Source organism: Balaenoptera acutorostrata, chromosome 9 (genome assembly GCF_949987535.1).
Source record: "Balaenoptera acutorostrata chromosome 9, mBalAcu1.1, whole genome shotgun sequence".
NCBI lineage: Eukaryota > Metazoa > Chordata > Mammalia > Artiodactyla > Balaenopteridae > Balaenoptera > Balaenoptera acutorostrata.
This window is the reverse complement of record NC_080072.1, coordinates 116,139,513-116,211,601: the sequence shown is the minus strand read 5'-3', so window position 1 is coordinate 116,211,601 and position 72,089 is coordinate 116,139,513.

The following is a 72,089-nucleotide window of genomic DNA, read 5'->3' as shown; positions in this document are numbered from 1 at the left end:
CTTCCTGATGGGAAAATAGAGTGACCTGTGCCTGTCCCAACCCCTAGAGCTAGTCTCTCATTGGTTCCCCTCTTGCCGTTCATCCTCAGGACAAATTGCAACCTGTACGGAACAGGAGATTAAAGGTGCTGATTCTCCAAGGAGGGAGATGGCTAGTAAAGCGGCTGGAATGGCGAACCCGAGCACAAGGAGATGAGAAATGAGGGGCGTTTTAGAAACCTTTCCCGATCACACGGTGTACCATCTTCTGGGTTTCTCATGCATGTTTTCGACGTAGGAAGATGCCCTTGAACCTGGAGATTTGGGACCCATGGGATGGGTACCATGCAGTATTACTTTAAAGGGTCTGCGTTGGCTCACGCAACCTCACCAAACCTCTCAGCCCCAAGAGTGTCCACCCTTATGTCTCAATCAGCTGTGGGTCTAGATATGGTCAATCCAGGTTGCATCACAGCCCCTGAACGAATTTTGTAAGAATTTCTCTCTCTTTCACTGTCTTTGTTTCACGGGTTTTGAAAAGTAATTTATTTTTATAATGGGGTTTAGCTGCTTTTCACGGCTGTGTTTAGGCCGCTGTACACCCAATTGACTCACTTACAGAGAGATATCAATACATAGGTTTGAAGATTCTTACTAGTCAGATATATTCTTGTGCGGTGAATAGGGGGTGTTGAGGCCAGTTCACTGAGCAAGGAGTAGGTCTTGTCTACTACATATTGGGTTTATGGAACGGTATCTGAGCTAATTTGAAACCCTTGATTTATGCATCACCCCACCTCACCTTTCCCGTTCAGCAGCCATAGTGTGTTTTCTAAACGTGTGACTCTGTTCTGTTTTGTAATTCAGTTGAAGTGTAGCGGTTTTTACATTCCCTCTATAAGTGATATCTTATGATAAGTGTCTTTTTCTGTGTGACTTATTTCATTTAGAATCGTCGTATCTAAATCCACTCATCGTGCTGCTACTAGCCTTATGACGTGGATTTCATGGCTGAGTGATATTCCATTGTACATGAGGACCACAACTTCTTTATCCACTTTTCTCTTTCCTAGGATATTTAAGGTGTAATGAAGTGGGGGTTCTTGTCAACAGAGCAGCCCTAAACTTTGGGGTGCCTGTGTCTTGCTGATTTTTAGTTTTCCCAATTTATACGCCCATGAGTGGAAGTGCCCTATGCTCTCCAAGCTGTGTTTTTTAGATGTTTCAGGACACACCGTACACTTCTCCAGAGTGGCTGTTGGCAATTTACATCCCGCCCATCAGCGAAGCAAGGCTCCCATTTCTCCATGGCTGGTCCTGCATTTCTGGTTTGGACACTTTTTTCCGCATGGCCCTTTTGCCCGCTGGGAAGCGAGACTTCTTTGGAGCGCTGATTTGCCTTTCCAGGTTGCTTGGTTGGCCAAAAAGGGCGTATGCGTTTTTTCCTGAATATATTCAGGAAAAAACGCATACGCCCTTTTTGGCCAAGGGCATCATTGTCCACGTTTTGCCGCTTTTCATGTGCTTTCAAGGCGATTCGAATCTACCTCCTGAAATCTGTTTCCTGCAATTCTGCCTTGCTTTCAAAGCCTCTTCGTTGCCTTCCCTCAATATATTTGTGGACGAGAGTTATCGTTTATAACTCTGCAGGTTTTTTTATTGCAGTGCCCCTGAGCTCCATTTTTCCAGTCGCTTTTTTGGGAGCTGGCCGCAAAAGTGCAGGATTGCTTCAGGCCCTCTTCTGGTTCTGGGGGGCAGGCTGAGCTTGTGGTTAATTCTTCTTCCTGATGGGAAAATAGAGTGACCTGTGCCTGTCCCAACCCCTAGAGCTAGTCTCTCATTGGTTCCCCTCTTGCCGTTCATCCTCAGGACAAATTGCAACCTGTACGGAACAGGAGATTAAAGGTGCTGATTCTCCAAGGAGGGAGATGGCTAGTAAAGCGGCTGGAATGGCGAACCCGAGCACAAGGAGATGAGAAATGAGGGGCGTTTTAGAAACCTTTCCCGATCACACGGTGTACCATCTTCTGGGTTTCTCATGCATGTTTTCGACGTAGGAAGATGCCCTTGAACCTGGAGATTTGGGACCCATGGGATGGGTACCATGCAGTATTACTTTAAAGGGTCTGCGTTGGCTCACGCAACCTCACCAAACCTCTCAGCCCCAAGAGTGTCCACCCTTATGTCTCAATCAACTGTGGGTCTAGATATGGTCAATCCAGGTTGCATCACAGCCCCTGAACGAATTTTGTAAGAATTTCTCTCTCTTTCACTGTCTTTGTTTCACGGGTTTTGAAAAGTAATTTATTTTTATAATGGGGTTTAGCTGCTTTTCACGGCTGTGTTTAGGACGCTTACACCCAATTGACTCACTTACAGAGAGATATCAATACATAGGTTTGAAGATTCTTACTAGTCAGATATATTCTTGTGCGGTGAATAGGGGGTGTTGAGGCCAGTTCACTGAGCAAGGAGTAGGTCTTGTCTACTAGATATTGGGTGTATGGAACGGTATCTGAGCTAATTTGAAACCCTTGATTTATGCATCACCCCACCTCACCTTTCCCGTTCAGCAACCATAGTGTGTTTTCTAAACGTGTGACTCTGTTCTGTTTTGTAATTCAGTTCAAGTGTAGCGGTTTTTACATTCCCTCTATAAGTGATATCTTATGATAAGTGTCTTTTTCTGTGTGACTTATTTCATTTAGAATCGTCGTATCTAAATCCACTCATCGTGCTGCTACTAGCCTTATGACGTGGATTTCATGGCTGAGTGATATTCCATTGTACATGAGGACCACAAGTTCTTTATCCACTTTTCTCTTTCCTAGGATATTTAAGGTGTAATGAAGTGGGGGTTCTTTCAACAGAGCAGCCCTAAACTTTGGGGTGCCTGTGTCTTGCTGATTTTTAGTTTTCCCAATTTATACGCCCATGAGTGGAAGTGCCCTATGCTCTCCAAGCTGTGTTTTTTAGATGTTTCAGGACACACCGTACACTTCTCCAGAGTGGCTGTTGGCAATTTACATCCTGCCCATCAGCGTAGCAAGGCTCCCATTTCTCCATGGCCGGTCCTGCATTTCTGGTTTGGACACTTTTTTCCGCATGGCCCTTTTGCCCGCTGGGAAGCGAGACTTCTTTGGAGCGCTGATTTGCCTTTCCCGGTTGCTTGGTTGGCCAAAAAGGGCGTATGCGTTTTTTCCTGAATATATTCAGGAAAAAACGCATACGCCCTTTTTGGCCAAGGGCATCATTGTCCACGTTTTGCCGCTTTTCATGTGCTTTCAAGGCGATTCGAATCTACCTCCTGAAATCTGTTTCCTGCAATTCTGCCTTGCTTTCAAAGCCTCTTCGTTGCCTTCCCTCAATATATTTGTGGACGAGAGTTATCGTTTATAACTGCAGGTTTGTTTATTGCAGTGCCCCTGAGCTCCATTTTTCCAGTCACTTTTTTGGGAGCTGGCCGCAAAAGTGCAGGATTGCTTCAGGCCCTCTTCTGGTTCTGGGGGGCAGGCTGAGCTTGTGGTTAATTCTTCTTCCTGATGGGAAAATAGAGTGACCTGTGCCTGTCCCAACCCCTAGAGCTAGTCTCTCATTGGTTCCCCTCTTGCCGTTCATCCTCAGGACAAATTGCAACCTGTACGGAACAGGAGATTAAAGGTGCTGATTCTCCAAGGAGGGAGATGGCTAGTAAAGCGGCTGGAATGGCGAACCCGAGCACAAGGAGATGAGAAATGAGGGGCGTTTTAGAAACCTTTCCCGATCACACGGTGTACCATCTTCTGGGTTTCTCATGCCTGTATTCGACGTAGGAAGATGCCCTTGAACCTGGAGATTTGGGACCCATGGGATGGGTACCATGCAGTATTACTTTAAAGGGTCTGCGTTGGCTCACGCAACCTCACCAAAACTCTCAGCCCCAAGAGTGTCCACCCTTATGTCTCAATCAGCTGTGGGTCTAGATATGGTCAATCCAGGTTGCATCACAGCCCCTGAACGAATTTTGTAAGAATTTCTCTCTCTTTCACTGTCTTTGTTTCACGGGTTTTGAAAAGTAATTTATTTTTATAATGGGGTTTAGCTGCTTTTCACGGCTGTGTTTAGGCCGCTTTACACCCAATTGACTCACTTACAGAGAGATATCAATACATAGGTTTGAAGATTCTTACTAGTCAGATATATTCTTGTGCGGTGAATAGGGGGTGTTGAGGCCAGTTCACTGAGCAAGGAGTAGGTCTTGTCTACTACATATTGGGTTTATGGAACGGTATCTGAGCTAATTTGAAACCCTTGATTTATGCATCACCCCACCTCACCTTTCGCGTTCAGCAGCCATAGTGTGTTTTCTAAACGTGTGACTCTGTTCTGTTTTGTAATTCAGTTGAAGTGTAGCGGTTTTTACATTCCCTCTATAAGTGATATCTTATGATAAGTGTCTTTTTCTGTGTGACTTATTTCATTTAGAATCGTCGTATCTAAATCCACTCATCGTGCTGCTACTAGCCTTATGACGTGGATTTCATGGCTGAGTGATATTCCATTGTACATGAGGACCACAACTTCTTTATCCACTTTTCTCTTTCCTAGGATATTTAAGGTGTAATGAAGTGGGGGTTCTTGTCAACAGAGCAGCCCTAAACTTTGGGGTGCCTGTGTCTTGCTGATTTTTAGTTTTCCCAATTTATACGCCCATGAGTGGAAGTGCCCTATGCTCTCCAAGCTGTGTTTTTTAGATGTTTCAGGACACACCGTACAGTTCTCCAGAGTGGCTGTTGGCAATTTACATCCCGCCCATCAGCGTAGCAAGGCTCCCATTTCTCCATGGCTGGTCCTGCATTTCTGGTTTGGACACTTTTTTCCGCATGGCCCTTTTGCCCGCTGGGAAGCGAGACTTCTTTGGAGCGCTGATTTGCCTTTCCAGGTAGCTTGGTTGGCCAAAAAGGGCGTATGCGTTTTTTCCTGAATATATTCAGGAAAAAACGCATACGCCCTTTTTGGCCAAGGGCATCATTGTCCACGTTTTGCCGCTTTTCATGTGCTTTCAAGGCGATTCGAATCTACCTCCTGAAATCTGTTTCCTGCAATTCTGCCTTACTTTCAAAGCCTCTTTGTTGCCTTCCCTCAATATATTTGTGGACGAGAGTTATCGTTTATAACTCTGCAGGTTTTTTTATTGCAGTGCCCCTGAGCTCCATTTTTCCAGTCGCTTTTTTGGGAGCTGGCCGCAAAAGTGCAGGATTGCTTCAGGCCCTCTTCTGGTTCTGGGGGGCAGGCTGAGCTTGTGGTTAATTCTTCTTCCTGATGGGAAAATAGAGTGACCTGTGCCTGTCCCAACCCCTAGAGCTAGTCTCTCATTGGTTCCCCTCTTGCCGTTCATCCTCAGGACAAATTGCAACCTGTACGGAACAGGAGATTAAAGGTGCTGATTCTCCAAGGAGGGAGATGGCTAGTAAAGCGGCTGGAATGGCGAACCCGAGCACAAGGAGATGAGAAATGAGGGGCGTTTTAGAAACCTTTCCCGATCACACGGTGTACCATCTTCTGGGTTTCTCATGCATGTTTTCGACGTAGGAAGATGCCCTTGAACCTGGAGATTTGGGACCCATGGGATGGGTACCATGCAGTATTACTTTAAAGGGTCTGCGTTGGCTCACGCAACCTCACCAAACCTCTCAGCCCCAAGAGTGTCCACCCTTATGTCTCAATCAACTGTGGGTCTAGATATGGTCAATCCAGGTTGCATCACAGCCCCTGAACGAATTTTGTAAGAATTTCTCTCTCTTTCACTGTCTTTGTTTCACGGGTTTTGAAAAGTAATTTATTTTTATAATGGGGTTTAGCTGCTTTTCACGGCTGTGTTTAGGACGCTTACACCCAATTGACTCACTTACAGAGAGATATCAATACATAGGTTTGAAGATTCTTACTAGTCAGATATATTCTTGTGCGGTGAATAGGGGGTGTTGAGGCCAGTTCACTGAGCAAGGAGTAGGTCTTGTCTACTAGATATTGGGTGTATGGAACGGTATCTGAGCTAATTTGAAACCCTTGATTTATGCATCACCCCACCTCACCTTTCCCGTTCAGCAACCATAGTGTGTTTTCTAAACGTGTGACTCTGTTCTGTTTTGTAATTCAGTTCAAGTGTAGCGGTTTTTACATTCCCTCTATAAGTGATATCTTATGATAAGTGTCTTTTTCTGTGTGACTTATTTCATTTAGAATCGTCGTATCTAAATCCACTCATCGTGCTGCTACTAGCCTTATGACGTGGATTTCATGGCTGAGTGATATTCCATTGTACATGAGGACCACAAGTTCTTTATCCACTTTTCTCTTTCCTAGGATATTTAAGGTGTAATGAAGTGGGGGTTCTTGTCAACAGAGCAGCCCTAAACTTTGGGGTGCCTGTGTCTTGCTGATTTTTAGTTTTCCCAACTTATACGCCCATGAGTGGAAGTGCCCTATGCTCTCCAAGCTGTGTTTTTTAGATGTTTCAGAACACACCGTACACTTCTCCAGAGTGGCTGTTGGCAATTTACATCCCACCCATCAGCGTAGCAAGGCTGCCATTTCTCCATGGCCGGTCCTGCACTTCTGGTTTGGACACTTTTTTCCGCATGGCCCTTTTGCCCGCTGGGAAGCGAGACTTCTTTGGAGCGCTGATTGGCCTTTCCAGGTTGCTTGGTTGGCCAAAAAGGGCGTATGCGTTTTTTCCTGAATATATTCAGGAAAAAACGCATACGCCCTTTTTGGCCAAGGGCATCATTGTCCACGTTTTGCCGCTTTTCATGTGCTTTCAAGGCGATTCGAATCTACCTCCTGAAATCTGTTTCCTGCAATTCTGCCTTGCTTTCAAAGCCTCTTCGTTGCCTTCCCTTAATATATTTGTGGACGAGAGGTATCATTTAAAACTCTGCAGGTTTTTGAATTGCAGTGCCCCTGAGCTCCATTTTTCATCTCGCTTTTTTGGGAGCTGGCCGCAAAAGCGCAGGATTGCTTCAGGCCCTCTTCTGGTTCTGGAGGGCAGGCTGAGCTTGTGCTTAATTCTTCTTCCTGATGGGAAAATAGAGGGACCTGTGCCTGTCTCAACCACTAGAGCTAGTCTCTCATTGGTTCCCCTCTTCCCGTTCATCCTCAGGACAAATTGCAACCTGTACGGAACAGGAGATTAAAGGTGCTGATTCTCCAATGAGGGAGATGGCTAGTAAAGCGGCTGGAATGGCGAACGCGAGCACAAGGAGATGAGAAATGAGGGGCGTTTTAGAAACCTTTCCCGATCACACGGTGTACCATCTTCTGGGTTTCTCATGCATGTTTTCGACGTAGGAAGATGCCCTTGAACCTGGAGATTTGGGACCCATGGGATGGGTACCATGCAGTATTACTTTAAAGGGTCTGCGTTGGCTCATGCAACCTCACCAAAACTCTCAGCCCCAAGAGTGTCCACCCTTATGTCTCAATCAGCTGTGAGTCTAGATATGGTCAATCCAGGTTGCATCACAGCCCCTGAACGAATTTTGTAAGAATTTCTCTCTCTTTCACTGTCTTTGTTTCACGGGTTTTGAAAAGTAATTTATTTTTATAATGGGGTTTATCTGCTTTTCACGGCTGTGTTTAGGACGCTTACACCCAATTGACTCACTTACAGAGAGATATCAATACATAGGTTTGAAGATTCTTACTAGTCAGATATATTCTTGTGCGGTGAATAGGGGGTGTTGAGGCCAGTTCACTGAGCAAGGAGTAGGTCTTGTCTACTAGATATTGGGTTTATGGAACGGTATCTGAGCTAATTTGAAACCCTTGATTTATGCATCACCCCACCTCACCTTTCCCGTTCAGCAACCATAGTGTGTTTTCTAAACGTGTGCCTCTGTTCTGTTTTGTAATTCAGTTCAAGTGTAGCGGTTTTTACATTCCCTCTATAAGTGATATCTTATGATAAGTGTCTTTTTCTGTGTGACTTATTTCATTTAGAATCGTCGTACCTAAATCCACTCATCGTGCTGCTACTAGCCTTATGACGTGGATTTCATGGCTGAGTGATATTCCATTGTACATGAGGACCACAAGTTCTTTATCCACTTTTCTCTTTCCTAGGATATTTAAGGTGTAATGAAGTGGGGGTTCTTGTCAACAGAGCAGCCCTAAACTTTGGGGTGCCTGTGTCTTGCTGATTTTTAGTTTTCCCAATTTATACGCCCATGAGTGGAAGTGCCCTATGCTCTCCAAGCTGTGTTTTTTAGATGTTTCAGGACACACCGTACACTTCTCCAGAGTGGCTGTTGGCAATTTACATCCTGCCCATCAGCGTAGCAAGGCTCCCATTTCTCCATGGCCGGTCCTGCATTTCTGGTTTGGACACTTTTTTCCGCATGGCCCTTTTGCCCGCTGGGAAGCGAGACTTCTTTGGAGCGCTGATTTGCCTTTCCCGGTTGCTTGGTTGGCCAAAAAGGGCGTATGCGTTTTTTCCTGAATATATTCAGGAAAAAACGCATACGCCCTTTTTGGCCAAGGGCATCATTGTCCACGTTTTGCCGCTTTTCATGTGCTTTCACGGCGATTCGAATCTACCTCCTGAAATCTGTTTCCTGCAATTCTGCCTTGCTTTCAAAGCCTCTTCGTTGCCTTCCCTCAATATATTTGTGGACGAGAGTTATCGTTTATAACTGCAGGTTTGTTTATTGCAGTGCCCCTGAGCTCCATTTTTCCAGTCACTTTTTTGGGAGCTGGCCGCAAAAGTGCAGGATTGCTTCAGGCCCTCTTCTGGTTCTGGGGGGCAGGCTGAGCTTGTGGTTAATTCTTCTTCCTGATGGGAAAATAGAGTGACCTGTGCCTGTCCCAACCCCTAGAGCTAGTCTCTCATTGGTTCCCCTCTTGCCGTTCATCCTCAGGACAAATTGCAACCTGTACGGAACAGGAGATTAAAGGTGCTGATTCTCCAAGGAGGGAGATGGCTAGTAAAGCGGCTGGAATGGCGAACCCGAGCACAAGGAGATGAGAAATGAGGGGCGTTTTAGAAACCTTTCCCGATCACACGGTGTACCATCTTCTGGGTTTCTCATGCATGTTTTCGACGTAGGAAGATGCCCTTAAACCTGGAGATTTGGGACCCATGGGATGGGTACCATGCAGTATTAATTTAAAGTGTCTGCGTTGGCTCACGCAACCTCACCAAACCTCTCAGCCCCAAGAGTGTCCACCCTTATGTCTCAATCAGCTGTGGGTCTAGATATGGTCAATCCAGGTTGCATCACAGCCCCTGAACGAATTTTGTAAGAATTTCTCTCTCTTTCACTGTCTTTGTTTCTCGGGTTTTGAAAAGTAATTTATTTTTATAATGGGGTTTAGCTGCTTTTCACGGCTGTGTTTAGGCCGCTTTACACCCAATTGACTCACTTACAGAGAGATATCAATACATAGGTTTGAAGATTCTTACTAGTCAGATATATTCTTGTGCGGTGAATAGGGGGTGTTGAGGCCAGTTCACTGAGCAAGGAGTAGGTCTTGTCTACTAGATATTGGGTTTATGGAACGGTATCTGAGCTAATTTGAAACCCTTGATTTATGCATCACCCCACCTCACCTTTCCCGTTCAGCAACCATAGTGTGTTTTCTAAACGTGTGACTCTGTTCTGTTTTGTAATTCAGTTCAAGTGTAGCGGTTTTTACATTCCCTCTATAAGTGATATCTTATGATAAATGTCTTTTTCTGTGTGACTTATTTCATTTAGAATCGTCGTACCTAAATCCACTCATCGTGCTGCTACTAGCCTTATGACGTGGATTTCATGGCTGAGTGATATTCCATTGTACATGAGGACCACAAGTTCTTTATCCACTTTTCTCTTTCCTAGGATATTTAAGGTGTAATGAAGTGGGGGTTCTTGTCAACAGAGCAGCCCTAAACTTTGGGGTGCCTGTGTCTTGCTGATTTTTAGTTTTCCCAATTTATACGCCCATGAGTGGAAGTGCCCTATGCTCTCCAAGCTGTGTTTTTTAGATGTTTCAGGACACACCGTACACTTCTCCAGATTGGCTGTTGGCAATTTACATCCCGCCCATCAGCGTAGCAAGGCTCCCATTTCTCCATGGCCGGTCCTGCATTTCTGGTTTGGACACTTTTTTCCGCATGGCCCTTTTGCCCGCTGGGAAGCGAGACTTCTTTGGAGCGCTGATTTGCCTTTCCAGGTTGCTTGGTTGGCCAAAAAGGGCGTATGCGTTTTTTCCTGAATATATTCAGGAAAAAACGCATACGCCCTTTTTGGCCAAGGGCATCATTGTCCACGTTTTGCCGCTTTTCATGTGCTTTCAAGGTGATTCGAATCTACCTCCTGAAATCTGTTTCCTGCAATTCTGCCTTGCTTTCAAAGCCTCTTCGTTGCCTTCTCTCAATATATTTGTGGACGAGAGTTATCATTTATAACTCTGCAGGTTTGTGAATTGCAGTGCCCCTGAGCTCCATTTTTACAGTCGCTTTTTTGGGAGCTAGCCGCAAAAGTGCAGGATTGCTTCAGGCCCTCTTCTGGTTCTGGGGGGCAGGCTGAGCTTGTGGTTAATTATTCTTCCTGATGGGAAAATAGTGTGACCTGTGCCTGTCCCAACCCCTAGAGCTAGTCTCTCATTGGTTCCCCTCTTCCCGTTCATCCTCAGGACAAATTGCAACCTGTACGGAACAGGAGATTAAAGGTGCTGATTCTCCAATGAGGGAGATGGCTAGTAAAGCGGCTGGAATGGCGAACGCGAGCACAAGGAGATGAGAAATGAGGGGCGTTTTAGAAACCTTTCCCGATCACACGGTGTACCATCTTCTGGGTTTCTCATGCATGTTTTCGACGTAGGAAGATGCCCTTGAACCTGGAGATTTGGGACCCATGGGATGGGTACCATGCAGTATTACTTTAAAGGGTCTGCGTTGGCTCACGCAACCTCACCAAAACTCTCAGCCCCAAGAGTGTCCACCCTTATGTCTCAATCAGCTGTGGGTCTAGATATGGTCAATCCAGGTTGCATCACAGCCCCTGAACGAATTTTGTAAGAATTTCTCTCTCTTTCACTGTCTTTGTTTCACGGGTTTTGAAAAGTAATTTATTTTTATAATGGTGTTTAGCTGCTTTTCACGGCTGTGTTTAGGCCGCTTTACACCCAATTGACTCACTTACAGAGAGATATCAATACATAGGTTTGAAGATTCTTACTAGTCAGATATATTCTTGTGCGGTGAATAGGGGGTGTTGAGGCCAGTTCACTGAGCAAGGAGTAGGTCTTGTCTACTAGATATTGGGTTTATGGAACGGTATCTGAGCTAATTTGAAACCCTTGTTTTATGCATCACCCCACCTCACCTTTCCCGTTCAGCAACCATAGTGTGTTTTCTAAACGTGTGACTCTGTTCTGTTTTGTAATTCAGTTCAAGTGTAGCGGTTTTTACATTCCCTCTATAAGTGATATCTTATGATAAGTGTCTTTTTCTGTGTGACTTATTTCATTTAGAATCGTCGTACCTAAATCCACTCATCGTGCTGCTACTACCCTTATGACGTGGATTTCATGGCTGAGTGATATTCCATTGTACATGAGGACCACAAGTTCTTTATCCACTTTTCTCTTTCCTAGGATATTTAAGGTGTAATGAAGTGGGGGTTCTTGTCAACAGAGGAGCCCTAAACTTTGGGGTGCCTGTGTCTTGCTGATTTTTAGTTTTCCCAATTTATACGCCCATGAGTGGAAGTGCCCTATGCTCTCCAAGCTGTGTTTTTTAGATGTTTCAGGACACACCGTACACTTCTCCAGAGTGGCTGTTGGCAATTTACATCCTGCCCATCAGCGTAGCAAGGCTCCCATTTCTCCATGGCCGGTCCTGCATTTCTGGTTTGGACCCTTTTTTCCGCATGGCCCTTTTGCCCGCTGGGAAGCGAGACTTCTTTGGAGCGCTGATTTGCCTTTCCAGGTTGCTTGGTTGGCCAAAAAGGGCGTATGCGTTTTTTCCTGAATATATTCAGGAAAAAACGCATACGCCCTTTTTGGCCAAGGGCATCATTGTCCACGTTTTGCCGCTTTTCATGTGCTTTCAAGGCGATTCGAATCTACCTCCTGAAATCTGTTTCCTGCAATTCTGCCTTGCTTTCAAAGCCTCTTCGTTGCCTTCCCTCAATATATTTGTGGACGAGAGTTATCGTTTATAACTGCAGGTTTGTTTATTGCAGTGCCCCTGAGCTCCATTTTTCCAGTCACTTTTTTGGGAGCTGGCCGCAAAAGTGCAGGATTGCTTCAGGCCCTCTTCTGGTTCTGGGGGGCAGGCTGAGCTTGTGGTTAATTCTTCTTCCTGATGGGAAAATAGAGTGACCTGTGCCTGTCCCAACCCCTAGAGCTAGTCTCTCATTGGTTCCCCTCTTGCCGTTCATCCTCAGGACAAATTGCAACCTGTACGGAACAGGAGATTAAAGGTGCTGATTCTCCAAGGAGGGAGATGGCTAGTAAAGCGGCTGGAATGGCGAACCCGAGCACAAGGAGATGAGAAATGAGGGGCGTTTTAGAAACCTTTCCCGATCACACGGTGTACCATCTTCTGGGTTTCTCATGCATGTTTTCGACGTAGGAAGATGCCCTTAAACCTGGAGATTTGGGACCCATGGGATGGGTACCATGCAGTATTAATTTAAAGTGTCTGCGTTGGCTCACGCAACCTCACCAAACCTCTCAGCCCCAAGAGTGTCCACCCTTATGTCTCAATCAGCTGTGGGTCTAGATATGGTCAATCCAGGTTGCATCACAGCCCCTGAACGAATTTTGTAAGAATTTCTCTCTCTTTCACTGTCTTTGTTTCACGGGTTTTGAAAAGTAATTTATTTTTATAATGGGGTTTAGCTGCTTTTCACGGCTGTGTTTAGGCCGCTTTACACCCAATTGACTCACTTACAGAGAGATATCAATACATAGGTTTGAAGATTCTTACTAGTCAGATATATTCTTGTGCGGTGAATAGGGGGTGTTGAGGCCAGTTCACTGAGCAAGGAGTAGGTCTTGTCTACTAGATATTGGGTTTATGGAACGGTATCTGAGCTAATTTGAAACCCTTGATTTATGCATCACCCCACCTCACCTTTCCCGTTCAGCAACCATAGTGTGTTTTCTAAACGTGTGACTCTGTTCTGTTTTGTAATTCAGTTCAAGTGTAGCGGTTTTTACATTCCCTCTATAAGTGATATCTTATGATAAGTGTCTTTTTCTGTGTGACTTATTTCATTTAGAATCGTCGTACCTAAATCCACTCATCGTGCTGCTACTAGCCTTATGACGTGGATTTCATGGCTGAGTGATATTCCATTGTACATGAGGACCACAAGTTCTTTATCCACTTTTCTCTTTCCTAGGATATTTAAGGTGTAATGAAGTGGGGGTTCTTGTCAACAGAGCAGCCCTAAACTTTGGGGTGCCTGTGTCTTGCTGATTTTTAGTTTTCCCAATTTATACGCCCATGAGTGGAAGTGCCCTATGCTCTCCAAGCTGTGTTTTTTAGATGTTTCAGGACACACCGTACACTTCTCCAGATTGGCTGTTGGCAATTTACATCCCGCCCATCAGCGTAGCAAGGCTCCCATTTCTCCATGGCCGGTCCTGCATTTCTGGTTTGGACACTTTTTTCCGCATGGCCCTTTTGCCCGCTGGGAAGCGAGACTTCTTTGGAGCGCTGATTTGCCTTTCCAGGTTGCTTGGTTGGCCAAAAAGGGCGTATGCGTTTTTTCCTGAATATATTCAGGAAAAAACGCATACGCCCTTTTTGGCCAAGGGCATCATTGTCCACGTTTTGCCGCTTTTCATGTGCTTTCAAGGTGATTCGAATCTACCTCCTGAAATCTGTTTCCTGCAATTCTGCCTTGCTTTCAAAGCCTCTTCGTTGCCTTCTCTCAATATATTTGTGGACGAGAGTTATCATTTATAACTCTGCAGGTTTGTGAATTGCAGTGCCCCTGAGCTCCATTTTTCCAGTCGCTTTTTTGGGAGCTAGCCGCAAAAGTGCAGGATTGCTTCAGGCCCTCTTCTGGTTCTGGGGGGCAGGCTGAGCTTGTGGTTAATTATTCTTCCTGATGGGAAAATAGTGTGACCTGTGCCTGTCCCAACCCCTAGAGCTAGTCTCTCATTGGTTCCCCTCTTGCCGTTCATCCTCAGGACAAATTGCAACCTGTACGGAACAGGAGATTAAAGGTGCTGATTCTCCAAGGAGGGAGATGGCTAGTAAAGCGGCTGGAATGGCGAACCCGAGCACAAGGAGATGAGAAATGAGGGGCGTTTTGGAAACCTTTCCCGATCACACGGTGTACCATCTTCTGGGTTTCTCATGCATGTTTTCGACGTAGGAAGATGCCCTTAAACCTGGAGATTTGGGACCCATGGGATGGGTACCATGCAGTATTACTTTAAAGGGTCTGCGTTGGCTCACGCAACCTCACCAAAACTCTCAGCCCCAAGAGTGTCCACCCTTATGTCTCAATCAGCTGTGGGTCTAGATATGGTCAATCCAGGTTGCATCACAGCCCCTGAACGAATTTTGTAAGAATTTCTCTCTCTTTCACTGTCTTTGTTTCACGGGTTTTGAAAAGTAATTTATTTTTATAATGGGATTTAGCTGCTTTTCACGGCTGTGTTTAGGCCGCTTTACACCCAATTGACTCACTTACAGAGAGATATCAATACATAGGTTTGAAGATTCTTACTAGTCAGATATATTCTTGTGCGGTGAATAGGGGGTGTTGAGGCCAGTTCACTGAGCAAGGAGTAGGTCTTGTCTACTAGATATTGGGTTTATGGAACGGTATCTGAGGTAATTTGAAACCCTTGATTTATGCATCACCCCACCTCACCTTTCCCGTTCAGCAACCATAGTGTGTTTTCTAAACGTGTGACTCTGTTCTGTTTTGTAATTCAGTTCAAGTGTAGCGGTTTTTACATTCCCTCTATAAGTGATATCTTATGATAAATGTCTTTTTCTGTGTGACTTATTTCATTTAGAATCGTCGTACCTAAATCCACTCATCGTGCTGCTACTAGCCTTATGACGTGGATTTCATGGCTGAGTGATATTCCATTGTACATGAGGACCACAAGTTCTTTATCCACTTTTCTCTTTCCTAGGATATTTAAGGTGTAATGAAGTGGGGGTTCTAGTCAACAGAGCAGCCCTAAACTTTGGGGTGCCTGTGTCTTGCTGATTTTTAGTTTTCCCAATTTATACGCCCATGAGTGGAAGTGCCCTATGCTCTCCAAGCTGTGTTTTTTAGATGTTTCAGGACACACCGTACACTTCTCCAGAGTGGCTGTTGGCAATTTACATCCTGCCCATCAGCGTAGCAAGGCTCCCATTTCTCCATGGCCGGTCCTGCATTTCTGGTTTGGACACTTTTTTCCGCATGGCCCTTTTGCCCGCTGGGAAGCGAGACTTCTTTGGAGCGCTGATTTGCCTTTCCAGGTGGCTTGGTTGGCCAAAAAGGGCGTATGCGTTTTTTCCTGAATATATTCAGGAAAAAACGCATACGCCCTTTTTGGCCAAGGGCATCATTGTCCACGTTTTGCCGCTTTTCATGTGCTTTCAATGTGATTCGAATCTACCTCCTGAAATCTGTTTCCTGCAATTCTGCCTTGCTTTCAAAGCCTCTTCGTTGCCTTCTCTCAATATATTTGTGGACGAGAGTTATCATTTATAACTCTGCAGGTTTGTGAATTGCAGTGCCCCTGAGCTCCATTTTTCCAGTCGCTTTTTTGGGAGCTAGCCGCAAAAGTGCAGGATTGCTTCAGGCCCTCTTCTGGTTCTGGGGGGCAGGCTGAGCTTGTGGTTAATTATTCTTCCTGATGGGAAAATAGTGTGACCTGTGCCTGTCCCAACCCCTAGAGCTAGTCTCTCATTGGTTCCCCTCTTGCCGTTCATCCTCAGGACAAATTGCAACCTGTACGGAACAGGAGATTAAAGGTGCTGATTCTCCAATGAGGGAGATGGCTAGTAAAGCGGCTGGAATGGCGAACGCGAGCACAAGGAGATGAGAAATGAGGGGCGTTTTAGAAACCTTTCCCGATCACACGGTGTACCATCTTCTGGGTTTCTCATGCATGTTTTCGACGTAGGAAGATGCCCTTGAACCTGGAGATTTGGGACCCATGGGATGGGTACCATGCAGTATTACTTTAAAGGGTCTGCGTTGGCTCACGCAACCTCACCAAAACTCTCAGCCCCAAGAGTGTCCACCCTTATGTCTCAATCAGCTGTGAGTCTAGATATGGTCAATCCAGGTTGCATCACAGCCCCTGAACGAATTTTGTAAGAATTTCTCTCTCTTTCACTGTCTTTGTTTCACGGGTTTTGAAAAGTAATTTATTTTTATAATGGGGTTTAGCTGCTTTTCACGGCTGTGTTTAGGACGCTTACACCCAATTGACTCACTTACAGAGAGATATCAATACATAGGTTTGAAGATTCTTACTAGTCAGATATATTCTTGTGCGGTGAATAGGGGGTGTTGAGGCCAGTTCACTGAGCAAGGAGTAGGTCTTGTCTACTAGATATTGGGTTTATGGAACGGTATCTGAGCTAATTTGAAACCCTTGATTTATGCATCACCCCACCTCACCTTTCCCGTTCAGCAACCATAGTGTGTTTTCTAAACGTGTGACTCTGTTCTGTTTTGTAATTCAGTTCAAGTGTAGCGGTTTTTACATTCCCTCTATAAGTGATATCTTATGATAAGTGTCTTTTTCTGTGTGACTTATTTCATTTAGAATCGTCGTACCTAAATCCACTCATCGTGCTGCTACTAGCCTTATGACGTGGATTTCATGGCTGAGTGATATTCCATTGTACATGAGGACCACAAGTTCTTTATCCACTTTTCTCTTTCCTAGGATATTTAAGGTGTAATGAAGTGGGGGTTCTTGTCAACAGAGGAGCCCTAAACTTTGGGGTGCCTGTGTCTTGCTGATTTTTAGTTTTCCCAATTTATACGCCCATGAGTGGAAGTGCCCTATGCTCTCCAAGCTGTGTTTTTTAGATGTTTCAGGACACACCGTACACTTCTCCAGAGTGGCTGTTGGCAATTTACATCCTGCCCATCAGCGTAGCAAGGCTCCCATTTCTCCATGGCCGGTCCTGCATTTCTGGTTTGGACACCTTTTTCCGCATGGCTCTTTTGCCCGCTGGGAAGCGAGACTTCTTTGGAGCGCTGATTTGCCTTTCCCGGTTGCTTGGTTGGCCAAAAAGGGCGTATGCGTTTTTTCCTGAATATATTCAGGAAAAAACGCATACGCCCTTTTTGGCCAAGGGCATCATTGTCCACGTTTTGCCGCTTTTCATGTGCTTTCAAGGCGATTCGAATCTACCTCCTGAAATCTGTTTCCTGCAATTCTGCCTTGCTTTCAAAGCCTCTTCGTTGCCTTCCCTCAATATATTTGTGGATGAGAGTTATCGTTTATAACTGCAGGTTTGTTTATTGCAGTGCCCCTGAGCTCCATTTTTCCAGTCACTTTTTTGGGAGCTGGCCGCAAAAGTGCAGGATTGCTTCAGGCCCTCTTCTGGTTCTGGGGGGCAGGCTGAGCTTGTGGTTAATTCTTCTTCCTGATGGGAAAATAGAGTGACCTGTGCCTGTCCCTACCCCTAGAGCTAGTCTCTCATTGGTTCCCCTCTTGCCGTTCATCCTCAGGACAAATTGCAACCTGTACGGAACAGGAGATTAAAGGTGCTGATTCTCCAAGGAGGGAGATGGCTAGTAAAGCGGCTGGAATGGCGAACCCGAGCACAAGGAGATGAGAAATGAGGGGCGTTTTGGAAACCTTTCCCGATCACACGGTGTACCATCTTCTGGGTTTCTCATGCATGTTTTCGACGTAGGAAGATGCCCTTAAACCTGGAGATTTGGGACCCATGGGATGGGTACCATGCAGTATTACTTTAAAGGGTCTGCGTTGGCTCACGCAACCTCACCAAAACTCTCAGCCCCAAGAGTGTCCACCCTTATGTCTCAATCAGCTGTGGGTCTAGATATGGTCAATCCAGGTTGCATCACAGCCCCTGAACGAATTTTGTAAGAATTTCTCTCTCTTTCACTGTCTTTGTTTCACGGGTTTTGAAAAGTTATTTATTTTTATAATGGGATTTAGCTGCTTTTCACGGCTGTGTTTAGGCCGCTTTACACCCAATTGACTCACTTACAGAGAGATATCAATACATAGGTTTGAAGATTCTTACTAGTCAGATATATTCTTGTGCGGTGAATAGGGGGTGTTGAGGCCAGTTCACTGAGCAAGGAGTAGGTCTTGTCTACTAGATATTGGGTTTATGGAACGGTATCTGAGGTAATTTGAAACCCTTGATTTATGCATCACCCCACCTCACCTTTCCCGTTCAGCAACCATAGTGTGTTTTCTAAACGTGTGACTCTGTTCTGTTTTGTAATTCAGTTCAAGTGTAGCGGTTTTTACATTCCCTCTATAAGTGATATCTTATGATAAATGTCTTTTTCTGTGTGACTTATTTCATTTAGAATCGTCGTACCTAAATCCACTCATCGTGCTGCTACTAGCCTTATGACGTGGATTTCATGGCTGAGTGATATTCCATTGTACATGAGGACCACAAGTTCTTTATCCACTTTTCTCTTTCCTAGGATATTTAAGGTGTAATGAAGTGGGGGTTCTAGTCAACAGAGCAGCCCTAAACTTTGGGGTGCCTGTGTCTTGCTGATTTTTAGTTTTCCCAATTTATACGCCCATGAGTGGAAGTGCCCTATGCTCTCCAAGCTGTGTTTTTTAGATGTTTCAGGACACACCGTACACTTCTCCAGAGTGGCTGTTGGCAATTTACATCCTGCCCATCAGCGTAGCAAGGCTCCCATTTCTCCATGGCCGGTCCTGCATTTCTGGTTTGGACACTTTTTTCCGCATGGCCCTTTTGCCCGCTGGGAAGCGAGACTTCTTTGGAGCGCTGATTTGCCTTTCCAGGTTGCTTGGTTGGCCAAAAAGGGCGTATGCGTTTTTTCCTGAATATATTCAGGAAAAAACGCATACGCCCTTTTTGGCCAAGGGCATCATTGTCCACGTTTTGCCGCTTTTCATGTGCTTTCAATGTGATTCGAATCTACCTCCTGAAATCTGTTTCCTGCAATTCTGCCTTGCTTTCAAAGCCTCTTCGTTGCCTTCTCTCAATATATTTGTGGACGAGAGTTATCATTTATAACTCTGCAGGTTTGTGAATTGCAGTGCCCCTGAGCTCCATTTTTCCAGTCGCTTTTTTGGGAGCTAGCCGCAAAAGTGCAGGATTGCTTCAGGCCCTCTTCTGGTTCTGGGGGGCAGGCTGAGCTTGTGGTTAATTATTCTTCCTGATGGGAAAATAGTGTGACCTGTGCCTGTCCCAACCCCTAGAGCTAGTCTCTCATTGGTTCCCCTCTTGCCGTTCATCCTCAGGACAAATTGCAACCTGTACGGAACAGGAGATTAAAGGTGCTGATTCTCCAATGAGGGAGATGGCTAGTAAAGCGGCTGGAATGGCGAACGGGAGCACAAGGAGATGAGAAATGAGGGGTGTTTTAGAAACCTTTCCCGATCACACGGTGTACCATCTTCTGGGTTTCTCATGCATGTTTTCGACGTAGGAAGATGCCCTTGAACCTGGAGATTTGGGACCCATGGGATGGGTACCATGCAGTATTACTTTAAAGGGTCTGCGTTGGCTCACGCAACCTCACCAAAACTCTCAGCCCCAAGAGTGTCCACCCTTATGTCTCAATCAGCTGTGAGTCTAGATATGGTCAATCCAGGTTGCATCACAGCCCCTGAACGAATTTTGTAAGAATTTCTCTCTCTTTCACTGTCTTTGTTTCACGGGTTTTGAAAAGTAATTTATTTTTATAATGGGGTTTAGCTGCTTTTCACGGCTGTGTTTAGGACGCTTACACCCAATTGACTCACTTACAGAGAGATATCAATACATAGGTTTGAAGATTCTTACTAGTCAGATATATTCTTGTGCGGTGAATAGGGGGTGTTGAGGCCAGTTCACTGAGCAAGGAGTAGGTCTTGTCTACTAGATATTGGGTTTCTTGAACGGTATCTGAGCTAATTTGAAACCCTTGATTTATGCATCACCCCACCTCACCTTTCCCGTTCAGCAACCATAATGTGTTTTCTAAACGTGTGACTCTGTTCTGTTTTGTAATTCAGTTCAAGTGTAGCGGTTTTTACATTCCCTCTATAAGTGATATCTTATGATAAGTGTCTTTTTCTGTGTGACTTATTTCATTTAGAATCGTCGTACCTAAATCCACTCATCGTGCTGCTACTAGCCTTATGACGTGGATTTCATGGCTGAGTGATATTCCATTGTACATGAGGACCACAAGTTCTTTATCCACTTTTCTCTTTCCTAGGATATTTAAGGTGTAATGAAGTGGGGGTTCTTGTCAACAGAGCAGCCCTAAACTTTGGGGTGCCTGTGTCTTGCTGATTTTTAGTTTTCCCAATTTATACGCCCATGAGTGGAAGTGCCCTATGCTCTCCAAGCTGTGTTTTTTAGATGTTTCAGGACACACCGTACACTTCTCCAGAGTGGCTGTTGGCAATTTACATCCTGCCCATCAGCGTAGCAAGGCTCCCATTTCTCCATGGCCGGTCCTGCATTTCTGGTTTGGACACCTTTTTCCGCATGGCTCTTTTGCCCGCTGGGAAGCGAGACTTCTTTGGAGCGCTGATTTGCCTTTCCCGGTTGCTTGGTTGGCCAAAAAGGGCGTATGCGTTTTTTCCTGAATATATTCAGGAAAAAACGCATACGCCCTTTTTGGCCAAGGGCATCATTGTCCACGTTTTGCCGCTTTTCATGTGCTTTCAAGGCGATTCGAATCTACCTCCTGAAATCTGTTTCCTGCAATTCTGCCTTGCTTTCAAAGCCTCTTCGTTGCCTTCCCTCAATATATTTGTGGACGAGAGTTATCGTTTATAACTGCAGGTTTGTTTATTGCAGTGCCCCTGAGCTCCATTTTTCCAGTCACTTTTTTGGGAGCTGGCCGCAAAAGTGCAGGATTGCTTCAGGCCCTCTTCTGGTTCTGGGGGGCAGGCTGAGCTTGTGGTTAATTCTTCTCCCTGATGGGAAAATAGAGTGACCTGTGCCTGTCCCAACCCCTAGAGCTAGTCTCTCATTGGTTCCCCTCTTGCCGTTCATCCTCAGGACAAATTGCAACCTGTACGGAACAGGAGATTAAAGGTGCTGATTCTCCAAGGAGGGAGATGGCTAGTAAAGCGGCTGGAATGGCGAACCCGAGCACAAGGAGATGAGAAATGAGGGGCGTTTTAGAAACCTTTCCCGATCACACGGTGTACCATCTTCTGGGTTTCTCATGCATGTTTTCGACGTAGGAAGATGCCCTTGAACCTGGAGATTTGGGACCCATGGGATGGGTACCATGCAGTAATACTTTAAAGGGTCTGCGTTGGCTCACGCAACCTCACCAAAACTCTCAGCCCCAAGAGTGTCCACCCTTATGTCTCAATCAGCTGTGGGTCTAGATATGGTCAATCCAGGTTGCATCACAGCCCCTGAACGAATTTTGTAAGAATTTCTCTCTCTTTCACTGTCTTTGTTTCACGGGTTTTGAAAAGTAATTTATTTTTATAATGGGGTTTAGCTGCTTTTCACGGCTGTGTTTAGGCCGCTTTACACCCAATTGACTCACTTACAGAGAGATATCAATACATAGGTTTGAAGATTCTTACTAGTCAGATATATTCTTGTGCGGTGAATAGGGGGTGTTGAGGCCAGTTCACTGAGCAAGGAGTAGGTCTTGTCTACTACATATTGGGTTTATGGAACGGTATCTGAGCTAATTTGAAACCCTTGATTTATGCATCACCCCACCTCACTTTTCCCGTTCAGCAACCATAGTGTGTTTTCTAAACGTGTGACTCTGTTCTGTTTTGTAATTCAGTTCAAGTGTAGCGGTTTTTACATTCCCTCTATAAGTGATATCTTATGATAAATGTCTTTTTCTGTGTGACTTATTTCATTTAGAATCGTTGTACCTAAATCCACTCATCGTGCTGCTACTAGCCTTATGACGTGGATTTCATGGCTGAGTGATATTCCATTGTACATGAGGACCACAAGTTCTTTATCCACTTTTCTCTTTCCTAGGATATTTAAGGTGTAATGAAGTGGGGGTTCTTGTCAACAGAGCAGCCCTAAACTTTGGGGTGCCTGTGTCTTGCTGATTTTTAGTTTTCCCAATTTATACGCCCATGAGTGGAAGTGCCCTACGCTCTCCAAGCTGTGTTTTTTAGATGTTTCAGGACACACCGTATACTTCTCCAGAGTGGCTGTTGGCAATTTACATCCTGCCCATCAGCGTAGCAAGGCTCCCATTTCTCCATGGCCGGTCCTGCATTTCTGGTTTGGACACTTTTTTCCGCATGGCTCTTTTGCCCGCTGGGAAGCGAGACTTCTTTGGAGCGCTGATTTGCCTTTCCCGGTTGCTTGGTTGGCCACAAAGGGCGTATGCGTTTTTTGCTGAATATATTCAGGAAAAAACGCATACGCCCTTTTTGGCCAAGGGCATCATTGTCCACGTTTTGCCGCTTTTCATGTGCTTTCAAGGCGATTCGAATCTACCTCCTGAAATCTGTTTCCTGCAATTCTGCCTTGCTTTCAAAGCCGCTTCGTTGCCTTCCCTCAATATATTTGTGGACGAGAGTTATCGTTTATAACTGCAGGTTTGTTTATTGCAGTGCCCCTGAGCTCCATTTTTCCAGTCACTTTTTTGGGAGCTGGCCGCAAAAGTGCAGGATTGCTTCAGGCCCTCTTCTGGTTCTGGGGGGCAGGCTGAGCTTGTGGTTAATTCTTCTTCCTAATGGGAAAATAGAGTGACCTGTGCCTGTCCCAACCCCTAGAGCTAGTCTCTCATTGGTTCCCCTCTTGCCGTTCATCCTCAGGACAAATTGCAACCTGTACGGAACAGGAGATTAAAGGTGCTGATTCTCCAAGGAGGGAGATGGCTAGTAAAGCGGCTGGAATGGCGAACCCGAGCACAAGGAGATGAGAAATGAGGGGCGTTTTAGAAACCTTTCCCGATCACACGGTGTACCATCTTCTGGGTTTCTCATGCCTGTTTTCGACGTAGGAAGATGCCCTTGAACCTGGAGATTTGGGACCCATGGGATGGGTACCATGCAGTATTACTTTAAAGGGTCTGCGTTGGCTCACGCAACCTCACCAAACCTCTCAGCCCCAAGAGTGTCCACCCTTATGTCTCAATCAGCTGTGGGTCTAGATATGGTCAATCCAGGTTGCATCACAGCCCCTGAACGAATTTTGTAAGAATTTCTCTCTCTTTCACTGTCTTTGTTTCACGGGTTTTGAAAAGTAATTTATTTTTATAATGGGGTTTAGCTGCTTTTCACGGCTGTGTTTAGGCCGCTTTACACCCAATTGACTCACTTACAGAGAGATATCAATACATAGGTTTGAAGATTCTTACTAGTCAGATATATTCTTGTGCGGTGAATAGGGGGTGTTGAGGCCAGTTCACTGAGCAAGGAGTAGGTCTTGTCTACTACATATTGGGTTTATGGAACGGTATCTGAGCTAATTTGAAACCCTTGATTTATGCATCACCCCACCTCACCTTTCCCGTTCAGCAACCATAGTGTGTTTTCTAAACGTGTGACTCTGTTCTGTTTTGTAATTCAGTTCAAGTGTAGCGGTTTTTACATTCCCTCTATAAGTGATATCTTATGATAAGTGTCTTTTTCTGTGTGACTTATTTCATTTAGAATCATCGTACCTAAATCCACTCATCGTGCTGCTACTAGCCTTATGACGTGGATTTCATGGCTGAGTGATATTCCATTGTACATGAGGACCACAAGTTCTTTATCCACTTTTCTCTTTCCTAGGATATTTAAGGTGTAATGAAGTGGGGGTTCTTGTCAACAGAGCAGCCCTAAACTTTGGGGTGCCTGTGTCTTGCTGATTTTTAGTTTTCCCAATTTATACGCCCATGAGTGGAAGTGCCCTATGCTCTCCAAGCTGTGTTTTTTAGATGTTTCAGGACACACCGTACACTTCTCCAGAGTGGCTGTTGGCAATTTACATCCTGCCCATCAGCGTAGCAAGGCTCCCATTTCTCCATGGCCGGTCCTGCATTTCTGGTTTGGACACTTTTTTCCGCATGGCCCTTTTGCCCGCTGGGAAGCGAGACTTCTTTGGAGCGCTGATTTGCCTTTCCAGGTTGCTTGGTTGGCCAAAAAGGGCGTATGCGTTTTTTCCTGAATATATTCAGGAAAAAACGCATACGCCCTTTTTGGCCAAGGGCATCATTGTCCACGTTTTGCCGCTTTTCATGTGCTTTCAAGGCGATTCGAATCTACCTCCTGAAATCTGTTTCCTGCAATTCTGCCTTGCTTTCAAAGCCTCTTCGTTGCCTTCCCTCAATATATTTGTGGACGAGAGTTATCGTTTATAACTGCAGGTTTGTTTATTGCAGTGCCCCTGAGCTCCATTTTTCCAGTCACTTTTTTGGGAGCTGGCCGCAAAAGTGCAGGATTGCTTCAGGCCCTCTTCTGGTTCTGGGGGGCAGGCTGAGCTTGTGGTTAATTCTTCTTCCTGATGGGAAAATAGAGTGACCTGTGCCTGTCCCAACCCCTAGAGCTAGTCTCTCATTGGTTCCCCTCTTGCCGTTCATCCTCAGGACAAATTGCAACCTGTACGGAACAGGAGATTAAAGGTGCTGATTCTCCAAGGAGGGAGATGGCTAGTAAAGCGGCTGGAATGGCGAACCCGAGCACAAGGAGATGAGAAATGAGGGGCGTTTTAGAAACCTTTCCCGATCACACGGTGTACCATCTTCTGGGTTTCTCATGCCTGTTTTCGACGTAGGAAGATGCCCTTGAACCTGGAGATTTGGGACCCATGGGATGGGTACCATGCAGTATTACTTTAAAGGGTCTGCGTTGGCTCACGCAACCTCACCAAAACTCTCAGCCCCAAGAGTGTCCACCCTTATGTCTCAATCAGCTGTGGGTCTAGATATGGTCAATCCAGGTTGCATCACAGCCCCTGAACGAATTTTGTAAGAATTTCTCTCTCTTTCACTGTCTTTGTTTCACGGGTTTTGAAAAGTAATTTATTTTTATAATGGGGTTTAGCTGCTTTTCACGGCTGTGTTTAGGCCGCTTTACACCCAATTGACTCACTTACAGAGAGATATCAATACATAGGTTTGAAGATTCTTACTAGTCAGATATATTCTTGTGCGGTGAATAGGGGGTGTTGAGGCCAGTTCACTGAGCAAGGAGTAGGTCTTGTCTACTAGATATTGGGTTTATGGAACGGTATCTGAGCTAATTTGAAACCCTTGATTTATGCATCACCCCACCTCACCTTTCCCGTTCAGCAACCATAATGTGTTTTCTAAACGTGTGACTCTGTTCTGTTTTGTAATTCAGTTCAAGTGTAGCGGTTTTTACATTCCCTCTATAAGTGATATCTTATGATAAGTGTCTTTTTCTGTGTGACTTATTTCATTTAGAATCGTCGTACCTAAATCCACTCATCGTGCTGCTACTAGCCTTATGACGTGGATTTCATGGCTGAGTGATATTCCATTGTACATGAGGACCACAAGTTCTTTATCCACTTTTCTCTTTCCTAGGATATTTAAGGTGTAATGAAGTGGGGGTTCTTGTCAACAGAGCAGCCCTAAACTTTGGGGTGCCTGTGTCTTGCTGATTTTTAGTTTTCCCAATTTATACGCCCATGAGTGGAAGTGCCCTATGCTCTCCAAGCTGTGTTTTTTAGATGTTTCAGGACACACCGTACACTTCTCCAGAGTGGCTGTTGGCAATTTACATCCTGCCCATCAGCGTAGCAAGGCTCCCATTTCTCCATGGCCGGTCCTGCATTTCTGGTTTGGACACTTTTTTCCGCATGGCCCTTTTGCCCGCTGGGAAGCGAGACTTCTTTGGAGCGCTGATTTGCCTTTCCAGGTTGCTTGGTTGGCCAAAAAGGGCGTATGCGTTTTTTCCTGAATATATTCAGGAAAAAACGCATACGCCCTTTTTGGCCAAGGGCATCATTGTCCACGTTTTGCCGCTTTTCATGTGCTTTCAAGGCGATTCGAATCTACCTCCTGAAATCTGTTTCCTGCAATTCTGCCTTGCTTTCAAAGCCTCTTCGTTGCCTTCCCTCAATATATTTGTGGACGAGAGTTATCGTTTATAACTGCAGGTTTGTTTATTGCAGTGCCCCTGAGCTCCATTTTTCCAGTCACTTTTTTGGGAGCTGGCCGCAAAAGTGCAGGATTGCTTCAGGCCCTCTTCTGGTTCTGGGGGGCAGGCTGAGCTTGTGGTTAATTCTTCTTCCTGATGGGAAAATAGAGTGACCTGTGCCTGTCCCAACCCCTAGAGCTAGTCTCTCATTGGTTCCCCTCTTGCCGTTCATCCTCAGGACAAATTGCAACCTGTACGGAACAGGAGATTAAAGGTGCTGATTCTCCAAGGAGGGAGATGGCTAGTAAAGCGGCTGGAATGGCGAACCCGAGCACAAGGAGATGAGAAATGAGGGGCGTTTTAGAAACCTTTCCCGATCACACGGTGTACCATCTTCTGGGTTTCTCATGCCTGTTTTCGACGTAGGAAGATGCCCTTGAACCTGGAGATTTGGGACCCATGGGATGGGTACCATGCAGTATTACTTTAAAGGGTCTGCGTTGGCTCACGCAACCTCACCAAAACTCTCAGCCCCAAGAGTGTCCACCCTTATGTCTCAATCAGCTGTGGGTCTAGATATGGTCAATCCAGGTTGCATCACAGCCCCTGAACGAATTTTGTAAGAATTTCTCTCTCTTTCACTGTCTTTGTTTCACGGGTTTTGAAAAGTAATTTATTTTTATAATGGGGTTTAGCTGCTTTTCACGGCTGTGTTTAGGCCGCTTTACACCCAATTGACTCACTTACAGAGAGATATCAATACATAGGTTTGAAGATTCTTACTAGTCAGATATATTCTTGTGCGGTGAATAGGGGGTGTTGAGGCCAGTTCACTGAGCAAGGAGTAGGTCTTGTCTACTAGATATTGGGTTTATGGAACGGTATCTGAGCTAATTTGAAACCCTTGATTTATGCATCACCCCACCTCACCTTTCCCGTTCAGCAACCATAATGTGTTTTCTAAACGTGTGACTCTGTTCTGTTTTGTAATTCAGTTCAAGTGTAGCGGTTTTTACATTCCCTCTATAAGTGATATCTTATGATAAGTGTCTTTTTCTGTGTGACTTATTTCATTTAGAATCGTCGTACCTAAATCCACTCATCGTGCTGCTACTAGCCTTATGACGTGGATTTCATGGCTGAGTGATATTCCATTGTACATGAGGACCACAAGTTCTTTATCCACTTTTCTCTTTCCTAGGATATTTAAGGTGTAATGAAGTGGGGGTTCTTGTCAACAGAGCAGCCCTAAACTTTGGGGTGCCTGTGTCTTGCTGATTTTTAGTTTTCCCAATTTATACGCCCATGAGTGGAAGTGCCCTATGCTCTCCAAGCTGTGTTTTTTAGATGTTTCAGGACACACCGTACACTTCTCCAGAGTGGCTGTTGGCAATTTACATCCTGCCCATCAGCGTAGCAAGGCTCCCATTTCTCCATGGCCGGTCCTGCATTTCTGGTTTGGACACTTTTTTCCGCATGGCCCTTTTGCCCGCTGGGAAGCGAGACTTCTTTGGAGCGCTGATTTGCCTTTCCAGGTTGCTTGGTTGGCCAAAAAGGGCGTATGCGTTTTTTCCTGAATATATTCAGGAAAAAACGCATACGCCCTTTTTGGCCAAGGGCATCATTGTCCACGTTTTGCCGCTTTTCATGTGCTTTCAAGGCGATTCGAATCTACCTCCTGAAATCTGTTTCCTGCAATTCTGCCTTGCTTTCAAAGCCTCTTCGTTGCCTTCCCTCAATATATTTGTGGACGAGAGTTATCGTTTATAACTGCAGGTTTGTTTATTGCAGTGCCCCTGAGCTCCATTTTTCCAGTCACTTTTTTGGGAGCTGGCCGCAAAAGTGCAGGATTGCTTCAGGCCCTCTTCTGGTTCTGGGGGGCAGGCTGAGCTTGTGGTTAATTCTTCTTCCTGATGGGAAAATAGAGTGACCTGTGCCTGTCCCAACCCCTAGAGCTAGTCTCTCATTGGTTCCCCTCTTGCCGTTCATCCTCAGGACAAATTGCAACCTGTACGGAACAGGAGATTAAAGGTGCTGATTCTCCAAGGAGGGAGATGGCTAGTAAAGCGGCTGGAATGGCGAACCCGAGCACAAGGAGATGAGAAATGAGGGGCGTTTTAGAAACCTTTCCCGATCACACGGTGTACCATCTTCTGGGTTTCTCATGCCTGTTTTCGACGTAGGAAGATGCCCTTGAACCTGGAGATTTGGGACCCATGGGATGGGTACCATGCAGTATTACTTTAAAGGGTCTGCGTTGGCTCACGCAACCTCACCAAAACTCTCAGCCCCAAGAGTGTCCACCCTTATGTCTCAATCAGCTGTGGGTCTAGATATGGTCAATCCAGGTTGCATCACAGCCCCTGAACGAATTTTGTAAGAATTTCTCTCTCTTTCACTGTCTTTGTTTCACGGGTTTTGAAAAGTAATTTATTTTTATAATGGGGTTTAGCTGCTTTTCACGGCTGTGTTTAGGCCGCTTTACACCCAATTGACTCACTTACAGAGAGATATCAATACATAGGTTTGAAGATTCTTACTAGTCAGATATATTCTTGTGCGGTGAATAGGGGGTGTTGAGGCCAGTTCACTGAGCAAGGAGTAGGTCTTGTCTACTAGATATTGGGTTTATGGAACGGTATCTGAGCTAATTTGAAACCCTTGATTTATGCATCACCCCACCTCACCTTTCCCGTTCAGCAACCATAATGTGTTTTCTAAACGTGTGACTCTGTTCTGTTTTGTAATTCAGTTCAAGTGTAGCGATTTTTACATTCCCTCTATAAGTGATATCTTATGATAAGTGTCTTTTTCTGTGTGACTTATTTCATTTAGAATCGTCGTACCTAAATCCACTCATCGTGCTGCTACTAGCCTTATGACGTGGATTTCATGGCTGAGTGATATTCCATTGTACATGAGGACCACAAGTTCTTTATCCACTTTTCTCTTTCCTAGGATATTTAAGGTGTAATGAAGTGGGGGTTCTTGTCAACAGAGCAGCCCTAAACTTTGGGGTGCCTGTGTCTTGCTGATTTTTAGTTTTCCCAATTTATACGCCCATGAGTGGAAGTGCCCTATGCTCTCCAAGCTGTGTTTTTTAGATGTTTCAGGACACACCGTACACTTCTCCAGAGTGGCTGTTGGCAATTTACATCCTGCCCATCAGCGTAGCAAGGCTCCCATTTCTCCATGGCCGGTCCTGCATTTCTGGTTTGGACACCTTTTTCCGCATGGCTCTTTTGCCCGCTGGGAAGCGAGACTTCTTTGGAGCGCTGATTTGCCTTTCCCGGTTGCTTGGTTGGCCAAAAAGGGCGTATGCGTTTTTTCCTGAATATATTCAGGAAAAAACGCATACGCCCTTTTTGGCCAAGGGCATCATTGTCCACGTTTTGCCGCTTTTCATGTGCTTTCAAGGCGATTCGACTCTACCTCCTGAAATCTGTTTCCTGCAATTCTGCCTTGCTTTCAAAGCCTCTTCGTTGCCTTCCCTCAATATATTTGTGGACGAGAGTTATCGTTTATAACTGCAGGTTTGTTTATTGCAGTGCCCCTGAGCTCCATTTTTCCAGTCACTTTTTTGGGAGCTGGCCGCAAAAGTGCAGGATTGCTTCAGGCCCTCTTCTGGTTCTGGGGGGCAGGCTGAGCTTGTGGTTAATTCTTCTTCCTGATGGGAAAATAGAGTGACCTGTGCCTGTCCCAACCCCTAGAGCTAGTCTCTCATTGGTTCCCCTCTTGCCGTTCATCCTCAGGACAAATTGCAACCTGTACGGAACAGGAGATTAAAGGTGCTGATTCTCCAAGGAGGGAGATGTCTAGTAAAGCGGCTGGAATGGCGAACCCGAGCACAAGGAGATGAGAAATGAGGGGCGTTTTAGAAACCTTTCCCGATCACACGGTGTACCATCTTCTGGGTTTCTCATGCCTGTTTTCGACGTAGGAAGATGCCCTTGAACCTGGAGATTTGGGACCCATGGGATGGGTACCATGCAGTATTACTTTAAAGGGTCTGCGTTGGCTCACGCAACCTCACCAAAACTCTCAGCCCCAAGAGTGTCCACCCTTATGTCTCAATCAGCTGTGGGTCTAGATATGGTCAATCCAGGTTGCATCACAGCCCCTGAACGAATTTTGTAAGAATTTCTCTCTCTTTCACTGTCTTTGTTTCACGGGTTTTGAAAAGTAATTTATTTTTATAATGGGGTTTAGCTGCTTTTCACGGCTGTGTTTAGGCCGCTTTACACCCAATTGACTCACTTACAGAGAGATATCAATACATAGGTTTGAAGATTCTTACTAGTCAGATATATTCTTGTGCGGTGAATAGGGGGTGTTGAGGCCAGTTCACTGAGCAAGGAGTAGGTCTTGTCTACTAGATATTGGGTTTATGGAACGGTATCTGAGCTAATTTGAAACCCTTGATTTATGCATCACCCCACCTCACCTTTCCCGTTCAGCAACCATAGTGTGTTTTCTAAACGTGTGACTCTGTTCTGTTTTGTAATTCAGTTCAAGTGTAGCGGTTTTTACATTCCCTCTATAAGTGATATCTTATGATAAATGTCTTTTTCTGTGTGACTTATTTCATTTAGAATCATTGTACCTAAATCCACTCATCGTGCTGCTACTAGCCTTATGACGTGGATTTCATGGCTGAGTGATATTCCATTGTACATGAGGACCACAAGTTCTTTATCCACTTTTCTCTTTCCTAGGATATTTAAGGTGTAATGAAGTGGGGGTTCTTGTCAACAGAGCAGCCCTAAACTTTGGGGTGCCTGTGTCTTGCTGATTTTTAGTTTTCCCAATTTATACGCCCATGAGTGGAAGTGCCCTATGCTCTCCAAGCTGTGTTTTTTAGATGTTTCAGGACACACCGTACACTTCTCCAGAGTGGCTGTTGGCAATTTACATCCCGCCCATCAGCGTAGCAAGGCTCCCATTTCTCCATGGCCGTTCCTGCATTTCTGGTTTGGACACTTTTTTCCGCATGGCCCTTTTGCCCGCTGGGAAGCGAGACTTCTTTGGAGCGCTGATTTGCCTTTCCAGGTTGCTTGGTTGGCCAAAAAGGGCGTATGCGTTTTTTCCTGAATATATTCAGGAAAAAACGCATACGCCCTTTTTGGCCAAGGGCATCATTGTCCACGTTTTGCCGCTTTTCATGTGCTTTCAAGGCGATTCGAATCTACCTCCTGAAATCTGTTTCCTGCAATTCTGCCTTGCTTTCAAAGCCTCTTCGTTGCCTTCCCTCAATATATTTGTGGACGAGAGTTATCGTTTATAACTGCAGGTTTGTTTATTGCAGTGCCCCTGAGCTCCATTTTTCCAGTCGCTTTTTTGGGAGCTGGCCGCAAAAGTGCAGGATTGCTTCAGGCCCTCTTCTGGTTCTGGGGGGCAGGCTGAGCTTGTGGTTAATTCTTCTTCCTGATGGGAAAATAGAGTGACCTGTGCCTGTCCCAACCCCTAGAGCTAGTCTCTCATTGGTTCCCCTCTTGCCGTTCATCCTCAGGACAAATTGCAACCTGTACGGAACAGGAGATTAAAGGTGCTGATTCTCCAAGGAGGGAGATGGCTAGTAAAGCGGCTGGAATGGCGAACCCGAGCACAAGGAGATGAGAAATGAGGGGCGTTTTAGAAACCTTTCCCGATCACACGGTGTACCATCTTCTGGGTTTCTCATGCATGTTTTCGACGTAGGAAGATGCCCTTGAACCTGGAGATTTGGGACCCATGGGATGGGTATCATGCAGTATTACTTTAAAGGGTCTGCGTTGGCTCACGCAACCTCACCAAAACTCTCAGCCCCAAGAGTGTCCACCCTTATGTCTCAATCAGCTGTGGGTCTAGATATGGTCAATCCAGGTTGCATCACAGCCCCTGAACGAATTTTGTAAGAATTTCTCTCTCTTTCACTGTCTTTGTTTCACGGGTTTTGAAAAGTAATTTATTTTTATAATGGGGTTTAGCTGCTTTTCACGGCTGTGTTTAGGCCGCTTTACACCCAATTGACTCACTTACAGAGAGATATCAATACATAGGTTTGAAGATTCTTACTAGTCAGATATATTCTTGTGCGGTGAATAGGGGGTGTTGAGGCCAGTTCACTGAGCAAGGAGTAGGTCTTGTCTACTACATATTGGGTTTATGGAACGGTATCTGAGCTAATTTGAAACCCTTGATTTATGCATCACCCCACCTCACCTTTCCCGTTCAGCAGCCATAGTGTGTTTTCTAAACGTGTGACTCTGTTCTGTTTTGTAATTCAGTTGAAGTGTAGCGGTTTTTACATTCCCTCTATAAGTGATATCTTATGATAAGTGTCTTTTTCTGTGTGACTTATTTCATTTAGAATCGTCGTATCTAAATCCACTCATCGTGCTGCTACTAGCCTTATGACGTGGATTTCATGGCTGAGTGATATTCCATTGTACATGAGGACCACAACTTCTTTATCCACTTTTCTCTTTCCTAGGATATTTAAGGTGTAATGAAGTGGGGGTTCTTGTCAACAGAGCAGCCCTAAACTTTGGGGTGCCTGTGTCTTGCTGATTTTAGTTTTCCCAATTTATACGCCCATGAGTGGAAGTGCCCTATGCTCTCCAAGCTGTGTTTTTTAGATGTTTCAGGACACACCGTACACTTCTCCAGAGTGGCTGTTGGCAATTTACATCCCGCCCATCAGCGTAGCAAGGCTCCCATTTCTCCATGGCTGGTCCTGCATTTCTGGTTTGGACACTTTTTTCCGCATGGCCCTTTTGCCCGCTGGGAAGCGAGACTTCTTTGGAGCGCTGACTTGCCTTTCCAGGTTGCTTGGTTGGCCAAAAAGGGCGTATGCGTTTTTTCCTGAATATATTCAGGAAAAAACGTATACGCCCTTTTTGGCCAAGGGCATCATTGTCCACGTTTTGCCGCTTTTCATGTGCTTTCAAGGCGATTCGAATCTACCTCCTGAAATCTGTTTCCTGCAATTCTGCCTTGCTTTCAAAGCCTCTTCGTAGCCTTCCCTCAATATATTTGTGGACGAGAGTTATCGTTTATAACTCTGCAGGTTTTTTTATTGCAGTGCCCCTGAGCTCCATTTTTCCAGTCGCTTTTTTGGGAGCTGGCCGCAAAAGTGCAGGATTGCTTCAGGCCCTCTTCTGGTTCTGGGGGGCAGGCTGAGCTTGTGGTTAATTCTTCTTCCTGATGGGAAAATAGAGTGACCTGTGCCTGTCCCAACCCCTAGAGCTAGTCTCTCATTGGTTCCCCTCTTCCCGTTCATCCTCAGGACAAATTGCAACCTGTACGGAACAGGAGATTAAAGGTGCTGATTCTCCAATGAGGGAGATGGCTAGTAAAGCGGCTGGAATGGCGAACGCGAGCACAAGGAGATGAGAAATGAGGGGCGTTTTAGAAACCTTTCCCGATCACACGGTGTACCATCTTCTGGGTTTCTCATGCATGTTTTCCACGTAGGAAGATGCCCTTGAACCTGGAGATTTCGGACCCATGGGATGGGTACCATGCAGTATTACTTTAAAGGGTCTGCGTTGGCTCACGCAACCTCACCAAAACTCTCAGCCCCAAGAGTGTCCACCCTTATGTCTCAATCAGCTGTGAGTCTAGATATGGTCAATCCAGGTTGCATCACAGCCCCTGAACGAATTTTGTAAGAATTTCTCTCTCTTTCACTGTCTTTGTTTCACGGGTTTTGAAAAGTAATTTATTTTTATAATGGGGTTTAGCTGCTTTTCACGGCTGTGTTTAGGACGCTTACACCCAATTGACTCACTTACAGAGAGATATCAATACATAGGTTTGAAGATTCTTACTAGTCAGATATATTCTTGTGCGGTGAATAGGGGGTGTTGAGGCCAGTTCACTGAGCAAGGAGTAGGTCTTGTCTACTAGATATTGGGTTTATGGAACGGTATCTGAGCTAATTTGAAACCCTTGATTTATGCATCACCCCACCTCACCTTTCCCGTTCAGCAACCATAGTGTGTTTTCTAAACGTGTGACTCTGTTCTGTTTTGTAATTCAGTTCAAGTGTAGCGGTTTTTACATTCCCTCTATAAGTGATATCTTATGATAAGTGTCTTTTTCTGTGTGACTTATTTCATTTAGAATCGTCGTACCTAAATCCACTCATCGTGCTGCTACTAGCCTTATGACGTGGATTTCATGGCTGAGTGATATTCCATTGTACATGAGGACCACAAGTTCTTTATCCACTTTTCTCTTTCCTAGGATATTTAAGGTGTAATAAAGTGGGGGTTCTTGTCAACAGAGCAGCCCTAAACTTTGGGGTGCCTGTGTCTTGCTGATTTTTAGTTTTCCCAATTTATACGCCCATGAGTGGAAGTGCCCTATGCTCTCCAAGCTGTGTTTTTTAGATGTTTCAGGACACACCGTACACTTCTCCAGAGTGGCTGTTGGCAATTTACATCCTGCCCATCAGCGTAGCAAGGCTCCCATTTCTCCATGGCCGGTCCTGCATTTCTGGTTTGGACACCTTTTTCCGCATGGCTCTTTTGCCCGCTGGGAAGCGAGACTTCTTTGGAGCGCTGATTTGCCTTTCCCGGTTGCTTGGTTGGCCAAAAAGGGCGTATGCGTTTTTTCCTGAATATATTCAGGAAAAAACGCATACGCCCTTTTTGGCCAAGGGCATCATTGTCCACGTTTTGCCGCTTTTCATGTGCTTTCAAGGCGATTCGAATCTACCTCCTGAAATCTGTTTCCTGCAATTCTGCCTTGCTTTCAAAGCCTCTTCGTTGCCTTCCCTCAATATATTTGTGGAGGAGAGTTATCGTTTATAACTGCAGGTTTGTTTATTGCAGTGCCCCTGAGCTCCATTTTTCCAGTCACTTTTTTGGGAGCTGGCCGCAAAAGTACAGGATTGCTTCAGGCCCTCTTCTGGTTCTGGGGGGCAGGCTGAGCTTGTGGTTAAATCTTCTTCCTGATGGGAAAATAGAGTGACCTGTGCCGGTCCCAACCCCTAGAGCTAGTCTCTCATTGGTTCCCCTCTTGCTGTTCATCCTTAGGACAAATTGCAACCTGTACGGAACAGGAGATTAAAGGTGCTGATTCTCAAAGGAGGGAGATGGCTAGTAAAGCGGCTGGAATGGCGAACCCGAGCACAAGGAGATGAGAAATGAGGGGCGTTTTAGAAACCTTTCCCGATCACACGGTGTACCATCTTCTGGGTTTCTCATGCCTGTTTTCGACGTAGGAAGATGCCCTTGAACCTGGAGATTTGGGACCCATGGGATGGGTAACATGCAGTATTACTTTAAAGGGTCTGCGTTGGCTCACGCAACCTCACCAAAACTCTCAGCCCCAAGAGTGTCCACCCTTATGTCTCAATCAGCTGTGGGTCTAGATATGGTCAATCCAGGTTGCATCACAGCCCCTGAACGAATTTTGTAAGAATTTCTCTCTCTTTCACTGTCTTTGTTTCACGGGTTTTGAAAAGTAATTTATTTTTATAATGGGGTTTAGCTGCTTTTCACGGCTGTGTTTAGGCCGCTTTACACCCAATTGACTCACTTACAGAGAGATATCTATACATAGGTTTGAAGATTCTTACTAGTCAGATATATTCTTGTGCGGTGAATAGGAGGTGTTGAGGCCAGTTCACTGAGCAAGGAGTAGGTCTTGTCTACTAGATATTGGGTTTATGGAACGGTATCTGAGCTAATTTGAAACCCTTGATTTATGCATCACCCCACCTCACCTTTCCCGTTTAGCAGCCATAGTGTGTTTTCTAAACGTGTGACTCTGTTCTGTTTTGTAATTCAGTTGAAGTGTAGCGGTTTTTACATTCCCTCTATAAGTGATATCTTATGATAAGTGTCTTTTTCTGTGTGACTTATTTCATTTAGAATCGTCGTATCTAAATCCACTCATCGTGCTGCTACTAGCCTTATGACGTGGATTTCATGGCTGAGTGATATTCCATTGTACATGAGGATCACAACTTCTTTATCTACTTTTCTCTTTCCTAGGATATTTAAGGTGTAATGAAGTTGGGGTTCTTGTCAACAGAGCAGCCCTAAACTTTGGGGTGCCTGTGTCTTGCTGATTTTTAGTTTTCCCAATTTATACGCCCATGAGTGGAAGTGCCCTATGCTCTCCAAGCTGTGTTTTTTAGATGTTTCAGGACACACCGTACACTTCTCCAGAGTGGCTGTTGGCAATTTACATCCCGCCCATCAGCGTAGCAAGGCTCCCATTTCTCCATGGCCGGTCCTGCATTTCTGGTTTGGACACTTTTTTCCGCATGGCCCTTTTGCCCGCTGGGAAGCGAGACTTCTTTGGAGCGCTGATTTGCCTTTCCAGGTTGCTTGGTTGGCCAAAAAGGGGGTATGCGTTTTTTCCTGAATATATTCAGGAAAAAACGCATACGCCCTTTTTGGCCAACGGCATCATTGTCCACGTTTTGCCGCTTTTCATGTGCTTTCAAGGCGATTCGAATCTACCTCCTGAAATCTGTTTCCTGCAATTCTGCCTTGCTTTCAAAGCCTCTTCGTTGCCTTCCCTCAATATATTTGTGGACGAGAGTTATCGTTTATAACTCTGCAGGTTTGTTTATTGCAGTGCCCCTGAGCTCCATTTTTCCAGTCGCTTTTTTGGGAGCTGGCCGCAAAAGTGCAGGATTGCTTCAGGCCCTCTTCTGGTTCTGGGGGGCAGGCTGAGCTTGTGGTTAATTCTTCTTCCTGATGGGAAAATAGAGTGACCTGTGCCTGTCCCAACCCCTAGAGCTAGTCTCTCATTGGTTCCCCTCTTGCCGTTCATCCTCAGGACAAATTGCAACCTGTACGGAACAGGAGATTAAAGGTGCTGATTCTCCAAGGAGGGAGATGGCTAGTAAAGCGGCTGGAATGGCGAACCCGAGCACAAGGAGATGAGAAATGAGGGGCGTTTTAGAAACCTTTCCCGATCACACGGTGTACCATCTTCTGGGTTTCTCATGCATGTTTTCGACGTAGGAAGATGCCCTTGAACCTGGAGATTTGGGACCCATGGGATGGGTACCATGCAGTATTACTTGAAAGGGTCTGCGTTGGCTCACGCAACCTCACCAAAACTCTCAGCCCCAAGAGTGTCCACCCTTATGTCTCAATCAGCTGTGGGTCTAGATATGGTCAATCCAGGTTGCATCACAGCCCCTGAACGAATTTTGTAAGAATTTCTCTCTCTTTCACTGTCTTTGTTTCACGGGTTTTGAAAAGTAATTTATTTTTATAATGGGGTTTAGCTGCTTTTCACGGCTGTGTTTAGGCCGCTTTACACCCAATTGACTCACTTACAGAGAGATATCAATACATAGGTTTGAAGATTCTTACTAGTCAGATATATTCTTGTGCGGTGAATAGGGGGTGTTGAGGCCAGTTCACTGAGCAAGGAGTAGGTCTTGTCTACTACATATTGGGTTTATGGAACGGTATCTGAGCTAATTTGAAACCCTTGATTTATGCATCACCCCACCTCACCTTTCCCGTTCAGCAGCCATAGTGTGTTTTCTAAACGTGTGACTCTGTTCTGTTTTGTAATTCAGTTGAAGTGTAGCGGTTTTTACATTCCCTCTATAAGTGATATCTTATGATAAGTGTCCTTTTCTGTGTGACTTATTTCATTTAGAATCGTCGTATCTAAATCCACTCATCGTGCTGCTACTAGCCTTATGACGTGGATTTCATGGCTGAGTGATATTCCATTGTACATGAGGATCACAACTTCTTTATCTACTTTTCTCTTTCCTAGGATATTTAAGCTGTAATGAAGTGGGGGTTCTTGTCAACAGAGCAGCGCTAAACTTTGGGGTGCCTGTGTCTTGCTGATTTTTAGTTTTCCCAATTTATACGCCCATGAGTGGAAGTGCCCTATGCTCTCCAAGCTGTGTTTTTTAGATGTTTCAGGACACACCGTACACTTCTCCAGAGTGGCTGTTGGCAATTTACATCCTGCCCATCAGCGTAGCAAGGCTCCCATTTCTCCATGGCCGGTCCTGCATTTCTGGTTTGGACACTTTTTTCCGCATGGCCCTTTTGCCCGCTGGGAAGCGAGACTTCTTTGGAGCGCTGATTTGCCTTTCCAGGTTGCTTGGTTGGCCAAAAAGGGCGTATGCGTTTTTTCCTGAATATATTCAGGAAAAAACGCATACGCCCTTTTTGGCCAAGGGCATCATTGTCCACGTTTTGCCGCTTTTCATGTGCTTTCAAGGCGATTCGAATCTACCTCCTGAAATCTGTTTCCTGCAATTCTGCCTTGCTTTCAAAGCCTCTTCGTTGCCTTCCCTCAATATATTTGTGGACGAGAGTTATCGTTTATAACTCTGCAGGTTTGTTTATTGCAGTGCCCCTGAGCTCCATTTTTCCAGTCGCTTTTTTGGGAGCTGGCCGCAAAAGTGCAGGATTGCTTCAGGCCCTCTTCTGGTTCTGGGGGGCAGGCTGAGCTTGTGGTAAATTCTTCTTCCTGATGGGAAAATAGAGTGACCTGTGCCTGTCCCAACCCCTAGAGCTAGTCTCTCATTGGTTCCCCTCTTCCCGTTCATCCTCAGGACAAATTGCAACCTGTACGGAACAGGAGATTAAAGGTGCTGATTCTCCAAGGAGGGAGATGGCTAGTAAAGCGGCTGGAATGGCGAACCCGAGCACAAGGAGATGAGAAATGAGGGGCGTTTTAGAAACTTTTCCCGATCACACGGTGTACCATCTTCTGGGTTTCTCATGCATGTTTTCGACGTAGGAAGATGCCCTTGAACCTGGAGATTTGGGACCCGTGGGATGGGTACCATGCAGTATTACTTGAAAGGGTCTGCGTTGTCTCACGCAACCTCACCAAAACTCTCAGCCCCAAGAGTGTCCACCCTTATGTCTCAATCAGCTGTGGGTCTAGATATGGTCAATCCAGGTTGCATCACAGCCCCTGAACGAATTTTGTAAGAATTTCTCTCTCTTTCACTGTCTTTGTTTCACGGGTTTTGAAAAGTAATTTATTTTTATAATGGGGTTTAGCTGCTTTTCACGGCTGTGTTTAGGCCGCTTTACACCCAATTGACTCACTTACAGAGAGATATCAATACATAGGTTTGAAGATTCTTACTAGTCAGATATATTCTTGTGCGGTGAATAGGGGGTGTTGAGGCCAGTTCACTGAGCAAGGAGTAGGTCTTGTCTACTACATATTGGGTTTATGGAACGGTATCTGAGCTAATTTGAAACCCTTGATTTATGCATCACCCCACCTCACCTTTCCCGTTCAGCAGCCATAGTGTGTTTTCTAAACGTGTGACTCTGTTCTGTTTTGTAATTCAGTTGAAGTGTAGCAGTTTTTACATTCCCTCTATAAGTGATATCTTATGATAAGTGTCTTTTTCTGTGTGACTTATTTCATTTAGAATCGTCGTATCTAAATCCACTCATCGTGCTGCTACTAGCCTTATGACGTGGATTTCATGGCTGAGTGATATTCCATTGTACATGAGGATCACAACTTCTTTATCTACTTTTCTCTTTCCTAGGATATTTAAGCTGTAATGAAGTGGGGGTTCTTGTCAACAGAGCAGCCCTAAACTTTGGGGTGCCTGTGTCTTGCTGATTTTTAGTTTTCCCAATTTATACGCCCATGAGTGGAAGTGCCCTATGCTCTCCAAGCTGTGTTTTTTAGATGTTTCAGGACACACCGTACACTTCTCCAGAGTGGCTGTTGGTAATTTACATCCCGCCCATCAGCGTAGCAAGGCTCCCATTTCTCCATGGCTGGTCCTGCATTTCTGGTTTGGACACTTTTTTCCGCATGGCCCTTTTGCCCGCTGGGAAGCGAGACTTCTTTTGAGCGCTGATTTGCCTTTCCAGGTTGCTTGGTTGGCCAAAAAGGGCGTATGCGTTTTATCCTGAATATATTCAGGAAAAAACGCATACGCCCTTTTTGGCCAAGGGCATCATTGTCCACGTTTTGCCGCTTTTCATGTGCTTTCAAGGCGATTCGAATCTACCTCCTGAAATCTGTTTCCTGCAATTCTGCATTGCTTTCAAAGCCTCTTCGTTGCCTTCCCTCGATATATTTGTGGACGAGAGTTATCGTTTATAACTCTGCAGGTTTGTTTATTACAGTGCCCCTGAGCTCCATTTTTCCAGTCACTTTTTTGGGAGCTGGCCGCAAAAGTGCAGGATTGCTTCAGGCCCTCTTCTGGTTCTGGGGGGCAGGCTGAGCTTGTGGTTAATTCTTCTTCCTGATGGGAAAATAGAGTGACCTGTGCCTGTCCCAACCCCTAGAGCTAGTCTCTCATTGGTTCCCCTCTTGCCGTTCATCCTCAGGACAAATTGCAACCTGTACGGAACAGGAGATTAAAGGTGCTGATTCTCCAAGGAGGGAGATGGCTAGTAAAGCGGCTGGAATGGCGAACCCGAGCACAAGGAGATGAGAAATGAGGGGCGTTTTAGAAACCTTTCCCGATCACACGGTGTACCATCTTCTGGGTTTCTCATGCATGTTTTCGACGTAGGAAGATGCCCTTGAACCTGGAGATTTCGGACCCATGGGATGGGTACCATGCAGTATTACTTGAAAGGGTCTGCGTTGGCTCACGCAACCTCACCAAAACTCTCAGCCCCAAGAGTGTCCACCCTTATGTCTCAATCAGCTGTGAGTCTAGATATGGTCAATCCAGGTTGCATCACAGCCCCTGAACGAATTTTGTAAGAATTTCTCTCTCTTTCACTGTCTTTGTTTCACGGGTTTTGAAAAGTAATTTATTTTTATAATGGGGTTTAGCTGCTTTTCACGGCTGTGTTTAGGCTGCTTTACACCCAATTGACTCACTTACAGAGAGATATCAATACATAGGTTTGAAGATTCTTACTAGTCAGATATATTCTTGTGCGGTGAATAGGGGGTGTTGAGGCCAGTTCACTGAGCAAGGAGTAGGTCTTGTCTACTAGATATTGGGTTTATGGAACGGTATCTGAGCTAATTTGAAACCCTTGATTTATGCATCACCCCACCTCACCTTTCCCGTTCAGCAACCATAGTGTGTTTTCTAAACGTGTGACTCTGTTCTGTTTTGTAATTCAGTTCAAGTGTAGCGATTTTTACATTCCCTGTATAAGTGATATCTTATGATAAGTGTCTTTTTCTGTGTGACTTATTTCATTTAGAATCGTCGCACCTAAATCCACTCATCGTGCTGCTACTAGCCTTATGACGTGGATTTCATGGCTGAGTGATATTCCATTGTACATGAGGACCACAAGTTCTTTATCCACTTTTCTCTTTCCTAGGATATTTAAGGTGTAATGAAGTGGGGGTTCTTGTCAACAGAGCAGCCCTAAACTTTGGGGTGCCTGTGTCTTGCTGATTTTTAGTTTTCCCAATTTATACGCCCATGAGTGGAAGTGCCCTATGCTCTCCAAGCTGTGTTTTTTAGATGTTTCAGGACACACCGTACACTTCTCCAGAGTGGCTGTTGGCAATTTACATCCCGCCCATCAGCGTAGCAAGGCTCCCATTTCTCCATGGCCGGTCCTGCATTTCTGGTTTGGACACTTTTTTCCGCATGGCCCTTTTGCCCGCTGGGAAGCGAGACTTCTTTGGAGCGCTGATTTGCCTTTCCAGGTGGCTTGGTTGGCCAAAAAGGGCGTATGCGTTTTTTCCTGAATATATTCAGGAAAAAACGCATACGCCCTTTTTGGCCAAGGGCATCATTGTCCACGTTTTGCCGCTTTTCATGTGCTTTCAAGGCGATTCGAATCTACCTCCTGAAATCTGTTTCCTGCAATTCTGCCTTGCTTTCAAAGCCTCTTCGTTGCCTTCCCTCAATATATTTGTGGACGAGAGTTATCATTTATAACTCTGCAGGTTTCTGAATTGCAGTGCCCCTGAGCTCCATTTTTCCAGTCTCTTTTTTGGGAGCTGGCCGCAAAAGTGCAGGATTGCTTCAGGCCCTCTTCTGTTTCTGGGGGGCAGGCTGAGCTTGTGGTTAATTCTTCTTCCTGATGGGAAAATAGAGTGACCTGTGCCTGTCCCAACCCCTAGAGCTAGTCTCTCATTGGTTCCCCTCTTCCCGTTCATCCTCAGCACAAATTGCAACCTGTATGGAACAGGAGATTAAAGGTGCTGATTCTCCAAGGAGGGAGATGGCTAGTAAAGCGGCTGGAATGGCGAACGCGAGCACAAGGAGATGAGAAATGAGGGGCGTTTTAGAAACCTTTCCCGATCACACGGTGTACCATCTTCTGGGTTTCTCATGCATGTTTTCGACGTAGGAAGATGCCCTTGAACCTGGAGATTTGGGACCCATGGGATGGGTACCATGCAGTATTACTTTAAAGGGTCTGCGTTGGCTCACGCAACCTCACCAAAACTCTCAGCCCCAAGAGTGTCCACCCTTATGTCTCAATCAGCTGTGAGTCTAGATATGGTCAATCCAGGTTGCATCACAGCCCCTGAACGAATTTTGTAAGAATTTCTCTCTCTTTCACTGTCTTTGTTTCACGGGTTTTGAAAAGTAATTTATTTTTATAATGGGGTTTAGCTGCTTTTCACGGCTGTGTTTAGGACGCTTACACCCAATTGACTCACTTACAGAGAGATATCAATACATAGGTTTGAAGATTCTTACTAGTCAGATATATTCTTGTGCGGTGAATAGGGGGTGTTGAGGCCAGTTCACTGAGCAAGGAGTAGGTCTTGTCTACTACATATTGGGTTTATGGAACGGTATCTGAGCTAATTTGAAACCCTTGATTTATGCATCACCCCACCTCACCTTTCCCGTTCAGCAGCCATAGTGTGTTTTCTAAACGTGTGACTCTGTTCTGTTTTGTAATTCAGTTGAAGTGTAGCGGTTTTTACATTCCCTCTATAAGTGATATCTTATGATAAGTGTCTTTTTCTGTGTGACTTATTTCATTTAGAATCGTCGTACCTAAATCCACTCATCGTGCTGCTACTAGCCTTATGACGTGGATTTCATGGCTGAGTGAAATTCCATTGTACATGAGGACCACAAGTTCTTTATCCACTTTTCTCTTTCCTAGGATATTTAAGGTGTAATGAAGTGGGGGTTCTTGTCAACAGAGCAGCCCTAAACTTTGGGGTGCCTGTGTCTTGCTGATTTTTAGTTTTCCCAATTTATACGCCCATGAGTGGAAGTGCCCTATGCTCTCCAAGCTGTGTTTTTTAGATGTTTCAGGACACACCGTACACTTCTCCAGAGTGGCTGTTGGCAATTTACATCCCGCCCATCAGCGTAGCAAGGCTCCCATTTCTCCATGGCCGGTCCTGCATTTCTGGTTTGGACACTTTTTTCCGCATGGCCCTTTTGCCCGCTGGGAAGCGAGACTTCTTTGGAGCGCTGATTTGCCTTTCCAGGTTGCTTGGTTGGCCAAAAAGGGCGTATGCGTTTTTTCCTGAATATATTCAGGAAAAAACGCATACGCCCTTTTTGGCCAAGGGCATCATTGTCCACGTTTTGCCGCTTTTCATGTGCTTTCAAGGTGATTCGAATCTACCTCCTGAAATCTGTTTCCTGCAATTCTGCCTTGCTTTCAAAGCCTCTTCGTTGCCTTCTCTCAATATATATGTGGACGAGAGTTATCATTTATAACTCTGCAGGTTTGTGAATTGCAGTGCCCCTGAGCTCCATTTTTCCAGTCGCTTTTTTGGGAGCTAGCCGCAAAAGTGCAGGATTGCTTCAGGCCCTCTTCTGGTTCTGGGGGGCAGGCTGAGCTTGTGGTTAATTCTTCTTCCTGATGGGAAAATAGTGTGACCTGTGCCTGTCCCAACCCCTAGAGCTAGTCTCTCATTGGTTCCCCTCTTCCCGTTCATCCTCAGGACAAATTGCAACCTGTACGGAACAGGAGATTAAAGGCGCTGATTCTCCAATGAGGGAGATGGCTAGTAAAGCGGCTGGAATGGCGAACGCGAGCACAAGGAGATGAGAAATGAGGGGCGTTTTAGAAACCTTTCCCGATCACACGGTGTACCATCTTCTGGGTTTCTCATGCATGTTTTCGACGTAGGAAGATGCCCTTGAACCTGGAGATTTGGGACCCATGGGATGGGTACCATGCAGTATTACTTTAAAGGGTCTGCGTTGGCTCACGCAACCTCACCAAAACTCTCAGCCCCAAGAGTGTCCACCCTTATGTCTCAATCAGCTGTGAGTCTAGATATGGTCAATCCAGGTTGCATCACAGCCCCTGAACGAATTTTGTAAGAATTTCTCTCTCTTTCACTGTCTTTGTTTCACGGGTTTTGAAAAGTAATTTATTTTTATAATGGGGTTTAGCTGCTTTTCACGGCTGTGTTTAGGACGCTTACACCCAATTGACTCACTTACAGAGAGATATCAATACATAGGTTTGAAGATTCTTACTAGTCAGATATATTCTTGTGCGGTGAATAGGGGGTGTTGAGGCCAGTTCACTGAGCAAGGAGTAGGTCTTGTCTACTACATATTGGGTTTATGGAACGGTATCTGAGCTAATTTGAAACCCTTGATTTATGCATCACCCCACCTCACCTTTCCCGTTCAGCAGCCATAGTGTGTTTTCTAAACGTGTGACTCTGTTCTGTTTTGTAATTCAGTTCAAGTGTAGCGGTTTTTACATTCCCTCTATAAGTGATATCTTATGATAAGTGTCTTTTTCTGTGTGACTTATTTCATTTAGAATCGTCGTACCTAAATCCACTCATCGTGCTGCTAATAGCCTTATGACGTGGATTTCATGGCTGAGTGATATTCCATTGTACATGAAGACCACAAGTTCTTTATCCACTTTTCTCTTTCCTAGGATATTTAAGGTGTAATGAAGTGGGGGTTCTTGTCAACAGAGCAGCCCTAAACTTTGGGGTGCCTGTGTCTTGCTGATTTTTAGTTTTCCCAATTTATACGCCCATGAGTGGAAGTGCCCTATGCTCTCCAAGCTGTGTTTTTTAGATGTTTCAGAACACACCGTACACTTCTCCAGAGTGGCTGTTGGCAATTTACATCCCGCCCATCAGCGTAGCAAGGCTCCCATTTCTCCATGGCCGGTCCTGCATTTCTGGTTTGGACACTTTTTTCCGCATGGCCCTTTTGCCCGCTGGGAAGCGAGACTTCTTTGGAGCGCTGATTTGCCTTTCCAGGTGGCTTGGTTGGCCAAAAAGGGCGTATGCGTTTTTTCCTGAATATATTCAGGAAAAAACGCAAACGCCCTTTTTGGCCAAGGGCATCATTGTCCACGTTTTGCCGCTTTTCATGTGCTTTCAAGGCGATTCGAATCTACCTCCTGAAATCTGTTTCCTGCAATTCTGCCTTGCTTTCAAAGCCTCTTCGTTGCCTTCCCTCAATATATTTGTGGACGAGAGTTATCGTTTATAACTCTGCAGGTTTGTTTATTGCAGTGCCCCTGAGCTCCATTTTTCCAGTCGCTTTTTTGGGAGCTGGCCGCAAAAGTGCAGGATTGCTTCAGGCCCTCTTCTGGTTCTGGGGGGCAGGCTGAGCTTGTGGTTAATTCTTCTTCCTGATGGGAAAATAGAGTGACCTGTGCCTGTCCCAACCCCTAGAGCTAGTCTCTCATTGGTTCCCCTCTTGCCGTTCATCCTCAGGACAAATTGCAACCTGTACGGAACAGGAGATTAAAGGTGCTGATTCTCCAAGGAGGGAGATGGCTAGTAAAGCGGCTGGAATGGCGAACCCGAGCACAAGGAGATGAGAAATGAGGGGCGTTTTAGAAACCTTTCCCGATCACACGGTGTACCATCTTCTGGGTTTCTCATGCATGTTTTCGACGTAGGAAGATGCCCTTGAACCTGGAGATTTGGGACCCATGGGATGGGTACCATGCAGTATTACTTTAAAGGGTCTGCGTTGGCTCACGCAACCTCACCAAACCTCTCAGCCCCAAGAGTGTCCACCCTTATGTCTCAATCAGCTGTGGGTCTAGATATGGTCAATCCAGGTTGCATCACAGCCCCTGAACGAATTTTGTAAGAATTTCTCTCTCTTTCACTGTCTTTGTTTCACGGGTTTTGAAAAGTAATTTATTTTTATAATGGGGTTTAGCTGCTTTTCACGGCTGTGTTTAGGCCGCTTTACACCCAATTGACTCACTTACAGAGAGATATCAATACATAGGTTTGAAGATTCTTACTAGTCAGATATATTCTTGTGCGGTGAATAGGGGGTGTTGAGGCCAGTTCACTGAGCAAGGAGTAGGTCTTGTCTACTACATATTGGGTTTATGGAACGGTATCTGAGATAATTTGAAACCCTTGATTTATGCATCACCCCACCTCACCTTTCCCGTTCAGCAGCCATAGTGTGTTTTCTAAACGTGTGACTCTGTTCTGTTTTGTAATTCAGTTCAAGTGTAGCGGTTTTTACATTCCCTCTATAAGTGATATCTTATGATAAGTGTCTTTTTCTGTGTGACTTATTTCATTTAGAATCGTGGTACCTAAATCCACTCATCGTGCTGCTAATAGCCTTATGACGTGGATTTCATGGCTGAGTGATATTCCATTGTACATGAAGACCACAAGTTCTTTATCCACTTTTCTCTTTCCTAGGATATTTAAGGTGTAATGAAGTGGGGGTTCTTGTCAACAGAGCAGCCCTAAACTTTGGGGTGCCTGTGTCTTGCTGATTTTTAGTTTTCCCAATTTATACGCCCATGAGTGGAAGTGCCCTATGCTCTCCAAGCTGTGTTTTTTAGATGTTTCAGAACACACCGTACACTTCTCCAGAGTGGCTGTTGGCAATTTACATCCCGCCCATCAGCGTAGCAAGGCTCCCATTTCTCCATGGCCGGTCCTGCATTTCTGGTTTGGACACTTTTTTCCGCATGGCCCTTTTGCCCGCTGGGAAGCGAGACTTCTTTGGAGCGCTGATTTGCCTTTCCAGGTGGCTTGGTTGGCCAAAAAGGGCGTATGCGTTTTTTCCTGAATATATTCAGGAAAAAACGCATACGCCCTTTTTGGCCAAGGGCATCATTGTCCACGTTTTGCCGCTTTTCATGTGCTTTCAAGGCGATTCGAATCTACCTCCTGAAATCTGTTTCCTGCAATTCTGCCTTGCTTTCAAAGCCTCTTCGTTGCCTTCCCTCAATATATTTGTGGACGAGAGTTATCATTTATAACTCTGCAGGTTTCTGAATTGCAGTGCCCCTGAGCTCCATTTTTCCAGCCTCTTTTTTGGGAGCTGGCCGCAAAAGTGCAGGATTGCTTCAGGCCCTCTTCTGGTTCTGGGGGGCAGGCTGAGCTTGTGGTTAATTCTTCTTCCTGATGGGAAAATAGAGTGACCTGTGCCTGTCCCAACCCCTAGAGCTAGTCTCTCATTGGTTCCCCTCTTGCCGTTCATCCTCAGGACAAATTGCAACCTGTACGGAACAGGAGATTAAAGGTGCTGATTCTCCAAGGAGGGAGATGGCTAGTAAAGCGGCTGGAATGGCGAACCCGAGCACAAGGAGATGAGAAATGAGGGGCGTTTTAGAAACCTTTCCCGATCACACGGTGTACCATCTTCTGGGTTTCTCATGCATGTTTTCGACGTAGGAAGATGCCCTTGAACCTGGAGATTTGGGACCCATGGGATGGGTACCATGCAGTATTACTTTAAAGGGTCTGCGTTGGCTCACGCAACCTCACCAAACCTCTCAGCCCCAAGAGTGTCCACCCTTATGTCTCAATCAGCTGTGGGTCTAGATATGGTCAATCCAGGTTGCATCACAGCCCCTGAACGAATTTTGTAAGAATTTCTCTCTCTTTCACTGTCTTTGTTTCACGGGTTTTGAAAAGTAATTTATTTTTATAATGGGGTTTAGCTGCTTTTCACGGCTGTGTTTAGGCCGCTTTACACCCAATTGACTCACTTACAGAGAGATATCAATACATAGGTTTGAAGATTCTTACTAGTCAGATATATTCTTGTGCGGTGAATAGGGGGTGTTGAGGCCAGTTCACTGAGCAAGGAGTAGGTCTTGTCTACTACATATTGGGTTTATGGAACGGTATCTGAGATAATTTGAAACCCTTGATTTATGCATCACCCCACCTCACCTTTCCCGTTCAGCAGCCATAGTGTGTTTTCTAAACGTGTGACTCTGTTCTGTTTTGTAATTCAGTTCAAGTGTAGCGGTTTTTACATTCCCTCTATAAGTGATATCTTATGATAAGTGTCTTTTTCTGTGTGACTTATTTCATTTAGAATCGTCGTACCTAAATCCACTCATCGTGCTGCTACTAGCCTTATGACGTGGATTTCATGGCTGAGTGATATTCCATTGTACATGAAGACCACAAGTTCTTTATCCACTTTTCTCTTTCCTAGGATATTTAAGGTGTAATGAAGTGGGGGTTCTTGTCAACAGAGCAGCCCTAAACTTTGGGGTGCCTGTGTCTTGCTGATTTTTAGTTTTCCCAATTTATACGCCCATGAGTGGAAGTGCCCTATGCTCTCCAAGCTGTGTTTTTTAGATGTTTCAGGACACACCGTACACTTCTCCAGAGTGGCTGTTGGCAATTTACATCCCGCCCATCAGCGTAGCAAGGCTCCCATTTCTCCATGGCCGGTCCTGCATTTCTGGTTTGGACACTTTTTTCCGCATGGCCCTTTTGCCCGCTGGGAAGCGAGACTTCTTTGGAGCGCTGATTTGCCTTTCCAGGTGGCTTGGTTGGCCAAAAAGGGCGTATGCGTTTTTTCCTGAATATATTCAGGAAAAAACGCATACGCCCTTTTTGGCCAAGGGCATCATTGTCCACGTTTTGCCGCTTTTCATGTGCTTTCAAGGCGATTCGAATCTACCTCCTGAAATCTGTTTCCTGCAATTCTGCCTTGCTTTCAAAGCCTCTTCGTTGCCTTCCCTCAATATATTTGTGGACGAGAGTTATCATTTATAACTCTGCAGGTTTCTGAATTGCAGTGCCCCTGAGCTCCATTTTTCCAGCCTCTTTTTTGGGAGCTGGCCACAAAAGTGCAGGATTGCTTCAGGCCCTCTTCTGGTTCTGGGGGGCAGGCTGAGCTTGTGGTTAATTCTTCTTCCTGATGGGAAAATAGAGTGACCTGTGCCTGTCCCAACCCCTAGAGCTAGTCTCTCATTGGTTCCCCTCTTGCCGTTCATCCTCAGGACAAATTGCAACCTGTACGGAACAGGAGATTAAAGGTGCTGATTCTCCAAGGAGGGAGATGGCTAGTAAAGCGGCTGGAATGGCGAACCCGAGCACAAGGAGATGAGAAATGAGGGGCGTTTTAGAAACCTTTCCCGATCACACGGTGTACCATCTTCTGGGTTTCTCATGCATGTTTTCGATGTAGGAAGATGCCCTTGAACCTGGAGATTTGGGACCCATGGGATGGGTACCATGCAGTATTACTTTAAAGGGTCTGCGTTGGCTCACACAACCTCACCAAAACTCTCAGCCCCAAGAGTGTCCACCCTTATGTCTCAATCAGCTGTGGGTCTAGATATGGTCAATCCAGGTTGCATCACAGCCCCTGAACGAATTTTGTAAGAATTTCTCTCTCTTTCACTGTCTTTGTTTCACGGGTTTTGAAAAGTAATTTATTTTTATAATGGGGTTTAGCTGCTTTTCACGGCTGTGTTTAGGCCGCTTTACACCCAATTGACTCACTTACAGAGAGATATCAATACATAGGTTTGAAGATTCTTACTAGTCAGATATATTCTTGTGCGGTGAATAGGGGGTGTTGAGGCCAGTTCACTGAGCAAGGAGTAGGTCTTGTCTACTACATATTGGGTTTATGGAACGGTATCTGAGATAATTTGAAACCCTTGATTTATGCATCACCCCACCTCACCTTTCCCGTTCAGCAGCCATAGTGTGTTTTCTAAACGTGTGACTCTGTTCTGTTTTGTAATTCAGTTCAAGTGTAGCGGTTTTTACATTCCCTCTATAAGTGATATCTTATGATAAGTGTCTTTTTCTGCGTGACTTATTTCATTTAGAATCGTCGTACCTAAATCCAATCATCGTGCTGCTACTAGCCTTATGACGTGGATTTCATGGCTGAGTGATATTCCATTGTACATGAAGACCACAAGTTCTGTATCCACTTTTCTCTTTCCTAGGATATTTAAGGTGTAATGAAGTGGGGGTTCTTGTCAACAGAGCAGCCCTAAACTTTGGGGTGCCTGTGTCTTGCTGATTTTTAGTTTTCCCAATTTATACGCCCATGAGTGGAAGTGCCCTATGCTCTCCAAGCTGTGTTTTTTGGTGTTTCAGGACACACCGTACACTTCTCCAGAGTGGCTGTTGGCAATTTACATCCCGCCCATCAGCGTAGCAAGGCTCCCATTTCTCCATGGCCAGTCCTGCATTTGTGGTTTGGACACTTTTTTCCGCATGGCCCTTTTGCCCGCTGGGAAGCGAGACTTCTTTGGAGCGCTGATTTGCCTTTCCCGGTTGCTTGGTTGGCCAAAAAGGGCGTATGCGTTTTTTCCTGAATATATTCAGGAAAAAACGCATACGCCCTTTTTGGCCAAGGGCATCATTGTCCACGTTTTGCCGCTTTTCATGTGCTTTCAAGGCGATTCGAATCTACCTCCTGAAATCTGTTTCCTGCAATTCTGCCTTGCTTTCAAAGCCTCTTCGTTGCCTTCCCTCAATATATTTGTGGACGAGAGTTATCATTTATAACTCTGCAGGTTTCTGAATTGCAGTGCCCCTGAGCTCCATTTTTCCAGCCTCTTTTTTGGGAGCTGGCCGTAAAAGTGCAGGATTGCTTCAGGCCCTCTTCTGGTTCTGGGGGGCAGGCTGAGCTTGTGGTTAATTCTTCTTCCTGATGGGAAAATAGAGTGACCTGTGCCTGTCCCAACCCCTAGAGCTAGTCTCTCATTGGTTCCCCTCTTGCCGTTCATCCTCAGGACAAATTGCAACCTGTACGGAACAGGAGATTAAAGGTGCTGATTCTCCAAGGAGGGAGATGGCTAGTAAAGCGGCTGGAATGGCGAACCCGAGCACAAGGAGATGAGAAATGAGGGGCGTTTTAGAAACCTTTCCCGATCACACGGTGTACCATCTTCTGGGTTTCTCATGCATGTTTTCGACGTAGGAAGATGCCCTTGAACCTGGAGATTTGGGACCCATGGGATGGGTACCATGCAGTATTACTTTAAAGGGTCTGCGTTGGCTCACGCAACCTCACCAAAACTCTCAGCCCCAAGAGTGTCCACCCTTATGTCTCAATCAGCTGTGGGTCTAGATATGGTCAATCCAGGTTGCATCACAGCCCCTGAACGAATTTTGTAAGAATTTCTCTCTCTTTCACTGTCTTTGTTTCACGGGTTTTGAAAAGTAATTTATTTTTATAATGGGGTTTAGCTGCTTTTCACGGCTGTGTTTAGGCCGCTTTACACCCAATTGACTCACTTACAGAGAGATATCAATACATAGGTTTGAAGATTCTTACTAGTCAGATATATTCTTGTGCGGTGAATAGGGGGTGTTGAGGCCAGTTCACTGAGCAAGGAGTAGGTCTTGTCTACTACATATTGGGTTTATGGAACGGTATCTGAGCTAATTTGAAACCCTTGATTTATGCATCACCCCACCTCACCTTTCCCGTTCAGCAGCCATAGTGTGTTTTCTAAACGTCTGACTCTGTTCTGTTTTGTAATTCAGTTCAAGTGTAGCGGTTTTTACATTCCCTCTATAAGTGATATCTTATGATAAGTGTCTTTTTCTGTGTGACTTATTTCATTTAGAATCGTCGTACCTAAATCCACTCATCGTGCTACTACTAGCCTTATGACGTGGATTTCATGGCTGAGTGATATTCCATTGTACATGAAGACCACAAGTTCTTTATCCACTTTTCTCTTTCCTAGGATATTTAAGGTGTAATGAAGTGGGGGTTCTTGTCAACAGAGCAGCCCTAAACTTTGGGGTGCCTGTGTCTTGCTGATTTTTAGTTTTCCCAATTTATACGCCCATGAGTGGAAGTGCCCTATGCTCTCCAAGCTGTGTTTTTTAGATGTTTCAGGACACACCGTACACTTCTCCAGAGTGGCTGTTGGCAATTTACATCCCGCCCATCAGCGTAGCAAGGCTCCCATTTCTCCATGGCCGGTCCTGCATTTCTGGTTTGGACACTTTTTTCCGCATGGCCCTTTTGCCCGCTGGGAAGCGAGACTTCTTTGGAGCGCTGATTTGCCTTTCCAGGTGGCTTGGTTGGCCAAAAAGGGCGTATGCGTTTTTTCCTGAATATATTCAGGAAAAGACGCATACGCCCTTTTTGGCCAAGGGCATCATTGTCCACGTTTGGCCGCTTTTCATGTGCTTTCAAGGCGATTCGAATCTACCTCCTGAAATCTGTTTCCTGCAATTCTGCCTTGCTTTCAAAGCCTCTTCGTTGCCTTCCCTCAATATATTTGTGGACGAGAGTTATCGTTTATAACTCTGCAGGTTTGTTTATTGCAGTGCCTCTGAGCTCCATTTTTCCAGTTGCTTTTTCGGGAGCTGGCCGCAAAAGTGCAGGATTGCTTCAGGCCCTCTTCTGGTTCTGGGGGGCAGGCTGAGCTTGTGGTTAATTCTTCTTCCTGATGGGAAAATAGAGTGACCTGTGCCTGTCCCAACCCCTAGAGCTAGTCTCTCATTGGTTCCCCTCTTGCCGTTCATCCTCAGGACAAATTGCAACCTGTACGGAACAGGAGATTAAAGGTGCTGATTCTCTAAGGAGGGAGATGGCTAGTAAAGCGGCTGGAATGGCGAACCCGAGCACAAGGAGATGAGAAATGAGGTGCGTTTTAGAAACCTTTCCCGATCACACGGTGTACCATCTTCTGGGTTTCTCATGCATGTTTTCGATGTAGGAAGATGCCCTTGAACCTGGAGATTTGGGACCCATGGGATGGGTACCATGCAGTATTACTTTAAAGGGTCTGCGTTGGCTCACGCAACCTCACCAAAACTCTCAGCCCCAAGAGTGTCCACCCTTATGTCTCAATCAGCTGTGGGTCTAGATATGGTCAATCCAGGTTGCATCACAGCCCCTGAACGAATTTTGTAAGAATTTCTCTCTCTTTCACTGTCTTTGTTTCACGGGTTTTGAAAAGTAATTTATTTTTATAATGGGGTTTAGCTGCTTTTCACGGCTGTGTTTAGGCCGCTTTACACCAATTGACTCACTTACAGAGAGATATCAATACATAGGTTTGAAGATTCTTACTAGTCAGATATATTCTTGTGCGGTGAATAGGGGGTGTTGAGGCCAGTTCACTGAGCAAGGAGTAGGTCTTGTCTACTACATATTGGGTTTATGGAACGGTATCTGAGATAATTTGAAACCCTTGATTTATGCATCACCCCACCTCACCTTTCCCGTTCAGCAGCCATAGTGTGTTTTCTAAACGTGTGACTCTGTTCTGTTTTGTAATTCAGTTCAAGTGTAGCGGTTTTTACATTCCCTCTATAAGTGATATCTTATGATAAGTGTCTTTTTCTGTGTGACTTATTTCATTTAGAATCGTCATATCTAAATCCACTCATCGTGCTGCTACTAGCCTTATGACGTGGATTTCATGGCTGAGTGATATTCCATTGTACATGAGGACCACAACTTCTGTATCCACTTTTCTCTTTCCTAGGATATTTAAGGTGTAATGAAGTGGGGGTTCTTGTCAACAGAGCAGCCGTAAACTTTGGGGTGCCTGTGTCTTGCTGATTTTTAGTTTTCCCAATTTATACGCCCATGAGTGGAAGTGCCCTATGCTCTCCAAGCTGTGTTTTTTAGATGTTTCAGGACACACCGTACACTTCTCCAGAGTGGCTGTTGGCAATTTACATCCCGCCCATCAGCGTAGCAAGGCTCCCATTTCTCCATGGCCGGTCCTGCATTTCTGGTTTGGACACTTTTTTCCGCATGGCCCTTTTGCCCGCTGGGAAGCGAGACTTCTTTGGAGCGCTGATTTGCCTTTCCAGGTGGCTTGGTTGGCCAAAAAGGGCGTATGCGTTTTTTCCTGAATATATTCAGGAAAAAACGCATACGCCCTTTTTGGCCAAGGGCATCATTGTCCACGTTTTGCCGCTTTTCATGTGCTTTCAAGGCGATTCGAATCCACCTCCTGAAATCTGTTGCCTGCAATTCTGCCTTGCTTTCAAAGCCTCTTCGTTGCCTTCCCTCAATATATTTGTGGACGAGAGTTATCATTTATAACTCTGCAGGTTTGTGAATTGCAGTGCCCCTGAGCTCCATTTTTCCAGTCACTTTTTTGGGAGCTGGCCGCAAAAGTGCAGGATTGCTTCAGGCCCTCTTCTGGTTCTGGGGGGCAGGCTGAGCTTGTGGTTAATTCTTCTTCCTGATGGGAAAATAGAGTGACCTGTGCCTGTCCCAACCCCTAGAGCTAGTCTCTCATTGGTTTCCCTCTTCCCGTTCATCCTCAGGACAAATTGCAACCTGTATGGAACAGGAGATTAAAGGTGCTGATTCTCTAAGGAGGGAGATGGCTAGGAAAGCGGCTGGAATGGCGAACCCGAGCACAAGGAGATGAGAAATGAGGGGCGTTTTAGAAACCTTTCCCGATCACACGGTGTACCATCTTCTGGGTTTCTCATGCATGTTTTCGACGTAGGAAGATGCCCTTGAACCTGGAGATTTGGGACCCATGGGATGGGTACCATGCAGTATTACTTTAAAGGGTCTGCGTTGGCTCACGCAACCTCACCAAACCTCTCAGCCCCAAGAGTGTCCACCCTTATGTCTCAATCAGCTGTGGGTCTAGATATGGTCAATCCAGGTTGCATCACAGCCCCTGAACGAATTTTGTAAGAATTTCTCTCTCTTTCACTGTCTTTGTTTCACGGGTTTTGAAAAGTAATTTATTTTTATAATGGGGTTTAGCTGCTTTTCACGGCTGTGTTTAGGCCGCTTTACACCCAATTGACTCACTTACAGAGAGATATCAATACATAGGTTTGAAGATTCTTACTAGTCAGATATATTCTTGTGCGGTGAATAGGGGGTGTTGAGGCCAGTTCACTGAGCAAGGAGTAGGTCTTGTCTACTACATATTGGGTTTATGGAACGGTATCTGAGATAATTTGAAACCCTTGATTTATGCATCACCCCACCTCACCTTTCCCGTTCAGCAGCCATAGTGTGTTTTCTAAACGTGTGACTCTGTTCTGTTTTGTAATTCAGTTCAAGTGTAGCGGTTTTTACATTCCCTCTATAAGTGATATCTTATGATAAGTGTCTTTTTCTGTGTGACTTATTTCATTTAGAATCGTCGTACCTAAATCCACTCATCGTGCTGCTACTAGCCTTATGACGTGGATTTCATGGCTGAGTGATATTCCATTGTACATGAAGACCACAAGTTCTTTATCCACTTTTCTCTTTCCTAGGATATTTAAGGTGTAATGAAGTGGGGGTTCTTGTCAACAGAGCAGCCCTAAACTTTGGGGTGCCTGTGTCTTGCTGATTTTTAGTTTTCCCAATTTATACGCCCATGAGTGGAAGTGCCCTATGCTCTCCAAGCTGTGTTTTTTAGATGTTTCAGGACACACCGTACACTTCTCCAGAGTGGCTGTTGGCAATTTACATCCCGCCCATCAGCGTAGCAAGGCTCCCATTTCTCCATGGCCGGTCCTGCATTTCTGGTTTGGACACTTTTTTCCGCATGGCCCTTTTGCCCGCTGGGAAGCGAGACTTCTTTGGAGCGCTGATTTGCCTTTCCAGGTGGCTTGGTTGGCCAAAAAGGGCGTATGCGTTTTTTCCTGAATATATTCAGGAAAAAACGCATACGCCCTTTTTGGCCAAGGGCATCATTGTCCACGTTTTGCCGCTTTTCATGTGCTTTCAAGGCGATTCGAATCTACCTCCTGAAATCTGTTTCCTGCAATTCTGCCTTGCTTTCAAAGCCTCTTCGTTGCCTTCCCTCAATATATTTGTGGACGAGAGTTATCATTTATAACTCTGCAGGTTTCTGAATTGCAGTGCCCCTGAGCTCCATTTTTCCAGCCTCTTTTTTGGGAGCTGGCCGCAAAAGTGCAGGATTGCTTCAGGCCCTCTTCTGGTTCTGGGGGGCAGGCTGAGCTTGTGGTTAATTCTTCTTCCTGATGGGAAAATAGAGTGACCTGTGCCTGTCCCAACCCCTAGAGCTAGTCTCTCATTGGTTCCCCTCTTGCCGTTCATCCTCAGGACAAATTGCAACCTGTACGGAACAGGAGATTAAAGGTACTGATTCTCCAAGGAGGGAGATGGCTAGTAAAGCGGCTGGAATGGCGAACCCGAGCACAAGGAGATGAGAAATGAGGGGCGTTTTAGAAACCTTTCCCGATCACACGGTGTACCATCTTCTGGGTTTCTCATGCATGTTTTCGATGTAGGAAGATGCCCTTGAACCTGGAGATTTGGGACCCATGGGATGGGTACCATGCAGTATTACTTTAAAGGGTCTGCGTTGGCTCACACAACCTCACCAAAACTCTCAGCCCCAAGAGTGTCCACCCTTATGTCTCAATCAGCTGTGGGTCTAGATATGGTCAATCCAGGTTGCATCACAGCCCCTGAACGAATTTTGTAAGAATTTCTCTCTCTTTCACTGTCTTTGTTTCACGGGTTTTGAAAAGTAATTTATTTTTATAATGGGGTTTAGCTGCTTTTCACGGCTGTGTTTAGGCCGCTTTACACCCCCTTGACTCACTTACAGAGAGATATCAATACATAGGTTTGAAGATTCTTACTAGTCAAATATATTCTTGTGCGGTGAATAGGGGGTGTTGAGGCCAGTTCACTGAGCAAGGAGTAGGTCTTGTCTACTACATATTGGGTTTATGGAACGGTATCTGAGATAATTTGAAACCCTTGATTTATGCATCACCCCACCTCACCTTTCCCGTTCAGCAGCCATAGTGTGTTTTCTAAACGTGTGACTCTGTTCTGTTTTGTAATTCAGTTGAAGTGTAGCGGTTTTTACATTCCCTCTATAAGTGATATCTTATGATAAGTGTCTTTTTCTGCGTGACTTATTTCATTTAGAATCGTCGTACCTAAATCCAATCATCGTGCTGCTACTAGCCTTATGACGTGGATTTCATGGCTGAGTGATATTCCATTGTACATGAAGACCACAAGTTCTGTATCCACTTTTCTCTTTCCTAGGATATTTAAGGTGTAATGAAGTGGGGGTTCTTGTCAACAGAGCAGCCCTAAACTTTGGGGTGCCTGTGTCTTGCTGATTTTTAGTTTTCCCAATTTATACGCCCATGAGTGGAAGTGCCCTATGCTCTCCAAGCTGTGTTTTTTGGTGTTTCAGGACACACCGTACACTTCTCCAGAGTGGCTGTTGGCAATTTACATCCCGCCCATCAGCGTAGCAAGGCTCCCATTTCTCCATGGCCAGTCCTGCATTTGTGGTTTGGACACTTTTTTCCGCATGGCCCTTTTGCCCGCTGGGAAGCGAGACTTCTTTGGAGCGCTGATTTGCCTTTCCCGGTTGCTTGGTTGGCCAAAAAGGGCGTATGCGTTTTTTCCTGAATATATTCAGGAAAAAACGCATACGCCCTTTTTGGCCAAGGGCATCATTGTCCACGTTTTGCCGCTTTTCATGTGCTTTCAAGGCGATTCGAATCCACCTCCTGAAATCTGTTGCCTGCAATTCTGCCTTGCTTTCAAAGCCTCTTCGTTGCCTTCCCTCAATATATTTGTGGACGAGAGTTATCATTTATAACTCTGCAGGTTTCTGAATTGCAGTGCCCCTGAGCTCCATTTTTCCAGCCTCTTTTTTGGGAGCTGGCCGTAAAAGTGCAGGATTGCTTCAGGCCCTCTTCTGGTTCTGGGGGGCAGGCTGAGCTTGTGGTTAATTCTTCTTCCTGATGGGAAAATAGAGTGACCTGTGCCTGTCCCAACCCCTAGAGCTAGTCTCTCATTGGTTCCCCTCTTGCCGTTCATCCTCAGGACAAATTGCAACCTGTACGGAACAGGAGATTAAAGGTGCTGATTCTCCAAGGAGGGAGATGGCTAGTAAAGCGGCTGGAATGGCGAACCCGAGCACAAGGAGATGAGAAATGAGGGGCGTTTTAGAAACCTTTCCCGATCACACGGTGTACCATCTTCTGGGTTTCTCATGCATGTTTTCGACGTAGGAAGATGCCCTTGAACCTGGAGATTTGGGACCCATGGGATGGGTACCATGCAGTATTACTTTAAAGGGTCTGCGTTGGCTCACGCAACCTCACCAAAACTCTCAGCCCCAAGAGTGTCCACCCTTATGTCTCAATCAGCTGTGGGTCTAGATATGGTCAATCCAGGTTGCATCACAGCCCCTGAACGAATTTTGTAAGAATTTCTCTCTCTTTCACTGTCTTTGTTTCACGGGTTTTGAAAAGTAATTTATTTTTATAATGGGGTTTAGCTGCTTTTCACGGCTGTGTTTAGGCCGCTTTACACCCAATTGACTCACTTACAGAGAGATATCAATACATAGGTTTGAAGATTCTTACTAGTCAGATATATTCTTGTGCGGTGAATAGGGGGTGTTGAGGCCAGTTCACTGAGCAAGGAGTAGGTCTTGTCTACTACATATTGGGTTTATGGAACGGTATCTGAGCTAATTTGAAACCCTTGATTTATGCATCACCCCACCTCACCTTTCCCGTTCAGCAGCCATAGTGTGTTTTCTAAACGTGTGACTCTGTTCTGTTTTGTAATTCAGTTCAAGTGTAGCGGTTTTTACATTCCCTCTATAAGTGATATCTTATGATAAGTGTCTTTTTCTGTGTGACTTATTTCATTTAGAATCGTCGTACCTAAATCCACTCATCGTGCTACTACTAGCCTTATGACGTGGATTTCATGGCTGAGTGATATTCCATTGTACATGAAGACCACAAGTTCTTTATCCACTTTTCTCTTTCCTAGGATATTTAAGGTGTAATGAAGTGGGGGTTCTTGTCAACAGAGCAGCCCTAAACTTTGGGGTGCCTGTGTCTTGCTGATTTTTAGTTTTCCCAATTTATACGCCCATGAGTGGAAGTGCCCTATGCTCTCCAAGCTGTGTTTTTTAGATGTTTCAGGACACACCGTACACTTCTCCAGAGTGGCTGTTGGCAATTTACATCCCGCCCATCAGCGTAGCAAGGCTCCCATTTCTCCATGGCCGGTCCTGCATTTCTGGTTTGGACACTTTTTTCCGCATGGCCCTTTTGCCCGCTGGGAAGCGAGACTTCTTTGGAGCGCTGATTTGCCTTTCCAGGTGGCTTGGTTGGCCAAAAAGGGCGTATGCGTTTTTTCCTGAATATATTCAGGAAAAGACGCATACGCCCTTTTTGGCCAAGGGCATCATTGTCCACGTTTGGCCGCTTTTCATGTGCTTTCAAGGCGATTCGAATCTACCTCCTGAAATCTGTTTCCTGCAATTCTGCCTTGCTTTCAAAGCCTCTTCGTTGCCTTCCCTCAATATATTTGTGGACGAGAGTTATCGTTTATAACTCTGCAGGTTTGTTTATTGCAGTGCCTCTGAGCTCCATTTTTCCAGTTGCTTTTTCGGGAGCTGGCCGCAAAAGTGCAGGATTGCTTCAGGCCCTCTTCTGGTTCTGGGGGGCAGGCTGAGCTTGTGGTTAATTCTTCTTCCTGATGGGAAAATAGAGTGACCTGTGCCTGTCCCAACCCCTAGAGCTAGTCTCTCATTGGTTCCCCTCTTGCCGTTCATCCTCAGGACAAATTGCAACCTGTACGGAACAGGAGATTAAAGGTGCTGATTCTCTAAGGAGGGAGATGGCTAGTAAAGCGGCTGGAATGGCGAACCCGAGCACAAGGAGATGAGAAATGAGGTGCGTTTTAGAAACCTTTCCCGATCACACGGTGTACCATCTTCTGGGTTTCTCATGCATGTTTTCGATGTAGGAAGATGCCCTTGAACCTGGAGATTTGGGACCCATGGGATGGGTACCATGCAGTATTACTTTAAAGGGTCTGCGTTGGCTCACGCAACCTCACCAAAACTCTCAGCCCCAAGAGTGTCCACCCTTATGTCTCAATCAGCTGTGGGTCTAGATATGGTCAATCCAGGTTGCATCACAGCCCCTGAACGAATTTTGTAAGAATTTCTCTCTCTTTCACTGTCTTTGTTTCACGGGTTTTGAAAAGTAATTTATTTTTATAATGGGGTTTAGCTGCTTTTCACGGCTGTGTTTAGGCCGCTTTACACCAATTGACTCACTTACAGAGAGATATCAATACATAGGTTTGAAGATTCTTACTAGTCAGATATATTCTTGTGCGGTGAATAGGGGGTGTTGAGGCCAGTTCACTGAGCAAGGAGTAGGTCTTGTCTACTACATATTGGGTTTATGGAACGGTATCTGAGATAATTTGAAACCCTTGATTTATGCATCACCCCACCTCACCTTTCCCGTTCAGCAGCCATAGTGTGTTTTCTAAACGTGTGACTCTGTTCTGTTTTGTAATTCAGTTCAAGTGTAGCGGTTTTTACATTCCCTCTATAAGTGATATCTTATGATAAGTGTCTTTTTCTGTGTGACTTATTTCATTTAGAATCGTCATATCTAAATCCACTCATCGTGCTGCTACTAGCCTTATGACGTGGATTTCATGGCTGAGTGATATTCCATTGTACATGAGGACCACAACTTCTGTATCCACTTTTCTCTTTCCTAGGATATTTAAGGTGTAATGAAGTGGGGGTTCTTGTCAACAGAGCAGCCGTAAACTTTGGGGTGCCTGTGTCTTGCTGATTTTTAGTTTTCCCAATTTATACGCCCATGAGTGGAAGTGCCCTATGCTCTCCAAGCTGTGTTTTTTAGATGTTTCAGGACACACCGTACACTTCTCCAGAGTGGCTGTTGGCAATTTACATCCCGCCCATCAGCGTAGCAAGGCTCCCATTTCTCCATGGCCGGTCCTGCATTTCTGGTTTGGACACTTTTTTCCGCATGGCCCTTTTGCCCGCTGGGAAGCGAGACTTCTTTGGAGCGCTGATTTGCCTTTCCAGGTGGCTTGGTTGGCCAAAAAGGGCGTATGCGTTTTTTCCTGAATATATTCAGGAAAAAACGCATACGCCCTTTTTGGCCAAGGGCATCATTGTCCACGTTTTGCCGCTTTTCATGTGCTTTCAAGGCGATTCGAATCTACCTCCTGAAATCTGTTTCCTGCAATTCTGCCTTGCTTTCAAAGCCTCTTCGTTGCCTTCCCTCAATATATTTGTGGACGAGAGTTATCATTTATAACTCTGCAGGTTTGTGAATTGCAGTGCCCCTGAGCTCCATTTTTCCAGTCACTTTTTTGGGAGCTGGCCGCAAAAGTGCAGGATTGCTTCAGGCCCTCTTCTGGTTCTGGGGGGCAGGCTGAGCTTGTGGTTAATTCTTCTTCCTGATGGGAAAATAGAGTGACCTGTGCCTGTCCCAACCCCTAGAGCTAGTCTCTCATTGGTTTCCCTCTTCCCGTTCATCCTCAGGACAAATTGCAACCTGTATGGAACAGGAGATTAAAGGTGCTGATTCTCTAAGGAGGGAGATGGCTAGGAAAGCGGCTGGAATGGCGAACCCGAGCACAAGGAGATGAGAAATGAGGGGCGTTTTAGAAACCTTTCCCGATCACACGGTGTACCATCTTCTGGGTTTCTCATGCATGTTTTCGACGTAGGAAGATGCCCTTGAACCTGGAGATTTGGGACCCATGGGATGGGTACCATGCAGTATTACTTTAAAGGGTCTGCGTTGGCTCACGCAACCTCACCAAACCTCTCAGCCCCAAGAGTGTCCACCCTTATGTCTCAATCAGCTGTGGGTCTAGATATGGTCAATCCAGGTTGCATCACAGCCCCTGAACGAATTTTGTAAGAGTTTCTCTCTCTTTCACTGTCTTTGTTTCACGGGTTTTGAAAAGTAATTTATTTTTATAATGGGGTTTAGCTGCTTTTCACGGCTGTGTTTAGGCCGCTTTACACACAATTGACTCACTTACAGAGAGATATCAATACATAGGTTTGAAGATTCTTACTAGTCAGATATATTCTTGTGCGGTGAATAGGGGGTGTTGAGGCCAGTTCACTGAGCAAGGAGTAGGTCTTGTCTACTACATATTGGGTTTATGGAACGGTATCTGAGATAATTTGAAACCCTTGATTTATGCATCACCCCACCTCACCTTTCCCGTTCAGCAACCATAGTGTGTTTTCTAAACGTGTGACTCTGTTCTGTTTTGTAATTCAGTTCAAGTGTAGCGGTTTTTACATTCCCTCTATAAGTGATATCTTATGATAAGTGTCTTTTTCTGTGTGACTTATTTCATTTAGAATCGTCGTACCTAAATCCACTCATCGTGCTGCTACTAGCCTTATGACGTGGATTTCATGGCTGAGTGATATTCCATTGTACATGAGGACCACAAGTTCTTTATCCACTTTTCTCTTTCCTAGGATATTTAAGGTGTAATGAAGTGGGGGTTCTTGTCAACAGAGCAGCCGTAAACTTTGGGGTGCCTGTGTCTTGCTGATTTTTAGTTTTCCCAATTTATACGCCCATGAGTGGAAGTGCCCTATGCTCTCCAAGCTGTGTTTTTTAGATGTTTCAGGACACACCGTACACTTCTCCAGAGTGGCTGTTGGCAATTTACATCCCGCCCATCAGCGTAGCAAGGCTCCCATTTCTCCATGGCCGGTCCTGCATTTCTGGTTTGGACACTTTTTTCCGCATGGCCCTTTTGCCCGCTGGGAAGCGAGACTTCTTTGGAGCGCTGATTTGCCTTTCCAGGTTGCTTGGTTGGCCAAAAAGGGCGTATGCTTTTTTTCCTGAATATATTCAGGGAAAAACGCATACCCCCTTTTTGGCCAAGGGCATCATTGTCCACGTTTTGCCGCTTTTCATGTGCTTTCAAGGCGATTCGAATCTACCTCCTGAAATCTGTTTCCTGCAATTCTGCCTTGCTTTCAAAGCCTCTTCGTTGCCTTCCCTCAATATATTTGTGGATGAGAGTTATCATTTATAACTCTGCAGGTTTGTGAATTGCAGTGCCCCTGAGCTCCATTTTTCCAGTCTCTTTTTTGGGAGCTGGCCGCAAAAGTGCAGGATTGCTTCAGGCCCTCTTCTGGTTCTGGGGGGAGGCTGAGCTTGTGGTTAATTCTTCTTCCTGATGGGAAAATAGAGTGACCTGTGCCTGTCCCAACCCCTAGAGCTAGTCTCTCATTGGTTCCCCTCTTCCCGTTCATCCTCAGGACAAATTGCAACCTGTATGGAACAGGAGATTAAAGGTGCTGATTCTCCAAGGAGGGAGATGGCTAGTAAAGTGGCTGGAATGGCGAACCCGAGCCAAGGAGATGAGAAATGCGGTGCGTTTTAGAAACCTTTCCCGATCACACGGTGTACCATCTTCTGGGTTTCTCATGCATGTTTTCTAGGTGGGAAGTTACCCTTGAACCTGGAGATTTGGGACCCATGGGATGGGTACCATGCAGTATTACTTTAAAGGGTCTGCGTTGGCTCACGCAACCTCACCAAACCTCTCAGCCCCAAGGGTGTCCACCCTTATGTCTCAATCAGCTGTGGGTCTAGATATGGTCAATCCAGGTTGCATCACAGCCCCTGAACGAATTTTGTAAGAGTTTCTCTCTCTTTCACTGTCTTTGTTTCACGGGTTTTGAAAAGTAATTTATTTTTATAATGGGGTTTAGCTGCTTTTCACGGCTGTGTTTAGGCCGCTTTACACCCAATTGACTCACTTACAGAGAGATATCAATACATAGGTTTGAAGATTCTTACTAGTCAGATATATTCTTGTGCGGTGAATAGGGTGTGTTGAGGCCAGTTCACTGAGCAAGGAGTAGGTCTTGTCTACTACATATTGGGTTTATGGAACGGTATCTGAGATAATTTGAAACCCTTGATTTATGCATCACCCCACCTCACCTTTCCCGTTCAGCAACCATAGTGTGTTTTCTAAACGTGTGACTCTGTTCTGTTTTGTAATTCAGTTCAAGTGTAGCGGTTTTTACATTCCCTCTATAAGTGATATCTTATGATAAGTGTCTTTTTCTGTGTGACTTATTTCATTTAGAATCGTCGTACCTAAATCCACTCATCGTGCTGCTACTAGCCTTATGACGTGGATTTCATGGCTGAGTGATATTCCATTGTACATGAGGACCACAAGTTCTTTATCCACTTTTCTCTTTCCTAGGATATTTAAGGTGTAATGAAGTGGGGGTTCTTGTCAACAGAGCAGCCGTAAACTTTGGGGTGCCTGTGTCTTGCTGATTTTTAGTTTTCCCAATTTATACGCCCATGAGTGGAAGTGCCCTATGCTCTCCAAGCTGTGTTTTTTAGATGTTTCAGGACACACCGTACACTTCTCCAGAGTGGCTGTTGGCAATTTACATCCCGCCCATCAGCGTAGCAAGGCTCCCATTTCTCCATGGCCGGTCCTGCATTTCCGGTTTGGACACTTTTTTCCGCATGGCCCTTTTGCCCGCTGGGAAGCGAGACTTCTTTGGAGCGCTGATTTGCCTTTCCAGGTGGCTTGGTTGGCCAAAAAGGGCGTATGCGTTTTTTCCTGAATATATTCAGGAAAAAACGCATACGCCCTTTTTGGCCAAGGGCATCATTGTCCACGTTTTGCCGCTTTTCATGTGCTTTCAAGGCGATTCGAATCTACCTCCTGAAATCTGTTTCCTGCAATTCTGCCTTGCTTTCAAAGCCTCTTCGTTGCCTTCCCTCAATATATTTGTGGACGAGAGTTATCGTTTATAATTCTGCAGGTTTGTTTATTGCAGTGCCTCTGAGCTCCATTTTTCCAGTCGCTTTTTCGGGAGCTGGCCGCAAAAGTGCAGGATTGCTTCAGGCCCTCTTCTGGTTCTGGGGGGCAGGCTGAGCTTGTGGTTAATTCTTCTTCCTGATGGGAAAATAGAGTGACCTGTGCCTGTCCCAAACCCTAGAGCTAGTCTCTCATTGGTTCCCCTCTTCCCGTTCATCCTCAGGACAAATTGCAACCTGTACGGAACAGGAGATTAAAGGTGCTGATTCTCTAAGGAGGGAGATGGCTAGTAAAGCGGCTGGAATGGCGAACCCGAGCACAAGGAGATGAGAAATGCGGTGCGTTTTAGAAACCTTTCCCGATCACACGGTGTACCATCTTCTGGGTTTCTCATGCATGTTTTCGACGTAGGAAGATGCCCTTGAACCTGGAGATTTGGGACCCATGGGATGGGTACCATGCAGTATTACTTTAAAGGGTCTGCGTTGGCTCACGCAACCTCACCAAACCTCTCAGCCCCAAGAGTGTCCACCCTTATGTCTCAATCAGCTGTGGGTCTAGATATGGTCAATCCAGGTTGCATCACAGCCCCTGAACGAATTTTGTAAGAGTTTCTCTCTCTTTCACTGTCTTTGTTTCACGGGTTTTGAAAAGTAATTTATTTTTATAATGGGGTTTAGCTGCTTTTCACGGCTGTGTTTAGGCCGCTTTACACCTAATTGACTCACTTACAGAGAGATATCAATACATAGGTTTGAAGATTCTTACTAGTCAGATATATTCTTGTGCGGTGAATAGGGGGTGTTGAGGCCAGTTCACTGAGCAAGGAGTAGGTCTTGTCTACTACATATTGGGTTTATGGAACGGTATCTGAGCTAATTTGAAACCCTTGATTTATGCATCACCCCACCTCACCTTTCCCGTTCAGCAGCCATAGTGTGTTTCCTAAACGTGTGACTCTGTTCTGTTTTGCAATTCAGTTCAAGTGTAGCGGTTTTTACATTCCCTCTATAAGTGATATTTTAGGATAAGTGTCTTTTTCTGTGTGACTTATTTCACTTAGAATCGTCGTACCTAAATCCACTCATCGTGCTGCTACTAGCCTTATGACGTTGATTTCATGGCTGAGTGATATTCCATTGTACATGAGGACCACAACTTCTTTATCCATTTTTCTCTTTCCTAGGATATTGAAGGTGTAATGAAGTGGGGGTTCTTGTCAACAGAGCAGCCCTAAACTTTGGGGTGCCTGTGTCTTGCTGATTTTTAGTTTTCCCAATTTATACGCCCATGAGTGGAAGTGCCCTATGCTCTCCAAGCTGTGTTTTTTAGATGTTTCAGGACACACCGTACACTTCTCCAGAGTGGCTGTTGGCAATTTACATCCCGCCCATCAGCGTAGCAAGGCTCCCATTTCTCCATGGCCGGTCCTGCATTTCTGGTTTGGACACTTTTTTCCGCATGGCCCTTTTGCCCGCTGGGAAGCGAGACTTCTTTGGAGCGCTGATTTGCCTTTCCAGGTTGCTTGGTTGGCCAAAAAGGGCGTATGCGTTTTTTCCTGAATATATTCAGGAAAAAACGCATACGCCCTTTTTGGCCAAGGGCATCATTGTCCACGTTTTGCCGCTTTTTATGTGCTTTCAAGGCGATTCGAATCTACCTCCTGAAATCTGTTTCCTGCAATTCTGCCTTGCTTTCAAAGCCTCTTCGTTGCCTTCCCTCAATATATTTGTGGACGAGAGTTATGGTTTATAACTCTGCAGGTTTGTTTATTGCAGTGCCCCTGAGCTCCATTTTTCCAGTCGCTTTTTCGGGAGCTGGCCGCAAAAGTGCAGGATTGCTTCAGGCCCTCTTCTGGTTCTGGGGGTCAGGCTGAGCTTGTGGTTAATTCTTCTTCCTGATGGGAAAATAGAGTGAGCTGTGCCTGTCACAACCCCTAGAGCTAGTCTCTCATTGGTTCCCCTCTTGCCGTTCATCCTCAGGACAAATTGCAACCTGTACGGAACAGGAGATTAAAGGTGCTGATTCTCCAAGGAGGGAGATGGCTAGTAAAGCAGCTGGAATGGCGAACCCGAGCACAAGGAGATGAGAAATGAGGGGCGTTTTAGAAAACTTTCCCGATCACACGGTGTACCATCTTCTGGGTTTCTCATGCATGTTTTCGACGTAGGAAGATGCCCTTGAACCTGGAGATTTGGGATCCATGGGATGGGTACCATGCAGTATTACTTTAAAGGGTCTGCGTTGGCTCACCCAACCTCACCAAACCTCTCAGCCCCAAGAGTGTCCACCCTTATGTCTCAATCAGCTGTGGGTCTAGATATGGTCAATCCAGGTTGCATCACAGCCCCTGAACGAATTTTGTAAGAATTTCTCTCTCTTTCACTGTCTTTGTTTCACGGGTTTTGAAAAGTAATTTATTTTTATAATGGGGTTTAGCTGCTTTTCACGGCTGTGTTTAGGCCGCTTTACACCCAATTGACTCACTTACAGAGAGATATCAATACATAGGTTTGAAGATACTTACTAGTCAGATATATTCTTGTGCGGTGAATAGGGGGTGTTGAGTCCAGTTCACTGAGCAAGGAGTAGGTCTTGTCTATTACCTATTGGGTTTATGGAACGGAATCGGAGCTAATTTGAAACCCTTGTTTTATGCATCACCCCACCTCACCTTTCCCGTTCAGCAGCCATAGTGTGTTTTCTGAACGTGTGACTCTGTTCTGTTTTGTAATTCAGTTCAAGTGTAGCGGTTTTTACATTACCTCTGTAAGTGATATCTTATGATAAGTGTCTTTTTCTGTGTGACTTATTTCACTAAGAAACATCGTGCCTAAATCCACTCATCGTGCTGCTACTAGCCTTATGACGTGGATTTCATGGCTGAGTGATATTCCATTGTACATGTGGACCACAACTTCTTTATCTACTTTTCTCTTTCCTAGGATATTTAAGTTGTAATGAAGTGGGGGTTCTTGTCTACAGATCAACCCTAAACTTTGGGGTGCCTGTGTCTTGCTGATTTTAGTTTTCCCAATTTATATGCCCATGAGTGGAAGTGCCCTATGCTCTCCAAGCTGTGTTTTTTAGATGTTTCAGAACACACCGTACACTTCTCCAGAGTGGCTGTTGGCAATTTACATCCCACCCATCAGCGTAGCAAGAGTCCCATTTCTCTATGGCCGGTCCTGCATTTCTGGTTTGGACACTTTTTTCCGCATGGCCCTTTTGCCCGCTGGGAAGCGAGACTTCTTTGGAGCGCTGATTTGCCTTTCCAGGTTGCTTGGTTGGCCAAAAAGGGCGTATGCGTTTTTTCCTGAATATATTCAGGAAAAAACGCATACGCCCTATTTGACCAAGGGCATCATTGTCCACGTTTTGCCGCTTTTCTTGTGCTTTCACGGCGATTCGAATCTACCTCCAGAAATCTGTTTCCTGCAATTCTGCCTTGCTTTCAAAGCCTCTTCGTTGCATTCCCTCAATATATTTGTGGACGAGAGTTATCATTTATAACTCTGCAGGTTTGTGAATTGCAGTGCCCCTGAACTCCATTATTCAACTCGCTTTTCGGGGAGCTGGCCGCAAAAGTGCAGGATTGCTTCAGGCCCTCTTCTGGTTCTGGGGGGCAGGCTGAGCTTGTGGTTAATTCTTCTTCCTGATGGGAAAATAGAGTGACCTGTGCCTGTCCCAAACCCTAGAGCTAGTCTCTCATTGGTTCCCCCTCTTCCCGTTCATCCTCAGGACAAATTGCAACCTGTATGGAACAGGAGGTTAAAGGTGCTGATTCTCCAAGGAGGGAGATGGCTAGTAAAGCGGCTGGAATGGCGAACCCGAGCCAAGGAGATGAGAAATGAGGTGCGTTTTAGAAACCTTTCCCGATCACACGGTGTACCATCTTCTGGGATTCTCATGCATGTTTTCGATGTAGGAAGATGCCCTTGAACCTGGAGATTTGGGAACATTGGGATGGGTACATGCATTATTATTTTAAAGGGTCTGCGTTGGCTCAGCCCACCTCACCAAAGCTCTCAGCCGCAAGAGTGTCCACCGTTATGACTCAATCACCTGTGGATATAGATATGGTCAATCCAGGTTGCATCACATCCCCTGAACGAATTTTGTAAGAATTTTTCTCTCTTTCACTGTCTTTGTATCACGGGTTTTGAAAAGTAATTTATTTTTATAATGGGGTTTAGCTGCTTTTCACGGCTGTGTTTAGGCCGCTTTACACTCCCTTGACTCACTTACAGAGAGATATCAGTACATAGGTTTGAAGATTCTTACTAGTCAGATATATTCTTGTGCGGTGAATAGGGGTTGTTGAGGCCAGTTCACTGAGCAAGGAGTAGGTCTTGTCTACTACATATTGGGTTTATGGAACGGTATCTGAGATAATTTGAAACCCTTGTTTTATGCATCACCCCACCTCACCTTTCCCGTTCAGCAACCATAGTGTGTTTTCTAAACGTGTGACTCTGTTCTGTTTTGTAATTCAGTTCAAGTGTAGCGGTTTTTACATTCCCTCTATAAGTGATATCTTAGGATAAGTGTCTTTTTCTGTGTGACTTATTTCACTTAGAATCGTCGTACCTAAAACCACTCATCGTGCTGCTACTAGCCTTATGACGTTGATTTCATGGCTGAGTGATATTCCATTGTACATGAGGACCACAACTTCTTTATCCATTTTTCTCTTTCCTAGGATATTGAAGGTGTAATGAAGTGGGGGTTCTTGTCAACAGAGCAGCCCTAAACTTTGGGGTGCCTGTGTCTTGCTGATTTTTAGTTTTCCCAACTTATACGCCCATGAGTGGAAGTGCCCTATGCTCTCCAAGCTGTGTTTTTTAGATGTTTCAGGACACACCGTACACTTCTCCAGAGTGGCTGTTGGCAATTTACATCCCGCCCATCAGCGTAGCAAGGCTCCCATTTCTCCATGGCCGGTCCTGCATTTCTGGTTTGGACACTTTTTTCCGCATGGCCCTTTTGCCCGCTGGGAAGCGAGACTTCTTTGGAGCGCTGATTTGCCTTTCCAGGTTGCTTGGTTGGCCAAAAAGGGCGTATGCGTTTTTTCCTGAATATATTCAGGAAAAAACGCATACGCCCTTTTTGGCCAAGGGCATCATTGTCCACGTTTTGCCGCTTTTTATGTGCTTTCAAGGCGATTCGAATCTACCTCCTGAAATCTGTTTCCTGCAATTCTGCCTTGCTTTCAAAGCCTCTTCGTTGCCTTCCCTCAATATATTTGTGGACGAGAGTTATGGTTTATAACTCTGCAGGTTTGTTTATTGCAGTGCCCCTGAGCTCCATTTTTCCAGTCGCTTTTTCGGGAGCTGGCCGCAAAAGTGCAGGATTGCTTCAGGCCCTCTTCTGGTTCTGGGGGGCAGGCTGAGCTTGTGGTTAATTCTTCTTCCTGATGGGAAAATAGAGTGACCTGTGCCTGTCACAACCCCTAGAGCTAGTCTCTCATTGGTTCCCCTCTTGCCGTTCATCCTCAGGACAAATTGCAACCTGTACGGAACAGGAGATTAAAGGTGCTGATTCTCCAAGGAGGGAGATGGCTAGTAAAGCAGCTGGAATGGCGAACCCGAGCACAAGGAGATGAGAAATGAGGGGCGTTTTAGAAACCTTTCCCGATCACACGGTGTACCATCTTCTGGGTTTCTCATGCATGTTTTCGACGTAGGAAGATGCCCTTGAACCTGGAGATTTGGGACCCATGGGATGGGTACCATGCAGTATTACTTTAAAGGGTCTGCGTTGGCTCACCCAACCTCACCAAACCTCTCAGCCCCAAGAGTGTCCACCCTTATGTCTCAATCAGCTGTGGGTCTAGATATGGTCAATCCAGGTTGCATCACAGCCCCTGAACGAATTTTGTAAGAATTTCTCTCTCTTTCACTGTCTTTGTTTCACGGGTTTTGAAAAGTAATTTATTTTTATAATAGGGTTTAGCTGCTTTTCACGGCTGTGTTTAGGCCGCTTTACACCTAATTGACTCACTTACAGAGAGATATCAATACATAGGTTTGAAGATTCTTACTAGTCAGATATATTCTTGTGCGGTGAATAGGGGGTGTTGAGTCCAGTTCACTGAGCAAGGAGTAGGTCTTGTCTATTACCTATTGGGTTTATGGAACGGAATCGGAGCTAATTTGAAACCCTTGTTTTATGCATCACCCCACCTCACCTTTCCCGTTCAGCAGCCATAGTGTGTTTTCTGAACGTGTGACTCTGTTCTGTTTTGTAATTCAGTTCAAGTGTAGCGGTTTTTACATTACCTCTGTAAGTGATATCTTATGATAAGTGTCTTTTTCTGTGTGACTTATTTCACTAAGAAACATCGTGCCTAAATCCACTCATCGTGCTGCTACTAGCCTTATGACGTGGATTTCATGGCTGAGTGATATTCCATTGTACATGTGGACCACAACTTCTTTATCTACTTTTCTCTTTCCTAGGATATTTAAGTTGTAATGAAGTGGGGGTTCTTGTCAACAGACCAACCCTAAACTTTGGGGTGCCTGTGTCTTGCTGATTTTAGTTTTCCCAATTTATATGCCCATGAGTGGAAGTGCCCTATGCTCTCCAAGCTGTGTTTTTTAGATGTTTCAGAACACACCGTACACTTCTCCAGAGTGGCTGTTGGCAATTTACATCCCACCCATCAGCGTAGCAAGAGTCCCATTTCTCTATGGCCGGTCCTGCATTTCTGGTTTGGACACTTTTTTCCGCATGGCCCTTTTGCCCGCTGGGAAGCGAGACTTCTTTGGAGCGCTGATTTGCCTTTCCAGGTTGCTTGGTTGGCCAAAAAGGGCGTATGCGTTTTTTCCTGAATATATTCAGGAAACAACGCATACGCCCTATTTGGCCAAGGGCATCATTGTCCACGTTTTGCCGCTTTTCTTGTGCTTTCACGGCGATTCGAATCTACCTCCAGAAATCTGTTTCCTGCAATTCTGCCTTGCTTTCAAAGCCTCTTCGTTGCATTCCCTCAATATATTTGTGGACGAGAGTTATCATTTATAACTCTGCAGGTCTGTGAATTGCAGTGCCCCTGAGCTCCATTATTCAACACGCTTTTCGGGGAGCTGGCCGCAAAAGTGCAGGATTGGTTCAGGCCCTCTTCTGGTTCTGGGGGGCAGGCTGAGCTTGTGGTTAATTCTTCTTCCTGATGGGA